General features: G+C 50.7%; 1 protein-coding gene across 2 annotated transcripts; it reads right to left on the bottom strand.

Moving 5' to 3' along the window:
- Positions 1–16,185: 16,185 nt before the first annotated feature.
- On the bottom strand, positions 16,186–55,553 carry LOC140917603 (glycine receptor subunit alpha-4). Of its 2 annotated transcripts, none has more exons than XM_073360783.2 (9): positions 55,356–55,553; positions 46,750–46,883; positions 46,004–46,071; positions 40,319–40,542; positions 37,785–37,867; positions 36,318–36,458; positions 35,592–35,806; positions 32,290–32,439; positions 16,186–20,041 (listed from the first exon to the last, which is right to left on the bottom strand). In XM_073360783.2, exons 1-9 carry the CDS (start codon positions 55,424–55,426, stop codon positions 19,751–19,753), a joined length of 1,377 nt encoding a protein of 458 aa, XP_073216884.1. In that variant the 5' UTR covers positions 55,427–55,553; the 3' UTR covers positions 16,186–19,750. The 2 variants fall into 2 exon arrangements, with proteins under 2 accessions (XP_073216884.1, XP_073216885.1); XM_073360784.2 differs by lacking the exon at positions 55,356–55,553 and adding an exon at positions 47,510–49,905.
- Positions 55,554–70,677: the final 15,124 nt, after the last annotated feature.

Raw genomic sequence — 70,677 nt, 5'->3', positions numbered from 1 at the left:
TACAAGCAGGAGGAAAAGGCAAAAAGAGCTGTTGCAGAAGCTAAGGGCCAAGCACTTAAAGCCTTATATGCAGGGCTACTTATTCAGGAAGTGGGGAAAGGAATATATGCATTAGCCAAGATTGGGCAAAGAAGCACAGGGGACTTGGGAGTCATGAGGTGTGTCAAAAACAAAAATGGAAGAGCACTGGTGGAAGCCAGTGAAATCATTAGGAGGTGACAGCAGTTTTATGAGAAATTACTCAATGAAGAGAGTCTGAGGAAACCATTGAGGGAAGTATGCACAAGCAACGACCTTGGACAACTTATCACTGTTGTTGAGGTGGAGGAGGTGGAGGCTCAGACAGCACTACCAATTATGAAACACGGAAGGCAGTGGGACCAATTGAGGCATTTAAAGGATTAGCCATGAGGGAAAGGGAATTTTCAGCAATAAAATTATGCCATATAAGACCATGAGTAAGTCAGCCGTGAAGCCTGGGTCACAATGATGCCTAGTGAGGAAGAAAGAACTGTGCAAGAAAACAATGGGAGAGTATTGGACAGCATGATAGGCAGTGGTCTCAGCACACCATATTTTGCTTCTATTGTTAGTGGGCTAAGCACATCTTAACATGTGTAAAGTAAACACCTCCTCTTGCTCAGTTTTCACTGATTTTTAGTGGGGCCTTATCCCCGGAGACACTTAGCAGACACTTGGGCCCAGATCCTCAAAAGTATTTAGGCTCCTCACTTCCTTCGATTTCGGTGGAAGTTAGGAGCGTAAATCCCTTTGAGGATCTGGGCTTTGCTCCTTAAGAAGGTGCATCGATCCTTGGTTCAGGTGAGCTTCTTTTATGTTCCGAAGTAGCCAAAGCTGTGTGATGTGAGGGGTGGTTTTAGGACTGGGAGTTTCTGAACACTTGTAATCATTTTGATAGAAGCCTGGGGAAGAATCAGTGTGGCTGGGAAGTGGGAGACAGGGGCTCTTTAGTGTCCTATGATTTATAAGGTGTGCTTAGCCTTCACCAACTCGTGCCCCTGCTCAGGAGCAAATGTGTGGGACACAGTGTCCCTTCCCAGCTAGGACATCACTCACTACTGGAGTCCACACCTCCCTCACTGCTTGAAAACCATGATATTGCGGGTGGCTGTGCATGTGCGGAGATACTGCAATGAGAATGGCCACTGGGGTGCAAGAGCCCTGATATCACAGGAGCCCTGAGAGCCTCTGTCAACTCCTTGACCTTGTGTTTGTGTGACCTGAATGCCTCAGTGTCTGTGGTATCTGGGTGTGTCTGACTCTCAGATCCTGTGCCAGCTGGTGAGGGCTGTTCTGGGCTATAGGTCTTTTATGTAACAACCAGCCTGTTTGCCAGTCAAGCAACAGAGCTGATACAACCTGCTCTTTCCCTTTCCTACCTAGACCAGGGGAAGCTGCACAGTCAGATCCTGGCCCTTTTGAATTAGGGAAAGGGATTAAAGGCACCAGGTGGATTTCCATGGCTCCTGTGTGTCCAGGAACCAGCTCTCGTTCCCTTTGGGGGAGATTCCTCACCCTGATAACATTCCCTCAGGGTTGGGCAGTGTAGACTGAGCCCATCACCACTCTTGGGTGTCCCCATTTACTGCACGGGCCCCTGGCAAAGGACTCTTTACAGCAGTGATCCTGGACTCCCTGCCAGCTGACTGAGTCCCCTTTCCTGCACCACATCCTCACCTAGGAGTCCTGAGCTCCCAACATGGGACGAGTCCCTCTTGACCACACCAATTCCTAGGTCCCCAGCACAGTGCTGAACCCCCTCCAGAACTAACCCCTGGAACATACCTGAGTCCTCTTCGGCCTCTGCTCTGTGGACTGGTATCTGTGACTCCATCTGGATTTAGCCTCTGACAGTGGCTCTGGGTTCTAGCAATTGCTGTCTTTGGTTTCTGAGGCCGAAAGGCTGCAGACATACTGTAGTCTCTGATCTCCCCACTAGGTGCCCCCATATCCCAGCTCCTGGGTCTACAGAGGGGAGTGGCTGTTAAAAGTGGAGAGAACAAAAGCGCCTCTGAGCTGGGAGTTTAATAATTGCTTGTTGTTTAAGAGCCTTGCCCCTTCCCCACCATCCCCTTCAGGGCCTGAGGCTGGGGCAGAAGCTTCTCAGTGAGTCAGGCAAAACAAGCTGGTTTGGGGGTTGGAAAAAGTCATTGCCCTTGTTTTCCTTGTGCAGAACCACTGCCTAGGGGCTGGCAAGTGTGTCCCATTTATCTCGATCCGCAGAGCTCCAGGGTGTGGCAGCAAAGATCCAGCTTTACATCTAGAGAGGCTAAACCCTCCCTGCCTGGGCTGGCCCCCTACATCCCCTAGAAACTAAGAACTAGGCTCCACTAGGAACTGTCACTGGTCTAGCTACATCTCGCAACGGTGTGAGAAATCCACCCCCTCATACTCCCCTCACCCCTGGTGTCAACAGCACTAGGGAATTCTTCTGTCGACCTCATTACTGCCTCTCGGGGAGGTGGATTAACTACTCTGATGGGGGAACCTCTCCTGTTCCTGTAGATATGGTCTATGCTGAAGCGCTATAGTGGCCCACCTGCGACGATGCAGGGGCACCACTGTAGCATTTTAATCATAGACATACCCTCGCCTGGAAAACGAGGTCAATGACTGTGAGAGGTCGGTCCCGAAACCTCAGGGGTTTTGGCTTGGGCCTCAGGGTTTCTCAGGGAGGCTTCAGACCTAGAGCCTCCCACCTGTCAGGGCTGAGCACCAAGGATACAGCAGGAGGGGACTGGGTGAGGGGCCATGCAGGGCACAAAGGAAACAGCTCAGGAGCCCAGCAGCTCTTCAGAATAACTTACAGCAAGAAAGGATGAAAAGCAACGTGTTTAATGTAACCCCCCTCCGAATGGCAGAGACCTGGGAGCACAAGACCCAGGCCAGCTGGGATGAACACTTCCACACGATTCAGTTCTCATTTCTGGCAGGTCTGGGCAAACCACTGCACTAGTTCCACAGGCTTCCTGGTTGTTAGAGACCAAAGCAGGAGAAACACCCTTCTGTTGTACTTCATGCTGGTTCGAGATCATAAATGTTAGAAATTGAAAAGCCTATTAGGTCCCATACTACGTCTCCCTTCCAACATAGGGCTGTTCTCTATGGTGCATTTACTAGTGTTTTATTTTGCTTACGTTTAAATGCAACTTCCTTCAGGATCCTATCGCATTTTCATCACCGTGGTTGGAGATGAACGATTAGAATTAGTCTCCCTGCTTTTGTGGCTAGCTATGTCTGGTGTTAAGGTGTTTGGTGGAGTGGAAGTGCCGCCATAGTTAAAGGAGCAATAGAAGTTTCATTTTGGCAGGATATACATAATAATGGAGACAGTGCTGTACCACACACCCAGATCAAGCACCCAGAACTGGGGAAGTAAAGTCAGAATCCAAATCTGGATCCAGATCTAAATTTTGTAAATTAATCCTATTTTATACTGGATTGAAACACGTTCAACACACATAGGGTGCTGAACTATGAGGTGGATTCCTGAGTTCTGTTCCCATCCCTACCATTGACTGGGATTGTGAGCTTTGCCAAATCACGTCAATGTTCTGGGCCTCAGTTTCCCCATCTGAAAAATAGAAATAATGAGACTGACCTCCTTTGTAAAGCACTCTGAGGTCTCTGAATGGAAAGTGTCATATATATATATACATATGTGCTAGGTATTATTATTTTATTATTTTACCTAAAGGGCCCCAAAGAGCTGTTCTGCAGTAATTGTTGCTTCCATGTGTTACCTGTTTTTCTGTCTCCAGGGCTGTTTCAATCCAGCACTCCATCCAGCACTAAATTCTCTTTAAACAATGTGCAGTGAAATTATGGCAATGGGGTTGGGTAATGCATGTTCCTTAGCTTGCAAAATTCCCAGCATGCACCAGCAGCAACGGGTGAAGGGTACTAAGCAGATGTAGCCCAGGGAGAATTTTCTCCATAGTTTTTCCAGAGACCCATTTGATGAACCCCAAACCCGCCTGTCTCAAAGGGGGAAAGAGACTCTTCCCCATTGTGTGTGTGTGTGAGTGTAGATGTGTGTGTGAATGGAGCGCTGTCTGACCTTTACCTCTCAGGCCCTAGGAGTTTTGCAAGCAGTTGGGAGACTGTGCTGAAACTTGGCTGAGCCAGTGATGCATGAGGGGACATGGGAGTGATGGCGGAAAGCAGGGGGACAGATTAACTAATAGGGTTAAAATAGATTCATTTGGAGAAACAAAAGAATGTCAAATTAAAACAAAGGACACTTCCATCAAGTCTGTGCCACCCTGCCTCTGTCCCTTCTCTCTGTGAGCAGCCAAGAATACAGCTTGTGTGCCTTCTCTTCAGTTCAGGAAGGGCTGGAACTGCACACAGACCTATCTAATCTAATCTAATCAAATCTAATCTAATCTCCTACATTTACACGCAAAATCAAGCAACTTCTTATCCTTTTGCTCTGTGTTGGACCTGCAGATTATTTTTCATTAGAAGGGGTTTCCTTTTTAGCCTTTAATTTTCAGGCTATTTACCCATTTCTGGTGTTTTGCCCAAGCTGGCTCTGTCCCAGGAAAAGGGTCTGATTGCTGAGGCAGAAGTGAGTATTCAAGACAGGGAGAACTGGAGGTAGGGGTAAGGAATAAGTCAGGGAGCAAGGAGAGTTTGGTCCCAGGGAATATCAACCTCCAGTTACAGAGCCTGTCTGAAAGGAAAGCACCAATCCTTTTCCCTGGGTCTAGGTGGGAGGGGAGCACCTAAATGAGGAAAGGATTTATGTAGAAGGCCTGATTTTCAGAGGTACTGAATAATTAGAGGAGTGAGGGCTGAACACTTCTGCCAGTCACACCTGTGGAGGCTGAGCAGAGGGATATTTGTCATGAAAATATACCAGCCCAGACACAGAAACTACTTGTCCACATTTCCAATAGTGGTGCTAATAGGAAAAACGAATGTCTTCCTTGCCCAGCCAACACACAGTGTAACTGATTGGGGGAGTGTGCGGGAGAGCTTCCTCAGGCCAAGTTAGGGAGTGTTGAGGATGATGAGGACAAATGCAGAAAGTATGAGCCAAGAGCTAGAGGCCCCGTGGCATGGACCTGGGATTCTAACAAGAAGCTTGGGGGCAGGCCCTGGACCAAGATCATCTGTGAGACTGTACAAACCTGGACCACGGCCTGTACCTGCTGTTTGCAAACCAAAGGTGCACCAGATCCTCAGCTGTGGTGATTGGTGTAGCTTCATGGACATCAGTGAAGCCATGCTGATTTACACCAGCTGTCTGAGGATCTGGCCAATAATACCATATGTCCTGTTTGAAGTTGTCCTGTGGTGCCTGAGGCAGCCCAGTGGGCCTGCCTATGGGATCTTGTATTTAAATTAAATATTCTCTCCCTTCATTTACCTTCTCTGCCCCACCCCCAGTAGCAAGGAAAGAAAGATGCAGTAGGAGGGAAGAGCAAAAAGAGACCCTGGTAGGAGAGGTTCGCTGGATCTAGTTGATCACAAGTAGAAGGGAGAAGCTGTGCCTGCAGTGTTGGTAGCTGGAGGGGACTGAGCAGTGGTCACTAGTTTCCCAGAAGGCCACCGCTGCTGCTGTGCCTCTCTTCCCTTTGCATAACCAGATCCTTCTCTACCCCTGTCAGCAGCATGGGGCGCTCTTTGACAGTCCCCTCCACAGGAGGCATCAGGGGGGCAGTGCTGCTTCCAGGTACAAGTGGGTGGTAGGATGTCTGCAGCCCACACAACAGTCACTCCTAGCTTCTGAGACAGGCTGCTGCTCAGGGCTTGCTTCCCCATGGCAGTGCTGCTCAGCCCAGAGAGGGGGCATGCTTTACACTGACAGCTGTTCTGGGAAGGCAGTGAGACAGACCTAGGGGACCTCTTCCCATAAGCCAGATTCAGGATTCAGATTTAATTACATGATCACATCCTTTTCCTTCCCGGGACCTCTGCCTTGTTCAGGGCACAGGATGGACAGTGCTCACTTAGTAAGCAGCTATTTCAGCATTTTGTTTTCTCCTCCTTATTCAATGTATGGCCCTAGACCTTATTTACTTCACACCATTCAAACCCTGCTCTGACAGCAGAACTGTTAATTTCCCCAGGGGCTTTTCTATGGTGTACATCACTAGAGTATCTGAGTGCTTTGCAAACATCAAGCTAGGAATGACTGTTGTGTGGGCTGCAGACATCCTACCACCCACTTGTACCTGGAAGCAGCACTGCCCCCCGATGCCTCCTGTGGAGGGGACTGTCAAAGAGCGCCCTGTGCTGCTGACAGGGGTAGAGGAGGAACTGGCTGTGCAAAGGGAAGAGAGGCACAGCAGCAGGGGTGGCCTTCTGGGAGACTAGTGACCACAGCTCAGTCCCCTCCAGCTACCAACACTAACATTTTCACAACACCCCCTTGAAAATAAGTTCATGGAGGGGGTGGCATGGAGTGGCTTACCCATTTATGGGGAGTCATGGCCTAGTCTATGCTTGTCAGGCTTCTTTAGGGAGAACAAACCTGTTTTGGCCCACCTGTAGAAGTCAACTGCCTAGGTGGCTGCTTAGCAGCTAATTGACTGATGAGCATCTGGACCTGATAAAAGGCTATCAGAGCACTCAGCAGAAGTCATTTGCTTGTTCAGCTCTCTAAGCTTAGGGAGAAAGGGCTGAGTAGGTAAAAGGGGCTAACTGGCCTGAGTTACCACCCAGCTGCAGGAGGGGAGCTGGGAACTTCTGACCCACTGAGAGAGGGACTATACCCAGCTGCAGGACTAGGGCTGTGATAATCCTGAATACAAGGTGGGTAAGTATATCTGAGTTATTATACAAGCCTGGGGAAGGCTGTGGGACTCCTGAATTCTGGAGAAGAGGCTTGCCTGGATTAGCACCTATGCTCCCAGAAGAGGAGTGGTCATGAGGGGTGGGTTTCACAGATATTTCCTGACAGCAGAGGAATGGTGAGACTTAGGAGTTCTGGGCTCTATTTCATGCTCTGGAGGGGAGTGTGACTAGTGGCTACAAACTCTTCTGCCTATTATTCCAAATCTGGACCCCTTCTACCCTGTTCCCCTCAAAGTTGTCCTAGCCTCAGTGCTGTCTCTTCCGCACCCCTGATCCCCATCCCATCCTCCTCACCTAGCCAGTCTGAATATCCATTTCCTAGGGTTCTCATCTCAGTCCAGTGTCCTTGCACAGCAAGTCTAATCTCACCTCTATGGACTCTCCATCTCAGTCTCTGTCTCCTCCCCCCCATTCTGAGGATACTTGCCCAGTCATTCCCAGTTTCCTCCTTATCCCTGGCTCCTTTTTCCCTAGTCTCTTTGCCCAGCCAGTTCTGGTCTTCCTCCACAAAGCTCGTTGTCCCAGTCTCCTTCCCCACCCTCCCCCTCGATTCCTGCCTACAGGTCTGGCCATTGTCCCATTTGCACTTGAATCTGGCAGCTTCCTCTTCCATGCTGCCTGTACCCAGTAAGGGGGGCACTGAGATCACTGGAGAGGCTACCTGCCCTTCGTTCTGGTGCCCAGCTTGACCTGGTCCGTGGGAGCCCAGAACTGCAATTGCAGGGAGAGTCCTGCTCATCTCCATGCTGGTGTGGAACATGCTGTGAATCTTCAGTGAATTTAGCTGTTAAATTCTAGCAAGTCTTTACTGAGTATGTTCAAACCACATGTATTTCTCCCCCATGTGTCCCCACCCAAAAGTCTATAACTTGGCTGACGTTTTTTGCAGGGACGGCAAAAAGGCAAGCCCTGGCACACAGGCTACCCCCATGCCAACCTTCAAATCCCTGCTCCAAAGCAGGGGCATTAGAGCTTCTCAAAGAAAAAAAGCTTCCAGGATTGTTTTTAACATGGGTAAAACTACATACCTTTCCTCAACATTGTTCGCAGAAACAGTTGAACCATTTTGGCTGAAATTTTCCAAAATTCCATCTGAGGCAGACACCTGTCAGGAAAACTTCAGCCCAAATGGTTAAAATTTGGCAAAATTCAATGCAACTGAAAATGGTCATTTATAATGGGAAGTGTCAGGTAACCTTAATCATAGCCAGAGCTACCAGTCCTGCCTCTAATATCTGTTTGTATCTATATCTCTATGTCCCTAACTAGCCATTTGGCTGGCAGTCCAGAAGATGCCAGTGCTGATTAAATTCACCCTACTGCCTGAGAGCCAGATTAACCCCTGGTATAATTCCAATGACCTTAATTTACACCATCAATTAATTTGGCCCTGGCTATTGGCTCGAGGCCTGGGGCTGCTTCTCTGAGAGTCTGACAACCACTGTGATGTCTCTCTAGATTCAAACAGAGCAGGCAGAAAATGGTTTGTGTGCCTGATGCGAAGCCCAGTGAAGGGGTTATGTAAGGATCTTTACGTCAGTGATCTGAACACAGGACTGGCAGCCAGGAGTCCTGTGCTCTGCTCCTGACTTGCTGTGTGTCTTTGGGAATGGAGCATGCTTGGCACCTCAAAGGAACGGGCCCTTACTTTCGTAATCAGTGCAGCAGTTCATAGCCTCCTGCATGGATGGCAATGTCAGGCTCAGCATTGTGTACATCTCCCTCTGAGGAGTGAGCAACCCCCTGCAGTGCTGTGAATATGGGAACCGAGAACTGCACAAAAGTGCTTGGGAACCAGGAGGGAGTCTGAGCTGCCTGATGCCCCTAGGCTGGCAGTGTGTCTCTAGCTCTGGGGAAGGGGAAAGGATCAGTTGCAATTTGCCATTCTCTCTCCCTCCCCCTCCACCCCCACCCCCCCCACAGTTACACTGAGAAAAGAATCATTCAAGCTGCTATGCCGGAAGGGCAGAAACCAAGTGCCTTCTTCTATCACTGCCTCTCTTGTAGGGAGGCTGCTCGTTGTCATGGTTACCACATCAGTCAGACAAGGGAGTTCAAAGGAGTAATTTTGGGACAGAGCTGCTGGCTAGGGAGGGAGACCTCAGGAAGCTTGGCAGGGGTGAGAAGAGTGCCCTGCTCCTTCCCAGTTCACACTGGGGGAGTGGGACCCTGGGACCTCCTGGTGCTAATGGGCAGAAGGCACAAGGGGTGCATAGGGTTTACAGGGATCCCCTAGTCAGATCTTTGCATAACAGTTCACCAAAGGGTGGCATGTGAGGTCTCTAGCTGAGAACCAGTAGCCCACTGGTTGTCATAATTATTGTGAAATACATGGATGGAGGAACTTAAGGCATCACATATCTATACTATAGCTATATTGGCCAGTGGGGACAAGGTAGGTAGAAGGGATTGGAGAACAGGGTGGATGGTCCAGATTGGGCCCAAGAGAATCAGGGAGTGGGCCAGAGGTGGCTGCAGCAGGGGCTGAGGTGGGTAGGCCTGCCTGAGCAAGTATAGGTGGGCTAGACTGAACTAGAGATACCAAGCACACAATGGTCACGTTCCCTGGAAGTACTGCACCTGGCTGGAGGCCACCTCAGCCTGTCAAGGCGCTGGCGTTTTTGCTGCTTAGGTGGTTCTGGGCAATGCCAGTTTGAGAACCAAAAACTGAGTGCCAGCTTATTTCACTTGTTTGGCCCTAAGCAATGAAGCAGGCTGAGTTGTCTGTGCCCACTTGTGATGTGGAGCCTCTACTAGGGAGGGAGGCCAGGAACAGGCCAGCATCCCCACTGAAAGCATTCCCCCAGGGCTGAGCAAAAGTGGTGATGTTTGGGAGAAGGCCGAGGTCAGGTTTAGGTGGAGAAAAGGGGGAGGCAGATGGTTCTAAAAGGTACGAGCCAGTGCTTTGCCCTGCACACCATTAGTGAGAGGCCAGGGCTGGGCTATCGCTCACAGATCAGCTCTATTGAAACTTGGCTGTGAGGACAGAGGGAGATTGATGTTAGCTCCAGAGTGGAGCGATCAGCTGTGATCTCTGCTTCATCCTGATGCCAGCTGTCAACAAAAGCACTGGCCCTTCATGGTACTGTAGAGCTGTCCAGGCTGCCCTGAGTCTCCGAGGACAGCTGGCAATTCTCTAATGCTGGCTCCTGACCAGCTTGGAGAGGGGAGGGCAGATATGGGGGTGGGAGGTGAAGGGGCAACAGGGGGAGGAGCTGTCAATCAGTTAACTGCAACCCTAGGGCCGGCTATGTCCCAAGTAAACCTCACCCTTTGCTTCCCACCAGTGAAATAGCTCAGAGAAGCGGGACTTGGGGTTTCTACCAGAGATGAGACTCCTCGTTAAGATCTTTCTCCCCTCCTCCTCCCCCCGCGTGAGCTTGTATTGCTTCCAAAGCGACCAGAGCTACTGTGTGAGACTCAGCATATTTCTACAACTCTCTAGAGGCTGGTTTATGTTCACTGACTCTCTGGGAGCCACGGAGGGGGTCAGCCTCTGAAATACATGCCCCAGCTGTAGCTTTTGCATGGGGGCTGTGACCAGGCAATTGGTGATTGTGCTGCCTGGGCAGTGGGCAAAACTTTGGCTGCACCCTGGGCAGTTAATATAGGGCACTGAAGTAGGGATGAGAGAGGAGGCAAGCAGGACCCAGGGTTGACATGACTTTGGCTGGGCTGTTTATAGCTGTAGTGGTTCTGTGAACTCATTAAAGGGCTAAGTAGGGATCTGGGGAAATGTTAATTAAGTTGTTAATCTTGCCCCGGCGTATATCTCTATTAGGCTGTGTCTGTACCTAGCACTGCAGAGGAGATAGAGGCATATTTGGCTTTCCGAATGGAAAGAAGAGGAAAGCACCTTTTATCACCCTGAGGGGTTAAAAGGAGAAGGGCTCTGTGTGTTCCTGTGTGTGCATGAGGGGAAGTGTAGGGCTGTATTCATGGAAATTCATCCAGTGTGCCTAATTCTGATCTTGCACTAATGAAACTCAATTGATTCTGTGATCTGACTTACAGCGATGAGAGTGAAAGTAGACATCACCTACTTATGAGTGAGATACACATCCACCTTATTCCCACCCCACAGGTCCCACAAGCTCCACAACCTGAGGGAGACTGCCTAAGCCCCTCACTAGAAAGCTGGCTCTGGTATGATAGCCTTTCTGCTAGGAGGCCATAATAACTAGCTCTTCCTGCCTGTGCATGAGGGTAGGTTATATTTCCTTTCACTGTAGCAGTGCTTGCTCTTGGCTCGAATGGAGGGTGCGGAGTGGGGGAAAGGGTCTAGTAATTCTGTTGTGAGAGAGCCACAGGGTTTAGAGACTATTCATTTCTTGGAAGGGTTGGAGCCTCCTATGGATTTTTGCTATGACAACAGGTAGGTTGTCCCCCATTCCCACTGCTTGACTGGATTCTAAGGTCAGGCCGACTGGATTCTTGAATCTAGCGAATCCATGTGCTGGGGTCTGTGGGGGCAGGGGACTGTCAGGTATGTTACAATATAAAATGTTTCTGTCACAAGGTCAGGATTAACCTAAAATGAGCCTAGGGAGACAAGCTGATGTGAGAGGCACATACTAGGAGTCCTGAGACCAGAGGAACGTAATGCCAGGCCTGCTGACCACCGGACGGGCACATGGAGGACACAGTGGGAGTTCAAAGGACACTCTGAGAAGCCTGTAAGGCTAGCTGGGACATAATGACCTGTGGTGTAATATATAGGAGACCCAGGGACAAGGGGAGGGGCATAGGGCCACTGAGTGATGTTAGGATTTAGATATTCAGGACTGTCGGTAAAGGCCTGTACTCAAAGAATTTAGGTGTATTCTTATCACTTAGCTAGTTATAGAGGTATAAAAGAGAGAATCAAAAACACTGTCTGCCGGTGTAAGGGCCTTCTCTTACTGTGACAGTCTGAGGCCCTGTTCTTAGGCTAAGGCCTTTGGCTAAGCAACAGAGGCAGCCATAAACTGTGAAGCGACGGGTCACATCCTCACATTCCAAACTAGTCACATTGAAAGAAGGTGCTATTGGGCTGTTAGGAATACAGTCCTGTCCTGATAATGCCTATCGCCTCCAGAGAAAGGGAAGTGCCTAGAAAATGTAAAAGGAAACTTAGTTTGATAGCATCCTGTCTGGCAAGAACTCGCTTATCAATAGCTGGGATGTGAAATCCTCACTTCTGTATTGTTTTGTCATTCTAGTTCCCACTTTGCTATTGTTTGTCTGTATAATCTCAGTCTGGTTCTGTGATTGTTCCTGTCTGCTGTATAATTAATTTTGCTGGGTGTAAACTAATTAAGGTGGTGGGATATAATTGGTTACATAATCATGTTACACTATGTTAGGATTGGTTAGTTAAATTTCAGGAAAATGATTGGTTAAGGTATAGCTAAGCAGAACTCAAGTTTTACTATATAATCTGTAGTCAATCAGGAAGTGGGAGGGGGTGGGTGTGGGAGATGGTAATGGGGGTAAGGAAATTGGAATCATGTTTTGCTAAAGGGGGAAATGGGAACAAGGACACAGGTGTAAGGCTCTGTGGTTTCAGAGCTGGGAAGGAGGATACTAAGGAAGGAAATTGGAATCATGCTTGCTGGAAGTTCACCCCAATAAACATCGAATTGTTTGCACCTTTGGACTTCGGGTATTGTTGCTCTCTGTTCATGCGAGAAGGACCAGAGAAGTAAGTGGGTGAAGGAATAAGCCCCCTAACAAGTGACCATAGCTGTGGAATGTTGGGCTGAGTAATCGTAGAAGTAATAGTGGAGATTCAGTGACCACAGGTGGAGATGTACAAGAAGCTCAGGTTTTGACCGAGGCACATCCAAAACCATTTTGAGAGTCTATCCTCTGAAGTTATTAGGATTAGCGAAGGAGAAGATGCTGAGGAAACTCCAGGGGGATTCAGCCAAGGTTTTCTCATCTGCTGGCCCAATAGGGGCATCCGCACAGGGGAATGGAACTGGGTCTCCACCATCAGTTTCTGGGTCCATGGAGGAGAGTGGGGGATAGTGTTATAGATGTGACTCTTCACAGGTTTGAGATGATGTTGGGCATGTGGAGGGGGCTATGCTTCTGACTCCTTTCGGGCTATGCCTTCACTGCAGTGTTAATGCCAGTGATCGGCACTGCGCATGAGTGGCTGCTGCAAAGCCATGCCTGAGTTACTGGGGGTGTGTTACCAGCCTGAGGGAAAGCATGACCCTGTCTCAACTCACACCCCCAGCCAGGACTAGCCTGAGCTGAAAGCTCCCTCAAACTCCTGTGAGGGGGTTTTGTGTGTGGATGGGAGGGGAGAAGGGGGCTAGGGGCTGCAGCCAGGTAAGAGCCCAGGCTGACGCTGTAGTGAAGATGTCCCTCAGGTGAAGGTGCCAAGGAAGAAGCATGGCCTGCCTCAGAGGAGAGGCTGCAGGGAGAGCTCTAAGGGGAGGACAGCTGTTGGTCTCTGGCCAGCAGGCATGGTGCTCGCTGGGCCTTGGGAACAAAGGGATATAAAGAGAAAATACCAGCCTAGCCATGGAGGCTGGAGGCACAGCCCGGGGAATTTTCCACACACAGTGTGACTGGCACTCCTGAGGGGAGCTTGGTGGCAGCTGACTGAGACAGGGCTTCTGAGGGGGCATGGGATCCCAAGCCAAGCGGAGGGATAAGTGCAACTCTACCCCCATCCCCACAATCAGCAAATGCAGGAGGCTTCCTAGCTACAGCCCTGGAGTGCTGGGCTCAGTAACTGGCTGTGTAATGGCTAATGAAACAAGACAATCACTGCCAATTATGTCAGAAAAATCACCACTGGAGATGGAGATAACGACATCCCAGTGCAATTCTGTGCCAGGGCTGCTTCCCACCTGTGGCTGCCCCCATCTTGAGTCCGGGCTGCTGCATGCGCTGTTAACAGCCCACAGCAGGGAAAGCCAAGAGCACTGTTTACAATTGATTGAGGCCAACATCGCCCTATGGAAACAATATGATCCTGAATGAGGGCTTTACTGAACGTGCACTCGCTATACCAGGCTTGAATGCCCACTCAAGGCATTCTTATCAGCACCTTCCCTCCCTATGTAACGAGCTATTATATTGCTGATGCACCTGCCACTGTGAGATCTCAGGGTGGTTGACATCCCCTACCTGGTACAATTAGAACTGCTTTCACTGTGTCAGGGACCCTGTACTGCTCAATGGAGATTCTCCTTTGGCTCTAGGGGCAGATGCCTGTGTTTTTTGGAGCAGAAGGATTTGAGATCTTGCCTTGATGCTGCTGGGAAGTTCAGAGTGGCCGTGGCATGCAGCATAGTGACAGTCCCAGGAGACATGGATTTGTAATGTCCCATGGCAAGGCTGCACTCAAGACAGAGCAGACCATAAACACAAGCAAGATAAGCTTCTGTGGGCCCTTCAGTTACATGTCCTCCTACTATGTGGGGAGAGAGGCCCTAGACTACTTCTGGGGTTTCCACAGTCATTTTCTTGCTCGGGGCCTTGCTGGCTATAAGGGAGGCCTCTCATCAGGAGATATGAGTGGAATGGGACAACATGCCCCAAAGGTTGTGCTGCAGGAGTGGGGTGGATAGAATCTGTGTTCTCTGCTTAGACTGATAGGTTTCCCATCTCCTGACTTGAGCCCTCAGCACAGGAAGTTGCTCTAAAAGTGAAGATGGGAGAAGGGGTGGGAAATTGTGTGTGTGATTAGCCCTGGAGGATGAGGCCTTCCATGTGGCTCAGCACTAATCTGAAGTGAGGGGGAGCTCAGTCCTGGCCTCTGCTGAGACTGAGAAGGGGCCAAATGCACAGTGATGGGGAAGGGATTGTGATGGGGACACCTGTCCGTGGAGTCCCATCAAACTCATTGCATACAGGCCAAAGAGCAAACATCAGACCATAACAACTTTAATTCACTGCCACAGCAAGCTGGGTCTGAACAAGTGACCCCTGGCCATTACTTGATCTACACTGAACTCTGTCTGGCAGTCTCCCACTGCTGGTCTAACACAGATTTGGTTCTAACAGTGTTCGGAACAGCAGGAGCACTAGCGTGGATCAGCCACTGACTGTGTAACCACAGCTTTGAGCAGAGTTAGGTCAATGACACAGCTCTTTTCTTTTTTCTTTTTTTTTTTTTAAATAAAAGAAAAAAGAGCCTGTGGCTGATCTACACTAGTGATCTCAGTGCTAGAGCAATGGTGGGAGGTTTCAAAGACAGCTCAGTGCAGATGCAGCAGATAAGGTGAAAGGCTCCAGTCCCCAGAGCCAGTCAGCCCCCAAGGGCCTGGATTTTCCTTAAGGAAGTCAGAAGACACTAGTAGAGGGCAGCACTACCTAATTCTCTCAGAGTCCGGGCCTGACACCAAGCCTTGTGTCTATGGCACTCCTTGTGCAGGAGCACCTGGGAAGGTTTAACGAGATCTCTCACTTCAGACCCTTTCCTTTGACATGCAGCCCCTGCACTAGCTTGTCCTCTCATCATTGCTTAGAAGGAGCTTCTGCAATTTCATTTAAATAGAGATGACTGAAAATGAACCTCTGCAACCAGCCTTAGGGTCCTTGATATCCACAACACTATTAACACCGTAGGAAAACAATAATGAATATGCAATGCACTTCTAGTCAAGTGTCCCCTCTGAGGAACAGGGATGGTCAGTGTAAATAAGTCTCCTTTTTTTTTTTTTTGTAACAAATGAGTGTTTGCTTATTTAATTTAGACTAGTACCTGTTAGTAAATATTAACCCTTTTTTTGTTCTTGTATAGTAAATTCATTTACATATTAATTATTCTCCCAAAATCTTTATGGTATTAGCAAAAAGTGTGTTTGAATTCTAAAAGTGTTGATTTTTAACCTGTGAGTGACCTATATTCAGGAACTTCATGTGATCAAATATTAGACTGTACTTCATTATGGCTGGTGCCTCCAAGCCTATAGGAAAATAGGTGTCCGTGGAGTCCCATCAAATTCATTGCATACAGGCCAAGGAAACAGTGGTTTCTCTGGCTCAGGTTGAGGGGTGTATGCAACTTGTGTCAAGGCTGAAATGACTGTGGAGACTGAATTCCTTCAGATCCCAGGAGAGGGTGGTTTCTCTGCAACAGCAGAGTTCAGATCTGTTGGTGAAAAAGAGCAAACAAGGGATGCACAGGTTTGAATGACAAAGGAGACTAAATAGCCCTTGTGCTGTTGAAGATGCTATTGTGACCCTCTGCTTCACACTGGGGACCAGCAATGGCGAAAGCAAGAACAGGCAAGAATGGTCTCCTCTTTGACGGGAGTAGGAGGCATGTGGGAGGTGGCAGCAGGTCAAGACTGACAAGTGTTGTTGCAGTTTTAAACTAAATCCCTTCCTCTATAAATAACACTGTCAATATTAATGAAAACCCCAGATACATTTTATTTGTGTAGGAAGATCAATGCTGTTTAAAAATCCCTCATTTCAAAACTTGACACTTCTCCAGATGCCATACAATGTATGCACCTCTGGCGCCTCAAGGCTCCTCAGTGCCAGGAGAGAACAGTTAGCAGTTTTGCAGTATAGAGGAAGTGACTTTATACCAGCTGAAGGATCACTTTCAGTGGCCTCAAAGACCTGATCTGTCCAAAAGCAAGTCTAAATAGTCCTGTTGAGTTGTGTTCGGGCCAAACCTACCAACCAGGACTCAGAATCAACAACAAAACAGAGGGAGAGAAATATCTAGTAAGCCTGTATGACTTATGGGGACGTTACTAGGCCCTATCAACATGGGTGGAACAACACAGTCTAATTGATTTGTGGCCAAATAGGGTTCTACCATAGTTTGGCCACTCCTAGGGGAAACCCGGCTGTTACACTGACTCCTTTGAACAAGTCACTTCACCTTTCTGCCTCCATTTCCATGCCTAAAATGGGAACAGCAATATCCACCTACCCACTGATCCCAAAGGGGCAGGGCGAGATTTAATTCATTAGTGAATATTTGTAAAATTTGTGGACGACAAAAAGCGCTATGCAAGCCCAATCTCGTGAGGTGCTGAGCACCCTTGTTGGGTTAAATTCTGATGTTCTTATTCCAGTGTTATTTGGGCAACTGATGTCGGTGGGGGTAAGGCCTGAGAAAAGACTAAGAATTCTGTGTCTCTAGATTTGTATAAGGTTGCCCATCACTGTGGTATCTGGGCACATGATGTGACTGCAGTAGGGAGCTGAGGGCACTAGACCTTTTTCTGGGGTATTATTACAGCAGATAGAGCTGTTGTGACCTGCACTCTGCCCCTTGTTTTCCTGGTCAGCAAAGCTGCTCTCCAGTCTTTTGGCTTTGAGTCTGTATGTGCTGGGGCTGAGGTGGTGGTCTGGCACCAGCTGACTGGGGGCCTGGCTCCAGTCAAAGAGGCTCCCTTGTTCAGCTCTGTTACTGTCTCTGGGGCATTGTCTGTAAAGTTTCTCAACAAGGCGGATTTGTGCTGTTTGCCCATCTGGACCAGATCTACAATAAGAGGCACTGTGAGATTCGCCAAGACCTTTCCCCCTTTCTGCAGCCTGGCGCTTGGCCCCAGGCATGCAGAGATTTAAAGGGATACCCGCTGCTCACTGTGCTGTGGCTTGCACTTGCCTGTAAAAGGCTTCTAGACCAGTGACCATCCCACTTCTCCTGACAAGGCTGTCCTTGTCCACCTGGCAAACACTAGTTGCCTCCCTTGCCCCACCTTGCGTGTGGAGTGGAAGCCCCAGACATGGCTGTACAGCATGAGCACCAGCATCTCTGAGGAGGTGAGTCCTGCTTTGGGCACTGTCTGGGTTAGTTACATGTGAGCAGAGGGAACAGGCAAACCCAAAATGCCAGAGAGGGAGAATGATGGCACAAATATTTTTTGGGTTTTTTTGTAGGACCTAAATAATGTTGCCTATTGCTTTTATTTCTTGGGGCAGAGCAGTGGATTTTTCTAAAATATTTCAGGTCTGCTCTTCCCCAGATTATTCGAATCCTTAAGATTCAGGCCTAAGTTACTTGACAAAACAACCTTGAAGCAACTCCACTGATTTCAATAGAATTACAACAGCGGTGAATTTGACCCAGTTTAAAATGATTCAGAGAGCCTAGTGGTGTTGGAAAGGGAAAACAGGTGGGGAATGGAAGGAGATTGGCGAGGGCCAATACTTCCTCCTTCTGCCCCTGTTATGGGTGAAAACACATTCACCCCTTCCTGTCCCAGCAGGACTTTATCTTGCTCTCACTGCAGCTGGAGGCAACTCCACAGGCGAGATCAAAGGAGCTGATCCAGGGACACTAGCCATCCCCAGACTCATTCCCCTCTGCTATCCGACAAGAAGGCCAACAGCACCTAAGAGAACCCTGCTGCCCAACAAAACCTTTTAAGGGAGATTAACTTTGGGTCCGACCTTGCCAGTTACTAAGCACCTCCTATTTGGTTCTGAGCACCATTAAGTTCCAGTTTAACTAGTGGGATTTAGGGGTGCTCATCACTCTCAGAATTGGGCCCTTATTTATTCTGACCTTTTAAAAACCTCTCCTTTCACTCCTACACCTGAAATCTGCATGGGAGCTCTGCCTAACATGCAAGCTCAGGTGGCTCTGTTCACTTTGGCAAGAGAAGAGAAGGGGAGTGGACTGGCTGGATCATGAGGAGAACTGGGAACGTTTCTTCACAGAGTAAGTCAAGAACATAAATATAGCCCCCTAGACAGACCCTTGAAGCCTTTTCCTTTACCAGACCTGGCTCCAGTGCTCTCTGCCTTACTGCCATTTTCATGCCCCAGCCTTCTGACCAGTCTCCTCAGAGTCTCAGCGAAGGCTGGGTGTCTTGCACTTGACATGCTCATCAAAAGGGGTGCCCCCCAGCAAGCGCCTCTACTCCGTGGCCATAAAGAATCAAGGGTAAGAGCGAGGAGATGAGAAGGCCAAGAACGTAAATATCAGAGGAAGAGTTGATTACCCTATGGTGTCCACTGCTGCCTGGCCTGGTTTGCATGGCTGGATGGTCTTTGCCAGTTTAAGAAGAGCTCAAGATCTCATCAATAACCACAGTGGCAGCACAGCCTCCCCCCCCCATCACCATGCTAGGTTGTTGGCAGCTGGAGGATGGTACACAACCCTTCTAGCAGCATAGTGCATCCTAGCACCATGCTGAGGCTGTGTTGGGAGCACCATTATGGTGACTTTCATCCAGTCTGACCATGAATTGACTGTTGCCCACATTTCCAAAGCGGATTATGGAGAAGGACAGCACCCCCAGTAGCAGGGCATTGCCAAGGTAGGCATTAGCAAGGTGGGTTATATCTGGGTTAAGGAGGACAGCACCTCCAGCAGCAAATACCCTCTGTCACTTTGCTGGGGTGTTGTGAGATGGCACCTGTCCAAGTTGTGCCACACAGTAGCCTAGCACCCCCAGCTCGGTACTGGTGGGGGTACTGGAAAGATGGAGTGTCCCATTTTAGACTGATACACTCCCAGCTGTACATCATCCCATGTTACCATGCTGATTATGTATTGGTGGATGGAACATGTCTCTGTTTTGGAGGGCAGCAGCTCCAGCATCATAGCACCCTCTAAAGCCATACTGGGGAGTTGGACGATGAGCTTATCTTGGTTATGGACAGCTGCAGTGCAGCACTCCCCCAACTCCTTGCTAGGAGATGGAGCATGTCTAGATGATAAAGGCCAGTGCCTCAAGCAGCACAGCGAACCCCAACGCCATGCTAGGGTATGGGTGGATGGAGCACGGCCAGGTCCTTACGGGCAGCATAGTGCCCCCTAACACCATGCAGAGTGTGCCCAAGTTTCTCAGCTGGTACTAGAAGTTCTGGGTCAGAGAGAAACAAGGTCCTGGCAAAGCTACTAGTGTCCTGACTGGTGTTGGTGGAAGGTTCTAGCCCACACAGCAGTGTGCACATGAGACTGGGAAGACATAGCGGCTCCCCTGCCTGGCGCCATGTCACATCAGGGTGCCTGGTGGATGTCCTCGGACCGCAGCACTTTGTAGATCACCCAGTAGAAGATGTTAAACACCAGGAAGGTGAAGGGGAAGACGGCTCGGGAGATAGTGTCGATCCGCTTGGCCCTGTCGACATAGCGCCTAAGGATTGCCTCTCCCTCCCTCAGGAAGGGTGTCGGTGGAGCGGGGCTGTAGATGCTGGGACCCTCCATGGTGCTGCCATCCTTCACATGCAGGCAGTGGCCTAGGCCGTAGCCACGGAAGTAGAAGCGGCTCTCACGGACGACCTCTTCCTCCTGGAGAGATGCAGATGAGAGGGGAAGGGAATGGCATGTGAATTCAGTGTCACTGGCCACAGTTAGACACCAGACAGTGAGAGATGGTGTTGCAGGAGTGTCTATACAGGGAGTGTATATATACACATGGCTTGTTTTGATTATATACAGTGTATCTGTATACTGTGTGGAGATGTGTGTGTGTATATATAGTCCTACATATACACACTATCTATACCAGCACATGGATATATCGAATTTAGAAATACCAAATACCATCACACACATTTGTAAGTCTGGATTGTGCAGGTAGAAGGGTCAGGCTAGCAGATCCCATAGCAGGAAGTCCCACTGTAGCCAATGGGATTGTGCATGGGCCCAGGGGTTCACACTCACGCATGCCTTTGCTGGGCCAGGGCTGTGCTTTCCATGCATCTGTCCTATAGGCAGTGATGTGTGAGTAGCTAAGACAGTGGTTCTCAACCTGCGGGTCGCTTGTGGACCCATCAGCACACAGCTGTGACATCCTCAGGGCCATACAGGTAGCGTGTATATATATATTGTGTGGATGTGGCCCCCATAAATAGAGAGAGCTTTTGCATATGCGGCCTACAATGGTAAATAGGTTGAGAACCACTGAGCTATGATAATCATAGACTTTAAGGTCGGAAGGGACCATTATGATAGTCTAGTCTGACCTGCACAACGCAGGCTACAGAATCTCACCCACCCACTGCTGTAACAAACCCCTAACCTATGTCTGAACTACTGAAGTCCTCAAATCATGGTTTAAAGACTTCAAGGTGCAGAGAATCCTCCAGCAAGTGACCTGTGCCCCATGCTGCAGAGGAAGGCGAAAAACCCCCAGGGCCTCTGCCAATCTGCCCTGGAGGAAAATTCCTTCCCGACCCCAAATATGGCGATCAGCTAAACCCTGAGCATGTGAGCAAGACTCACCAGCCAGACACCCAGGAAAGAATTCTCTGTAGTAACTCAGATCGCACCCCATCTAACATCCCATCACAGGCCATTGGGCATATCTACTGCGAATAGTTGAAGATCAGCTAATTGCCAAAATTAGGCTATCCCATCATATCATCCCTTCCATAAACTTATCAAGCTTAGTCTTGAAGCCAGATATGTCTTTTGCCCCCACTGCTTCCCTTGGAAGGCTGTTCCAGAACTTCACTCCTCTGATGGTTAGAAACCTTCATCTAATTTCAAGTCTAAAATTCCTGATGGCCAGTTTATATCCATTTGTTCTTGTGTCCACATTGGTACTGATCTTAAATAATTCCTCTCCCTCTGTGGTATTTATCCCTCTGATATATTTATAGAGAGCAATCATATCTCCTCTCAGCCTTCTTTTGGTTAGGCTAAACAAATCAAGCTCTTTGAGTCTCCTTTCATAAGACAGACTTTCCATTCCTCGAAGCATCCTAGTAGCCCTTCTCTGTACCTGTTCCAGTTTGAATTAATCTTTCTTAAACATGGGAGACCAGAACTGCACACAATATTCCAGATGAGGTCTCACCAGTGCCTTGTATAACAGTACTAACACCTCCTTATCTCTACTGGAAATACCTCGCCTGATTTATCCCAAGACCGCATTAGCTTTTTTCACGGCGATATCACATTGGTGGCTCATAGTCATCCTGTGATCAACCAATACTCCAAGGTCCTTCTCCTCCTCTGTTACTTCCAAGTGATGCGTCCCCAGTTTATAATAAAAATTCTTGTTATTAATCCCGAAATGCATGGCCTTGCACTTCTCACTATTAAATTTCATCCTATTGCTATTACTCCAGTTTAATATTAATTAATTATTCATCCGTTCCACATAGTGTACTTCCCCCAAAGATCTGGAGCAGGAACCAGTTACGTGTACATACCAGCATAGAAAATCCAGGAAATCACTGCTAAGTGCTTATCCAGCCCTGGTAACCTCTGAATTATTTTACCCACAACGTTCCCACCTCCGTGCACACAGCGTGCAGCCTGCACCTCGGGTCGGGCGGCAGAGCCGGGAATGGCTCTTCTCAAATTGCTCAGGAGGTTGAGGGGGCGTAGTGGAAGGAAATGGCTTGCATGCATGGTGGCAGGGTTCCAGTGGATGGGTGTGTTTCAGGGTATTGTGGCTGATGGGAGGAACGGCGTGTTTGTAATAGCAGTCATCAGGGGTGTGAGGAGGACGCGCGCTGGGTTTTAGCAGTAGCTGATCGGGGGAAGGTTGAATGTGGAGGTGGAGGGAGGAGGCCAGTGCATTGCATGGTATGCAGGTGATGTAAGAGCTGAAACCATTGCGCCTCTCCCCTCAGCTTCTCTTACTCCAGGCCTTCCCCATGCTGTCTACACACAACCCTGCTTCCCCACATCCTCACCTGCCCCCCATATGTCTCCTGCATAGCCCCTCGCCACCCGCCTCCCCCATGCTGCTGCTGTATGATGGGTGAGCAGAGCAATAGGAGTAACCAGAGGGCAAATGGGGAAGAGGATTGTGGTGGGGGAGGTCAGGGCCTCCACATCAGTGCTTGAAGGACTCCCCAGCGCACTGAGGCAGCAGCCCCGCTGTGAGCCCCTAATGCACCATTGCCTTGGTGCAGATGCCGACGCCCCCACTGTTTGCTGCTTGGGGTGCTTGAGAGCCATGGCAGCAGCGTCCAGGAAGCCAAAGTGTCCCTGCCTGGAGACATTATCCTTGGAAGAGTTGCCAGGCCAGGGCTGGAGAATATAAGAACGGCCATACTGTGTCAGACCAAAGGTCCATCTAGCCCAGTATCCTGTCTTCCAACAGTGGCCAATGCCAGGTGCCCCAGAGGGAATGAACAGAACAGGTAATCATGAAGTGATCCATCCCCTGTTGCCCATTCCCAGCTTCTGGCAAACAGAGGCTAGGGACACCAACGCTGCCCATCCTGGCTAATAGCCATTGGTGGACCTATCCACCATTTATCTAGTTCTTCTTTGAACCCTGTTATAGTCTTGGCCTTCACAAGGTCCTCTGGCAAGGAGTTCCACAGGTTGACTGTGTGTTGTGTGAAAAAAATACTTCCTTTTGTTTGTTTTAAACCTGGTGCCTATTCATTTCATTTGGTGGCCCCTAGTTTGTGTGTTATGAGAAGGAGCAAATAACAATTTCTTTCTTTCTTTCCCCACACTAGTCATGATTTTATAGACCTCTATCATATTCCCCCTTAGTCGTCTCTTTTCCAAAGTGAAAAGATACTCCTAATAATTTTTGTTGCCCTTTTCAGAATGTTTTCCAATTCCAATATATCTTTTTTGAGATGGGGTGACCACATCTCCATGCAGTATTCAAGATGTGGGTGCACCATGGATTTATATAGAAGCAATCGGATATTTTTGGTCTTATTATCTATCCCTCTCTTAATGATTCCCAGCATTCTGTTCACTTTTTTTGACTGCTGCTGCACATTGAGTGGATGTTTTCAGAGGTCTATCCACAATGACTCCAAGATCTTTTTCTTGAGTGGTAACAGCTAATTTAGACCCCATCATTTTATTTATATATAATATATATATATATATATATATAATATATATGTTATGTTTTCCATGTTTATGGAGACTCACTGCAATCACTGGAGTGTGAAAGAGAGGGACTGTAATACAAAAAATGTTAACAACCCCTTAACTCTGGGTCACTACCGATGCCTCCACGATGCAGGGATACAGCGGCAGATGGTGTAAAGGCCTGATCAGCAGCCGCTTGGGATAGCCTTTACATTGTGAGGACATGTAGCGAACGACACCCATTGTTGTGTGTCTATAGAACAAGACTTAAAGACATAAGCAGCCATATTATAATAGGATTGCAGGCAGTGCTCAGGGGCCCAGAATTGATGCCCAGGCTGCTGGGGCGAGGTAGGTGAGCTCTGAGCTGCTGTTTCTAACCCCGTCTGCTTACACTGCATTATTGTCCCATAGAGGCCAGGGCCAGAATAATCTACCTCAATGAGGAGTTCCAAGGCTGAAATATTTAGTGGGCCAAATTTAGTCCTGACATCAACAGGATCCAGCAGTCCTTCAATGGACTTGCTCCCAACTATGCCAGCGATTATTTTGGAAAGAAATATGATCTTGAGGTTAAACTATGGGGCTGGAACACAGGTGACTTGGGATCAACATATGGCTCCGCCACAGACCTTGGACAAGTCATTTGATGTCTGTACCTCACTCCCCAAGCTTCTGTTTGTATGTTGTAACTCTTTCTCTACCCACTCTCTTGTCTATTTAGGTTGTAAGTTCTTCAGGGCTGAGACTGTCCCATTCTGTTCAGAATGACTGATACAATGGGGTTCTGATGTCAGCTGGGGGTCTCTGAACACTATTGTCCTACAGACAATCATGAAAAAGGTGTCAGTAAGGCGCTGTCAGATCCTCAGATGAAAGAGGCTACAGAAATGGTGAAGCATGATTATTCATCATCATCGTGCTTATTTCTCACTTTCACCAGGGTCCTCAGCACAGACCCACTCATCTCATTGCATGAATGAGCAGGGACCAAACTCCTCCCCAATGTTAGTTTCTGGGGTGGAGAGCAGCCAGCTTGGGGGCTCTCATGCAGAAAGAGCACTGACTTGGCTCTTTAACAGGTAACCTGCCTACTAAGCAAATCTCTCCCAGGGGGGAGAACAGGGAGCTGGTAAATTATTGATATTAGTTTTCTTTCATTGAAGAGATTTATTTAGCTTTTTCTTTAGATTTACCGCTAGCTACAAAATCCAGGAAAGCAGAGAGAGCGCTTGGAAGAATGGCGCACACAGCAGGGTTGCTAAAGGTGAACTTCCAAGCCAGACAGAAGGTTGTGCCCTTCACTGATCCTTTAGGAGCTGGAATGTTACCTCAGCTTTTTCTTACACTGCAGAAGTAGATGCGGTTTGACTCGCCCCTGTTGGCTGGAGAAGTTTGGTGCTTTTGGGAAGAGGATCACCAAACCCCAAGGCTGAACCCTGACCTGCAGTTATATTAGGCCTTGCCTAGACTGAGGCTGTGTCCCAAGAGCTGCCATTAATAGCAGCCATGATGCAACTGCAATAGAGCAAATGTCTACTGTAGGTAAGCAAACCTCCTCTTTGCACATGTGGAGTAGCCTGACAGCCGGGTGAGCTGCACTGGCGCAAACTGCAGCTGATAGGCCAAGCTCTCTCTGTGTGGGGTTTGTACTGGTGTAACTCTGCTGGTGGGTGGAATTGGGGAAAATCCCTAGACAAGGCTCTGTCGCTGGACCGGAGAGTCGGCTGGCTGTGCGGAAGAGAGACTGAAATCAAGAGATGTTAAACTTGACATTCAGAATGGAATTCCCTCCCAGGCTGAAATCCTGCTTTGCCAGTTTCATCCAGAAGAGGGAGCAACTCTTGAGTAAAGCCCTGTGTTGGCAGCAAGCTTGAGCTACATTCTGCAGCCAGGTGCTTCCATTCTGTGGCACTCTGGTGCGGCCAACTCGAGTTTTGGTGGCAGTTCCTGGTGTATAGTACTTGAGTGAGGGTTGGATTCACCTAGACATGAATAATGCAATCACTAGGGAGTCCTCTTGGTTATTTAATCTGAGATGACCTTCTGTTTGTTTTATGCTGCCCTCAAATTGTAAATGTCCAGTGTGCTGCAGAATTTTGCATGGCAGCTGCATAACAAGCTGGCAGCAGGCAGTGAGTCTGGGAGGTAGTCTGGGTTTCTGGGATAGGCACTAGCTGGGTGTTAAGACAATCAGCAGTGGAACTATGCTGTCACTGAAATTCGCACCATGTGTCAGATTTTAAATTGAATGCCCCCTTGAGAAGAAAGGTTCTTCTCAGTTCACCTCTCAGAGAGTTATTCTTTCAGGGTGTCTGCAGACTCAGGCAGACTGCTGCACTGGTTCCATTTGCATCTGGAAAGTTTTCTTCCCGGCCATAAGGGCTAGAAACACAGGCTGAGGTTCTCTGTTGCATTTCCAGGAAGCACTCCACAGAACTCTGTCCTGGGGGTGGGCAGGCAAAGGTGACTTTAAGCCAGGGGCTCTGTTACGAGGTCTCCTCGTGACAGCACTGCTGTTAAAAGCGACAACATAATGCCACCTTTGTGCCAATCCCCATCCATAGACTGCCATGGGGAAAAGCAGGCGGCTGCCTCTGGCTGGAGGGCTGTGCAAAAAGCAATCATTTCTTTCTGGCTTCAGCAAAGGTTCCACTCTAACAAGTGGCTCTGTGCAAAAGGCATAGTAGTCTTGTGCAGTGGTTCTCAAACTTTTGTACTGGTGACCCCTTTCACATAGCAAGCCTCTGAGTGCACCCCCCCCCCCCATAGATTAAAAACACTTTTTATATATTTAACATCATTATAAATGCTGGAGGCAAAGTGGGGTTTGGGGTGGAGGCTGACAGCTCATGACCCCCCCCAATGTAATAACGTCATAACCCCCTGAGGGGTCCCAACCCCCAGTTTGAGAACCCCTGGTCTAGTGTGTCCCATGAGCCAGGAAGACTTTACTCTGTTACACCTGTGCAATCCCAACTCTCTTCAAATTAGGCCCTTGGTGAGATGTGTGCAAACTCCCCACACACACACACAATGGGTTTGCCCATCTGCTGCAGACTGGCCTTGTCACTGGAATGTAGGACACAATCCTATCAACAAGGCACAAGAAGGAACAGACTCCAGCTCTCTCTGTCCCCAGCTTTGTCTACACTTGGGGGTTTGCCCCAGTTCCAGCCATTGATACCTGGCCACCAGCCTAGCCTCCCCAGTGCAAACCCCTAGGGTAGCCAGGTAAAGCTGCTGGAACCAGTGGAGCTGGAAGCTGGGTTAAGATGCACTTGGAAAAATGGGAGCTGACAGCACTTTACCCTGCCTACACTTGGGGTTTGTACCACTGCAACCACGCTGGTGCCTGGCCAGCAAAGGCTGAAATCAGGACTCCCTGTCAGCACAGGCAGGCCTTAGCTATGCAGGTTCTGCAGTGTTAACAGCAGTAACACTCAGCACACACTTATGATAGTGGCTCTGTCAGCAGCTCTAACTCTCCTACAGCCCAGGGGCTGAGAATGGCTGAGTAAGAAGGTGTCAGTTCTGCGCAGACCCTGTTCTTTAAACAGCTTCAGTTAGGGCCCCAACTACACTCCAGACACAGCTGTGTCGGGGGACCTGGTAACAGCACTGTAATGCTGCCAATCTGGAGCACAGATTGGCCCTTATGATGGAAACTCCTTGGAGCAGGCAGCTGGGCCCAGTTCTGCTCTTTGCGAGGCTGGGGAAAATCACTGGGTTCAGTAGGTTTGTCCCAGATTTACACCGGGGAGACAGAGCAGAATGTCTCCTCTTGTCTTTAATGGCGCTTTAAGTGGAAGGATTGCATACACTCTGATGGCACAAAATATGCCGGTGAGTAATTATGCAGAAGGGAAACCAGGAACATCCCATCTAAGTTGGCTTCTATTATCTTTTTTGAATTATGGAGCCGTGAATTCAGAGTAGGGAGGTGGTACAGGAAACTGGCTGTGCTGAGGGAGATGAGTGGGGCTGAGGCAGCTCGGAGGTGTGCACGGATGACTGGTAAGACAGCTGGACTTTCTGGGACTGGTGGGGATCTGCAACAGGATGCAACAGGGGGGCTGCGAGAGATCACAAAGGGAGAGCAGCAGGGGAGGAGACAACGCACTGCAACCCTGCATGTTGTTAGTAGCAAACATGGGCATTTTATTCTGCCTGACAGTGAAACTCTTTAGAAGGTTCCTTTGAGGATGTTGGGGAGTCCAAGAGCAACACTAACAAAAATACAGGAAGCCATTCTGACCTGCCCTGAGTGTGACAGGCCTGAGTGCACACCCAAATACACTCTCACCGCTTGGACCTGCCCTGAGTGTGACAGTCCTGCGTGCGCATCCAAATACACCCTCCCCGCTTGGACCTGTACTGAGTTTATTAGTCTTGTTTCCACCCTCACCACTCTGACCTGCACCGATCCCTGTTGTTCTCACTGAATTTAGCATTCAGGTTAGAACACTGTTTGCTTGCCCTGCACTCGCCTGCCACACCTGCCTTCACCTGTCGCACCTTTCTGAACACCATATGCATGTCCTCACTGTGCTGGACTTTGTGTGTTTATGACCAGAGTGTCTCTGCCCAGGGGTTCTCCAAGGTCTTCTTACGCCACCCCTCTCCCAGTGCACTGGCCTGTCCAGCTGTAGTCACTGTCCTCAGGCACGAAGGCTCAGAGGAGCTGCTGCCACTCCTGGGAGTGCCTTTGGAAGAAATTCCCAGGATCACTGGTAAGAAAGCTCTGACTCAGGGGTGGGCAAACTTTTGGGCCTGAGGGGCACATCGGGTTGTGGAAATTGTATGGCGGGCCATGAATGCTCACAAAATTGGGGGTAGGGGTGTGGGAAGGGGTGGACTCTGGCTGGGGGTGCAGGCTCGGGGATGGGGCCAGAAATGGGAAGTTCAGGGGGGCTCCAGGTTGGGGTGCGGGGTGGGTGGGTGAGGGCTGGAGTTGCGGGGTTTGGGGTGCAGGAGGGGGCTCCAGGCTGGGACCAAGAGGTTCGGAGGTTGGGAAAGGGTCAGAGCTGGGGAAGGGGGTTGGAGTACAGAGGAAGAGTGTGAGGGCTCTGGGTGGGGATGTAGGCTCTAGGGTGGGGCTGGGGATAAGGGGCTTGGGGTACAAGAGGGGGCTCTGGGCTGGGATCGAGGGGTTCAGAGGGCAGGAGGGGGATTAGGGCTGTGGCAGGGGATTGGAGTGCAGGGGGGAGCTCAGGGGTGCAAGCAGCTCCTGGAAGCTTGTCCTCCCTCCGGCTCCGAGGCGTGGCAAGGCGGCTCTGCGCGCTTCCCTGTCTGCGGTTACCACTCTGCAGCTCCCTTTGGTCAGGAACCATGGCCAATGGGAGGTGCAGGGGCAATGCCTGTGGACGGGGCAGGGTGCAGAGCCATCTGGCTATGCCTTCGCTTATTACGTAGAAACCGGAGGGGGGTCATGCCAGCTGCTTCCTGGGAGCCACGTGGAGTGGGGTAAGCCCCCGACCCCACTTTCGGCTGGAGCTGAGGGCCGCATTAAATGGTTTGATGGACCAGATGTAGCCTGTGGGCCGTAGTTTGCCCACCCCTGCTCTGACTGGACATTCTTCCATGGTCCCTAGAGAGCTGCTTTGTCTGCCCCTGGGGAATCCGTAAGAAGCAGTGACTGGCATGCAGGACAGGAGATTGCCCTTCTGAGGAGAGATGCGGAGTAGAAGCCTCAAAAGGAAGAGGGGGAGATGACTAGACACAGAATTGGGGGTCAGAATGCCTGAATTTTAGACCCGGCTCTGCCATTGTTTCACTGTGGGGCTTCAGGCAAGACCCTTCATGTCTTAGTCCCTCTGAGGGATGTTTGCAAAAATGCTTTGGAGAAGGTGCAAGTCAAGGAATGTGACAGTGTTGCTTCATAGATCAGCAACACATCTTCTATACATCAGTCACCCCCGGTCCGAGGTACTTATCATTACCCCTATTTTACAGAGAGGGAAACTGAGGCACATAATGGCAGAATGCTTTGCCCCAGGTCAGACAGTGACAGAGCTGGGATTGGAACCCAGAAATTCCTGCTGTGTCCTAGAGACTATGTACACCTGCCCTGAACAGTGAGATTGTTTCACTCCCTTTAAATCCGAACACCACCCACTCCCCGCAAGTACGTTTGTGGCTCTCATCTTCCAAGCCTTTGAGCATCCCTGCAGGATAACTTTGCTGTGGCGCCAGGCCTGGCCACGGATGCAGCTATCCCCAGTGGAAAGGCCTACCCCATTTTTCCATGGGTGAGAGTGCAGGTGTGAGCTTGGTGGGGTTGGGGGAGGTTAACATAAAAGAAGGGGACAGAATGGGCTGAGCCAGGGAGGTTTCTCACGGTGGGGGGTGGTTGGTTTGCTTTTGCCCTGGAGCTGGAGCTGCAGAACTGAGAGAGTGTTCTGTAGGTGGGCTCATGGCTGCGCAGGGTTTTCAGCAGCTGCAAGGACTCCAGGCTGGGCGTCTGGCTGCTCAGACCCTCTTGGAATCCAAGAGTGCAGACCAAACAAAAGCAGGACAATGGATGATTGGTGGCTCCACCAGCCAGCACACGTGCACAGAAGCTTTGAGCAAAGGCCATAGTGCCAGAGAAAAGGAGGTGGGATATAATGGGCAAGGGTGAAGGGTGCCCACCTGGTGATGCAGTGCTGGGGAGAGTGAAGTGGCGGGTTATGGAGGAATGTATCTTGGGCAGCACAGCGCCCCTAGCATGGGTGTCTGGAGAGGTGGGATAGCAGCACTGTGCCCACAAGCAATACGGATGTGCCAGGAACATGTCCAGACTGAGGGTCTGATTCTGGCAGGTGCTGAGCACCCTGATCTCACGTTAACCGCAACAGAAGATGCGGACGCGTGTCCCCTTTCAGGATGGAATGAGGGAGTGGGGCTGATGGCCTGCAGTCAGGCTCTGCAGGCCTGATTCTGCCATGCAGCTTGGGTCGTGCATTCACACCTGGGCCAGGTGGCTGTCATACGCTCCCCTTCTGGTGAGAGGCAGGGAAGAATCAGGCCCCTTATTCACCAGGCTCCATTGAGCCTTTCCTTCTGAATAATCAGGATCTGCAGTAGTTCTGTTATCCACCGGAGGGCACCGACCCAGCCCCTCTGAATGTAATGAGGACAGTGGAAAGTGAGAAGCACAACTTAATTACAAATTGAATAGGAGGGCTGCAACGTGCCAGCCCTGGAGCTGGCTGCCTGGGCTTGCCAATCTCATGAAAATCAGGCCTCATCTGTTTCTTCCAGGGGACGCTTTGGCCCGTTTTATTTCTATCTGCCTTTTGGTCCCTGCCTTGGAGCCCCCTGGAAGGCAGCAGGGAGTCTCCTGCTGATGATGGGGTGTTGGCACAACCTCCACCTGAGCAGATTGCCGCATGGCCCGGGCAGCTGGCTCGGCTGGAGGAAGAGGAGCTTCGGTGAGGGCTGGTGTCTGAGCCCAGGCCCCACTCAGCTGTCGCAATCCACGGCCAGTTGGTTCAGAGACTTGGGGAGGCTGGTTTTCTGCCTTGGCCGGGGTCGCTTGCCGGTCATGAGCAGCAGCATATGGGCCTGGCATATGGGTACTCCCCAGCCTCTAGTGCAAGCAGGCAGGGGCCCTTCACTTCAGATCAGAGCTCCACTATTAACAAGCACCATCTATCTGGGCTCGGTCACTAGGCAACCAACACGCAGCTCCAGCTCGGCAATGCTGCTTTTACTTATTTAGAGCCTGTTTGATGCCCTGACTGTTGATATCCTCTGTTGCCATGACAACATACTGATAACCCTGCCCCTGGGACAACACACCCACACCTTAAAGCACAGAGAGTGATGGCATTTCCTGCAGGAGGAAAGCGGCTGCCCTGGATTAATCCCTGTGCCCCCGCCCAGCCTGCTGGCCCAGGATGGGGCTCCAAAGGGAGATCTCTGGGGACCACACACACAGTCCTTTCTCTGCTCAGTGTATTGAGGCCTTCTGCTGGCAGGAGTGCTAGGCCCTAGAGGAGGTTTTACCAGGTCTCCTGTTTCCACCCACTGAGTCTGGGGTTAGGATGGGCAGCGTGACTGAGCTGGCGGCATGTGCCTCAGGGCCTCCCCCATCTCGGGCCTGATCTGGTCCCAGCCACATCAGTGATAAATCTCTTCTTAGCTTTAGTGGGAGCAGGACTGGGCCTCGTGAGGCTCATACTGAGGGCAGCAGGATGCTTCGGGAATATTTTGCAGGTGTCTCGGGGCTGTGGGATTCCAGAGCTGGCTCTGCTCAAGGCAGCTCGCAGGTAACAGAACCCTCCAGCCAGGCCTGGGCCCACGGGCCATAGGCGGAAGGAATAAGGTGCCATCAGGCCTTTGGCAGGCCACTGTCTCCCGCAGCTCGATGCTATAACTGGGCTCCATGCCCCCCGGAAGGAGGCACTGCCTGCTCCCAGCCCCCTGTTGTCATTCTAAGATGGCTGGGAATTTGCTGGGCAGCAGGTTTGCAGGTTGGTGAGTCTCGTAAGGCTCACTTCCTGGGTGCCCCAAGCCTGGGTGCATCTCGCAGGGCAGTCCCCTGGGCTCCCTGGAGCAGAAGCTCTGGGACACGACTGAGAGAGCCTAGTTAAACTCCCAGCGCAGGCCTCTCCAACCACTCAGGGCTCCGGGGGTGGTTGAGTGCAGAGCATGGGCCTGGGAGGGCCAGCCAGGGAGATCCCCGCTGGCCAGTCCCCATGGTAATGCTGAGGGTGTTGTGTGTGCTGGAGGGTGTGGTGGGGACTCACCATCCTCTGGCGCCGCTGCCTCCTGCGCAGGCGTATGAACTCCTTGTGCTGGCGGGAGATGAAGTTGACGGCCGCGTATTCCAGCAGGGCGGCGAAGACAAAGAGCAGGCACACGGCCATCCAGATGTCAATGGCCTTCACGTAGGAGACCTGCAAACCGGCATGGAGGGGGAGTCTGGTCAGAGAGCACAGGGCCTGGGCTGCTCCCGCCTGTGGGGACATGGCCATCCTCTGGCCCCAGGCCTCCCACAGCCTTCTGCTAGACAGAGCCTCTCACCATCTCCTCGGGCCTGCCCAGCCCCTTTCACTTCTCTCTCCTCCCTTTTTCAGCCACACTTCCCCCTCCCCCACCCTCTCTGTCCTTCCCTCGCTCTGCCTCTCCCTCTTTTCATTCCCCGCATCTCTGACCCCAGAGATGATTGTGCTAAGGCAGTAAGGAGTGGCCCCGTGTGGGGCCGACCAAGGGGCCATGAAAAGAGGGAAAGAAGAAAATCAATTATGCAGCACTTGACGCATTTTCCACCCATGTGCCTCCTCCTGGCTCCTGCTTTTATTAACCCAAAGCAGCTTTCGCCTCCTGTCGTCGCTGTCGCTGCTTCACTGGGCCCCTGGCAGAACAGCCGTGGGGCTCTGCTGGCTTGGCCAGCAGCCCTCCCCGGCATGGTGTCCTTCCGAGTGCTGCAAGAGACAAGGAGGGTCTTGCTCCCCCTTGGCCCTGACTGACCCAAGGGCAGGCCCTTCCCAGGCTGGCTTCTTGTCCCTTCCTGAGGGCTGACTGAATGGGAGCCCCTTAACCAACGCCACAGTAGACGATGCCAGTCCCAGACACTGCTCATGCCTGGGAGCGTGAGGGGGGCTTGGTGGCCTGAGTCAGTCTTTTCTTAAGAACGAAGAGTGGATTCGAGAGCTGGTTAAACTCAGGAGCTTGTTGCATCGTTGCCCATACACGGGGCTGGCAGGAGCTGAGCTAGCTTTGCCAAGGCACCTCTGTCCTGGGCTGGAAATCTGTTTCTCTTCCAGTCCTGCCCAACTCCTCACACAGCTCTACCGATGCCCCTCACTCCTGACCTGTGGCCCCCTGCTATTCCAGCCTTGAATCTCCCTTGCCAATCATGCAGTTTTATGATGTGTGAATGGTCAGCAGGACAAGACATCCCAACTCACTTTACTGGTGATCTAAACAAAACCCTCCAGCCTGTGGAGCTGAGAAGCTGGTGTTCTGGTGCACTGCACCACTCATTCGCTCTCTGGGGCAGGGACTGGCTCTTACTATGTGTCTGTACGGCACCTGCCGTTAGGGGGCCCTGCTCTCAGTCGGGGCTTCTACTGTCATGCGAATACTGAATAACTCATAACTAGCTCTTGCCCTGTTTGAGCGGAAAGAAGAACCCTTAGTACAATCTCCTTTCCCCTGCTAAAAATTAGAAAACCTCATTTAAATTCCCCACAAAATCTGGACGCTCTCCGCTCTGGAAGAACATGGAGCCAGGTTTACAACTAAGCTTACCACCCAATGTGCATCCAGCATGCTGTGATCTTTGGCTCACAGTTAAGCAAAGACTTTTCCTTCCCTGACCCCTTAATAGCACAAGAGGGAGGGCTTGTAAAATTCCTCTGGAGCTGACCCTGCTTATGGTGGCTGTCCTTTCTGTATTTCTCTCTGCTTGGACGCTGGCGCTCAAGGACATCAGAGTCAGTGGTTTAGAACTGGTTTTACTTTCAGTGAGTCAATGGCAGGGTTGCAAATGCCACCAGAGGATGTTTGTTTGCTTTAAAAGATGGTGGTTTCTGCTGGAGTCAGAACAGAAAGGCCTGGGAATGTTCCCTCTCAGTTTAGCTCTTCAGGGCCAGGTTTACCCTGTCAGCATCCAAAACTGTCTCCATCCCTCACTCCCCTTCAGGGATCCCAGGTGCTGCAGCTGGGCTTCCTCTGGCTCCTGCAGTCACAGGGACATCTCCAACATCTAGGGCGGGACTCTTGGAACATGTGCTTACTGGCTAACAGCATCATTTGGTAGCTGAAAAGACCCTAGCATCATCCTCAGGATGTGCAGGAAGCAGCAAGAAACATTTTGCTTCTGAATAAGGAAACTATAAATAGTTGCGGTGAGCAGATGGGCTGAACGTGTTGGCAGGAGCTGGCCTGGCCGAAAGGGATCTTTTCTGGCAGCAGGAAGCTAAAATTTGAAACACCTCCTTCAACTGCACCAGACAGTGCGAAGTGCTTGTCACCTGGGGACTCAGAGAACAGGCTGGCGCGAGGCACAGTGCATGCTGGGGAGGAGCAAACTGCTCCTGTGCTCAGCTCCACCAGAGTACCTCAACCTCAGCTGCAGAGCCCCCTGCTATTCCAGCTCTGGGCTCCCCACACCCACTCTGCCAATGCCCCTCTCCTCTCCTGACATGCAGCCGCCAGCTGTTCCAGCCCTGGGCTCCCCACAGCCACTCTGCCAATGCCCCTCTCCTCTCCTGACATGCAGCCGCCAGCTGTTCCAGCCCTGGGCTCCCCACAGCCACTCTGCCAATGCCCCTCTCCTCTCCTGACATGCAGCCCCCAGCTGTTCAAGCCCTGGGCTCCCCACACCCACTCTGCCAATGCCCCTCTCCTCTCCTGACATGCAGCCCCCAGCTGTTCCAGGCTTGAGCCTCTCAGTTCCATTTTTGAATGCAGCGATTGTAATTACAGCGTAGTTCTGCTTTTCCATCCTTGCAATTGCTACTAAATTCACATTGTTGAGAGGTTAACAACCTGACTGAGAGTGATCCTGGCATAAGGACAGTTTGCTGCAGCACAGGGGAGGAAGCAAAGCTCCGGTGAGGCCCAGTGGTGGAAAGGTGGGACTTTTCTTCACAGTGCATGCTCCTGTAGGTTCAGCAGGTCCGGAGCACACTGAGAACAGGGGCAAGCTCCTCAGCTGGTGTAAATCAGTGTTGCTCCATTGACTTCAGTGGAGCTACATCACTCTACTGCAGCTGAGGATCTGGCTCTTGGTTACTGGTTTCTGCACTGGGTTCTGCCCCACACAAGATTTGAGCCCTCTGTGTGTCTGGGACCTGACATACAGTTACCGTCCAGTAACGTGAGTGGGGAGAGCCCTGGGGTACATGGCTTGTGCTCAGGAAATTGGGATAGAAGGAAAGAAGGTCCCACAGCTTGCCCTGGGCCTGCTTTGCTCCAGATCTCCCTCCATGACAGCTGGCTGAAACCGGAGGAGTCGGAGGAGCAGTGGTGTTGGAGCACGGAATAGATGATATGATGGCACAGGCAATGCCGACATGATCCGTAACCCCCTTCCACTGACCTTTGGCAGAGAGGCCCGGGAGCCCGCGCTCTGGGTGGTCATGGTCAGCACTGTGGTGATCCCCAGCCCTACACGGGCGGGTGCAGCATCCATATTGATCCAAAAGGAGACCCAGGAGAGGATGACAATTAACAGGCTGGGAATGTACATCTGGATCAGGTAATAGCCCATTTGTCTCTCTAGGTGGAACTTCACCTCGATGCAGGTGAATTTTCCTGCAAGGAGAGAGACACGAGATAGGTCAATGCCACAGATGGTCACTAGGTCTGGGCAGCCCTAAGAGAGGTTGTGGTGACCTGGTCAGAACCTCCTAGCTCATGGCTGGCATTCTGGGGAGACCCAAAACCAAGGCATTGGCCAGGTGTGGCCATTGGCGGCCCCGTGACACTCTTTGTAAGAGTTGGGGCATTAGCCCTGCTGGTCTGGTAAGTGATAACTCAGGGAGATACGCTCCCAGCTTCCCCTGCTGTTTCAATTGGAGACAATCTCCAGGCGCACTTCCAGTCCTAAACGGTTGTTCCTGGGGTGGGATCAGGACCACCCTCCCTGCTCTGATTGCTTGCAGAAACCCCAGAGTGGAGTTATGCGTGGGGTAGTCTAGCGGTGTGGTTTACCTGTGCTCTGAGGCTGTTGGAGCAGACTTCTACTGTGTGTGTGTGTGTGTGTGTGTGTGTGTGTGTGTGTGTGTGTGTGTGTGTGTGTGTGTGTGTGTGTGCGCGCACTTACCTGTGTTGTAATACTTTGTACAATAGCCCAAATCCTTTTCATCCCTCAGAATAAACTGTGGGAGCGTCAAGCCCTCTGCCACTTGGACAGCTTCTTGCTCTTCCAGCCACTCAAAGATCAGGTCATTCATGGTGTAGCCAACTGGCAAACAGAGAGAGCATGAGAGAGAGTGAGGGTGGATGGAGCAAGGGAACGAGGGCAGAGAGAATGAAAATTGGGAGACGATTCTGAGAACCCTCAGGCCAACTCTAGAAACAGGATGATGGAGAAGCAGACTTGAGGCTGCTCTGTGTTGCTGCCCCTGGGTCTGTACATTAAGTGTGCTGGCACAGGGCATTCCCACTGAGGTTAGCCCATTAGCCCGCAGTAGCTGTGAAGGGCTATGGTGCAACTGAGAACTTCCCAAGGAGGAATTCTGTCCTGTTCTGTGAGCTCCTTGTTTTGGAGGTGGGACCTGCCCTGCATAGCTGGACGTGTTGAAATGCTGCCTGCAATGCGTGCTGTGAGTCCATGCATTCACGCCTTGGGACTAGAGAGGCGTAAGGACTTGGAAGTGCTCCTGTTTGGAAGGGAATAGCCACAAATGCGTAGATAGGCATGCCACATAACAGACGCCACAGACTGGCATGCACTGACACAAATGCATGCCATAGAGATGCACGCCTTCACAGAAATTCATACTCATGCAAACCTACTGACAAGCACACCTGGGCTATACAGGCTATTCGCACAGTCAGAGCGCTCACAAGATGGGTACAGCATTATCTCACGCACCACACACACACTCTGACACTTGTAATCATTCCCCCAAACATAGCATTAGGAACACTCTCTCTCTCTCTCTCTCCTGGGAACTAGATTACGGATGAGCTTTTCTAGCAGCCGTGATCCTCCCGCCAGGGGCTCATATACAGTATTAGGCCCATCATCTCCCCCCCTGCCCTCCCACTCCTGCAGTCTCCCAGTCCCAAAGTGAGGGCCACTCACCCCAGAATTTCCCCCACACGGTGTCTCTCAGCTGCCCACTAATTGCGCCCCTTTCCCTCCTGTGCCACAGCCCCCCTTGGCTGTGTCCCCATAGCCTTCTTTGGCTCATCTTCTCATTGCTGGCCCTCCTTTCCACCTTTTCCTCCCCTTCTTCCCCCTCACCGCCATTCACCCCTTTCCCCATCTCCCTCCATTGCACCTACCCCCACCTCCTGTCTCAGTTACCCGGCCGCTTCCTCAGTCAGAAGCAGCGGCAAGGCCCAGTACGCAGGAGAAGTGGGGTTACATGGAGCCGGCTCTGGAAGGGGTCAGCACGGGAGACACATACAAAGACAACTGCTGGACACAGCCTGCTGAGTGTCCTTCCCCTATGCTGCTGCAGGCAGCCACCACAGGAGCAGCCTGGAGAGATGGTAGGACACGGCCCTCAATCCCGCTTCACATCCTTATCCCTGCCCGTCATTCCCAGGGGGTACTCACAGCTCTCCAGCTGCATGGTGCACGTCTGGATGTCCATGGGGAAGTTCTTGAGATCCATGGGGCAAGAGAGGATCAGCGTCAGCCTGGGAGGAGCAGAGAGAATGGAGCAGGTTTGTCTGAGCCTACAGCATTTGGATAAGCCCTTCCCGCCCTTTGTCTTCCAAAGCAGCCCTGGGACTCAGGGGTGAGAGAGCTGTGCTGCTGGCCCATGGTTAACAGCAGGTGTGGAACCTCTTATTAGTTCTATGTGTAATGGCTCCCCCATCAGGGGGCTTGAGTCAGGAAACTTCAGCTCTACAGGCATGGGCCTGTATCACTCCAGCTAAAGGAGTAACTCCCTGAGCTGGTAATAATAATAGGCTATTCACCACTGGGAGGGACATGAGCAAATCAGTGGGGTATACATGCCATGTGTGATGGGGTAGTGACCTCACATGGGTGATGAAAGGGTTAATGTAGGCCTGAGTGGCATCTGGAGGATGCACCTGGTGTAATTAAAGATGAGGCCTTGCTGGGGAAGTGCTGGGTGAGACTATAAAGAGAAGTCTGGCCCAGAAGGGGCTGTAGGCAGAGTTTTGCAGTTATTCTCTGGAAGATGCAGAATTGGAGCAAGTTCCTGCAGCTGACCCTGACAAAAAGACAGGAACTGGTGTTATACCAATAAAATAAAAACCAGCAGGATCTTATTAAAGGGAAAAAGGCAAAATACCACATTTACTGTGAATACAGAAAGAATCATAGTAAGCAGTTAGTTATAGTTATAACAGATGGACACTGGATTCTTAGGCTGGCACCTCCCTGATCATTCAGTTATTATCCACACCAAGCATCCATCCACATACATCCTCTATCTCTATTTTAATCACAATGGTTAATACAACAAAAGGGTGGGGAGTCTCTGGGTGCTGTTTCTGTTGTTAGAGTATTGCTTTGAGTCTCTCTCTCTGTGAATTGCTTTGAGAACAGACTCTGTCTTAGAATGTACTAACACAATTAGCAGCTTGCAAGTTTCACACATAGAGGGAGAGAAACAGCACCAAAAACCAAGAGACCTCTTAATTAGTAATACCCTGGAATTTAAACTCTGGGGAATCAAACTCATTTGTGATTTTAATAGAGAACTTCCTTAATATGATCCAACACTGGACCCCTGGGGAGAAGCCCTGGGAGGTGCTGCTTGTTATCAAGTGCCAAGGAAAGGGCTGGGGTAAAGGCCTGAAGAAAGGCTAATGGAAGAAGTCCAGGGAGGCAGCTTTAAGGCTTCTGACAAAGCAGACCTAGGCTGCTTGTCCAAGGGTCCCTGGACTGGAACCCAGCGCAGAGGACAGGCCTGAGTTCCCCCTACCAGCCACTGGGAAGGTGGCTTGAAGCCCCTGGCTGTAAGAGGATAAGGATGATCTAAAGTCCTGAGAGAAGTATATAAGGACCACAGGGCTGAGGGCCTGATGCAAAGATACTGGATTATCTGTGAGACTTTGTCATCTTGGAAGGGGTAGAACTGAAATGTGACTCTCCCGGCAGGCCAAGTTGTAAGATGAGGCACCACCACAGGACCGGAGTGACCAGTGGCAGGGGATGCTGGAGAGGAAAAGGATGCTACACCATGCCCAGCCAGGCCAGGGGGTGCCTGCGGTGAGGCTCCCTTCCACACCAGTCAGTGGATCAAGAGTTGAGGGAAATGTGGTCCTGATGAAATTACTATAAGGTGGATGCACACCTGGCTGAAAAAACATACTTGCAATAGTTATCAATGGCTTGCTGTTAAACTGGGAGGATATATCTAGTGGATCACAAATTGTTAACTCATATTCAATCTGATGCTGGCAGGAAAAAAGCAAATGTTGTCATTCTGGGGTGTATTCACAAGAATGTCCTATCTAAGAGATAGAAGGTAATTATTCTGCTCTACTCGGCCCTGGTGGGGCCTCAGCTGGAGTATTGTGTCCTGTTTTGGGCACCTCACTTTAGGAACGAGGTGGACAAATTGCAGAGAGTCCAGGGAGAGCAACAAAAATAATAAAAGGTTTAGAAAATATGACCTATGAGGAAAAGTTGAAAGAACTGAACATTGTTAAGTTAGACGCAGAAAGAAGGCCTGATAAGTCTTCAGATATGTTAAGTGCTGTTATGAAGAGGACAGCGATCAATTGTTCTTCACACCCACTGAAGGCTTGCAGCCAGGGGGATTTAGGTTGTCTATTAGGGAAAACCTTTTCAACTCTAGGGTAGCTAAGCACTAGAACAGGTTACCTAGAGTGGTTGTGGAATCCCCATCACTGGAAGCCTTGCAGACCAGGTTAGAGGACGAACAGCTGTCTGGTATGGTCTAGGTATATTTGGACCTGCCTCAATACAGGGGGTGGCCTAGATGACTTCTTGAGATCCCTTCTATCCCCATGTGTCTACGATCCTAAGACTTGTTCTTCATCCCTTTTTCCCTGGATGACCCTGCCTTGTTTTCCCCCCTAGGTAGCCAGAATCTTCTTCTCTCCTGCCTTCCCTGCTCACCTCATTTCTCCCTGCCCCGTGCATACCTGATGCTGTAGAGCACGTTGCCATTCTTGAAGATGCGCAGCAGCTTGTTGTCGGTGGTGACCTCATGGAAGTTGGCCCCCTTCTCATTGGCAAAGAACAAATCTGGCTTCCAGATGGAGTCCAGCATGGAGGGGTCCAGGTCCAGCGAGTCGTCTGGGTACTCCCTGTATGCCAGGCGGGGGTCGTTCCACTGCTGGCGCAGGAAGACGTTCACCCGGTAATCCTAAGGGGAGAGGAGCACCCATCCCAATCAGCTGGGGAGGAAGGATATTCCCTGTTATCAAACACCCACCATGCCTCAAGGGACTTGGCTCTAGTGTGATGAGTGGGGCTGGAGAAAGAGGGTCAGGCTCCTGGGGAAGAGCAGTCAATCGGAGCTGCTGCAGGAAGCAGGCAAAGCTCTCCTTCCTCTGCTCGGGCGAAGAGGAGTTCTTGGGAAGGGTTGGGTGAGAGGGAGCAGCCAGTGACAGGTGCTATGGTATCCTGGAACAGTCAGATTTTTAACAACCCTATTGAGATATCTAGAACGCTTCTAGTGGCTGTGTTCCTAGCTTCATGGATGTGTCTTACAGGAGCTAATGTCAATCAGAGGGACTAATGCAAATCCCCAGTTACTGAAGATAATGCAGGTAACAACCAGGGCTGGCCTTATCATGAGGCGAACTGAGGCGGCTGCCTCAGGTGCCAGACTGGGGGGTGGGGGTGCCACTAGGACTCAGAGTGTAGAAAATTGTGTTTGCTGCTGGTGCATATGTATTCTCTCCGATCTACATGCACAGAGATGGTGGAGTGCTGTGCTGGAGGAAAGAGGGCATGAGACATAACAGGCAGTCAGGAGAAAAGGTGAGAGGGAATAACAGAAAGCAGAAGGAGCTGCAGGGAGAGAGAGGCAGAGGAGCCTCTTATGTACCTCTCTAGCACCCCAAGGAGCCTGGACTGATTAACACCAGCTTCTCAGGGAACTTCCTGTTTCCTGCTGCTTCCCTGAACCCACTTGAGGAGAACAGGCAGTCAACTGAAGTAGCAGGAGCCAGTTAGGCCCTTAAGACGCTGATATCTTCCCTCACTCAGGCTCTGCTACCAGCCTGCTTATTTGTCCCCTTCTACTGAGTGTTGAGAGCCACTATAGCTGGCACAGAACAGCAGTCATGAATGAAAGCAGAAAACGCCCCTCTGGGGCAGCATTCAGAAAAAGAAAGGAAGCTTTTCTATCTAAGCAGGAAGGCGCTCTCCTGAGATACATAGACACAAATGTTCATGATGAGCCTTCCAGCCCCAGTGCGGATGTGAATAGTGAGGAGATGCCTGATCTTCCAGTTAGTCAGAGTGCAGGGGACCTGGCAGCTACTGCAGCATCTATATCTCCATCTCAAATGGATGCATCCATGCACATTCCTGAAGAAAAGTGTAGATCAGAGGAGAGTGTGGTGGAAGTGCAAGAAACAGCTGCTGCTGAGTTTAGTTCCATAAGTCTAGATGATCCAGGACTGTGGACCCACTTGAGCAGTAGCCTGAGGGACTTCCTTGTACTGCATGGGCCACAGCAAGTGAAAAACTTCATGTTCCCCAAAGACAATGAAAATAGAAGTTTCCATCCAACACATTACTGGCGTGAAATCCCCAATAGTGACAAAGTGGAAAGGCCATGGCTTAGGTACTCAAACCCAGAGTGCTGCGTACTGTTTTTGTTGCAAACTCTTCCAGTCTAATGTTCCAGCCACAGGGGGTTCTACAGGAACAAAGGACTGGAATAATCTGGCATGCCATGAGAAGGCAGCAAATCTCCAGAGAGCATTCCATAGGTGGAAAGCACTCAAGGTGAGACTAAGGTTAAAAGCCACCATAGATGATCAGCATCAAGAGAAGATTGCATCGGAGTCTCTTTACTGGCAAAATGTTCTGAAAAGGCTCATTGCCATTGTGAGAATGGTTGCTACCCAAAACATAGCACTGCATGGCATTTCAGATCAGCTGTATGTGCCAAACAATGAAAACTTCCTTAAAAGTGTGGAGCTGATGGCTGAGATTGATGCTGTACTCCAGGAGCATCTAAGAAGAGTCACCATCCAAGAAATGTACACACACACCACTACCTTGGAAAAACCATTCAAAATGAGATCATACAGTTACTGGCAACAAAATTCAAACAGAAAATTGTGGCAGATCTGAAGTCAGCAAGATATTACTCCATTATTCTGGACTGCACACCTGACATCAGCTATACAGAACAAATGAATTTAATGGTCCGTTTTGTAACATCAACAGAATCTAGTGAAAACATCCCTGCAACGGTGACTGTCAGAGCATTTTCTAGAATTTATTGACATTGATGATGATACAGGAGCTGGTATTACAAATGTGCTTCTTAAAAAGCTGGAAGATACGGGAATTGCGAAAGCTGATATGAGAGGTCAGGGCTACGATAATGGTGCCAACATGAAAGGAAAGAACAGAGGAGTGCAGACACGGATCCGAGAGTTAAATCCTCGAGCTTTTTTTCTCCCATGTACTTCTCATTCATTGAACTTGGTGGTCAGTGATGCAGCATCAGCTTCTAGTGAGGCTGCTGAATTTTTTAATGTAATTCAAAGCATCTGTGTATTCTCTGCATCAACTCATCGATGGCAAATTTTGAAGCAACATCTGGGCACATCCTCTCTGACACTGAAACCACTGAGTGCCACACAATGGGAAAGTCGAGTGGAGGCAATAAAGCCTATCAAACACCAAATTGGGAAGATAGATGATGCCATAGTTGCCATTATGGAGGATAATGCTATGACAGGAACTGTTTGTGGGAGAACAGTGGCAGAGAGAAATGGAATCACCAGAAACATACCTAACTTCAGATTTCTGTGTGGCTTAGTGTAGTGGCATGACATACTGTTTGAAATAAATGTTGTAAGCAAGAGACTCCAAGATGTTGACCTTGATATATCTGGAGCAAGGGAACAACTGGACAAAGCAAAGTCATACCTACAGTCTTACCGGTCAGATGAGGGATTTCAAAACGTTCTGAAGAATGCACAGAAGTTGGCAGAGGAACTTCACACTGAAGCTATTTTCCCACCCATTCAGGAATACAAGAGTCACTGAAGAAGAAGACATTTTGATTACAAGGCATGGGATAATCCCATAAGAGATCCCAAACAACAATTCAAAGTTGAATTCTTTAACCAGGTGCTAGATTGTGCAATACAGTCAGTTGAATGTTTCCTGCTGCTCAAGGAACACAGCAGTATATTTGGGATGTTGTAGGATATTTCAAAACTCCTCACTATACCTGAAGAAGACCTACACCAGCAATGCAGGGCACTAGAGACAGTGTTAACACATGATGACATGCGCGATATTGATGCGAGTGATTTAGGTGATGAACTGAAAGCCCTTTCAAGATACATTTCAGCAGGATCAACTCCAAAGGCTGTTCTGGAATATATGTACACAAATAAGATGACCACCCTCTTTCCAAATGCTTTTGTTGCTCTGCACATACTTCTCTAACACTTCCTGTAACAGTTGCCACTGGAGAACGCAGCTTCTCCAAGCTGAAGTTAATAAAAAGACATCTACGCTCCACAATGACACAGGAGAGGCTGGTCGGCCTTGCAGCCATCTCAATCGAGCCTGAGCTGGCCCAGACTGTAGACCTTCAGCAGGAAGCAGTTCAAATCCTTGCAACCAAGAAGGCACGGAAAGCACCACTTTGATTATTCAAACATAAAAATGCCAGTGTTTACTATGCAGCCAAGAAAAGTTACATTTGCTGTTCAGGTGTTTAAAAGTTCAGTGTTACTTAATTTTTGAACAAGGCATTTTAAGTTCTCCTTTATTGGGGTAGGTAGCAGAGCAGTACCCTGAGAGGAGTAGAACAGGAAGAAGGCAGAATTGAGACCTTTCAAAGTTTGGGCCCGAGTGAGGGGGTATGGGGGTTGTATTTGAGCTCCCCGGCTCAGGTGCCAAAATGTTGTAGGCCGGCCCTGGTAACAAATCCTCTTGTAGCTGGGAAGAGCAGACCGAGTGACCTGGCTCAAAGTTCCTGGCAAACAAAGTACTTGGAACCAGAAAGGGACAGCCCTGATTAGGTTGGTGTCTCATGTTCAGGCCAAGAATTGGCAGGAGTTCGTGACCAGAGACAGGCCTTGTGAGAGGATTTGGGACTGTTTCAAACCTGCCAGGGTCTTCCTATGGAAGATGGGTAAGCCAGGCCTGTGTATAAACTGTCTAGGGTTTTAAAGATCCATTTCTCTGAAATGCTTTTTTCCTCTGACAGTACTCGCTTTCACAGCTGTTGGCACTTACTGTAAATTCACAACTGTCCTAGGACTCCCTCCTCCTCTTCCCCCCCCCCCCCGCCAGCAAAGAAGTCATAGTTCCTGTACTAATCGTACCTCTGAAACCGTCCTCCCCGTTTCTGTGAGGGCACTGTACTTAGATTGCAGGGTGGGATGATCCACTCCCTCCTGCCTGAGGCTTAGCCTGGGCCTCCTATGATAATATATGTAATAAAATTTCAGCCGCTCTGACGTCAGTTCAGGCCCTGCAGCCCTCTTCTCTCAGGGTTGCATGCCAGAGTTTGTTCGTGCCCATTCAGCTCTCCTAAAGCAAAGATCTGTTTGTTCTGATCAGGAGCACCGCTTTCTCTGCCATCCCAGTGCAGCCTGCTGCATCTCACACTGCTCTGAGTTCCATGTGGGTTGCTACTCGCTTAACTCTGGAACTGGGGCGGTGGAGAGGGGGAGTTGGCAGCGTTAACGGTTGTGCACACTGAGGTGGAGAGAGGGAGTTCAACAAAGAACAGACTAAAAACCACAATATCAGCTCTCACCCAAACATCATGAGGGGTTTTTAGTCTCATGATTTTGGGGGAGTCTGACTCATGGTTGTAGGACCTTGGGAGTTGGCCCCGCTGCATATGGTTCATCCCCTCTGCTGGCAGAAGGTACCCTAGGGTCCTCAGTGGCCAGGAGCAACCATGGCCTTTCAGTTCAGTCTCATCTACAAGACTGACAGTGGGTCTGGCCAAAGGACAGGGCTTCTGGCCCCTGCTGCTTGGCATGTCTTAAGGAAGCCCATCTCAGGTGGGGAAGGCAGCATGGGTACGTGGCTGGACATCGCTGCTCCTCAGAGAGGGACTGAATGTACTGTGTCAGGCAGGGCTACCCCCCCTCACCCCATTGGGGATGAAACACTCCTACAGGAGCCAGCTCAGAGCAGCCTTGCACATCCCTGGGGAACAACAAGACTTGCCTGGGGAAGGGAGCGAATACTAATCTCTTTCCTGCATCCGTCTCTGGACCCTAGAAGGCTCCAGCTTCTTACGAGGTTCCTGCCATCCACCTCTCCCCACCACAAAGTGATTCCTATTCCATTCTCACACCCTTTCCGCAAGGCCCCCCACTGGTTAGCCCCTTGTCCCACAAGATTCCCACCACTTCCCCATAAGTCTCCCAGTACCATGGGCAACATATCTCTATGTTAGCTACAGGATTAACGCTATAGGTGGGTCTGAACAAACCTTCAGGTGGGCTGGATCTGACCCCAGATCTCCTGGAGTTGGCCCATTCCAAGGGCCTGGTGCATGCATAGCAAAGAGGGCCAAATTCCCCAGTTGTTCCCTCCGGAGGCTTCTAGGGGAGTGGAAGGGGCTGGGAAGGAGGGTGGGACAGATGGTGAAGTCTTACCATGGTGGTTTCTGTGACGGAGCCGAAGCTGTTGATGAAGATGTTGCATGTCACGTTGACAGGCACGCCTGAGGAACAACCAGACAAGATGTGAGCCCTCCTTAGAGCAGGTGGTCAGAGGGGAAGAGAAGATGTAAACCAGCCAGTTGCTCCCCATCTTCACCCCAACAGTCACTTGCCCCCAGTAAATGCACAGGCATTTGCCTAGATATACAGTCATGCACACACAGATAACCCCCGTACACGTGCATGCATACATGCAATCTAAAGGGATGGGGGATTCCAGACCCCCCCATGGGTTCATTTACACCAGGGATTGGCAAACTTTGGCACGCAGCACGTCTGGGTAAGCCCCCTGGCAGGCTGGGCCGGTTTGTGTACCTGCCACGTCCGCAGGTTCGGCCGATCGCAGCTCCCACTGGCCGCGGTTCGCTGCTCCAGGCCAATGGGGGCTGCAGGAAGCGGCGGTCAGCCCATCCCTTGGGCAATGGCAGAGCTGTGGCGGGTTCGCCAGGCTGGAATAGCAGGGGGAGGCAGGACAGCACAGAGGGGTGTTGGCTGAGTTGTGGCAGGTTCCCAAGGCTGGAAAATCACGGGGGTGGCAGGTCAGGGTGGAGGGGCATTGCCAGGGGTCCTGCACCGAATCCCATGCTCACACTGTCCCTGGTTTTAGTCCGTGCTGTCTGAGAGACTCTGGGTTTCAGTTGCTGTTGGGTTTTTAAGCCTTATTCGTGCCCCATTTTTACCTTTGAAGTTAGGTCGAATCCGGGCGTCGTATCCTGACGTTTTTCCCATGAGCTTGTCCAGGAAATCAGAGGGTGACATAGGCTGGGTAGAGCCTCTGGAAGTGGATTGAATCTCCTCTTTCCCTGAAACCAGCCTGAAGGGGGAAAGGATGGAGGTTAGCAGGCTGGGATCCTCCCTCTTGGGCCAGGAATGCCTCATCATCTGCCTCAGTGCTGTGTGGAGGGCTGGGGAGCAGGAGTCTTCAAGGCCGTGCTGTGGTGGAGCTCGTAGAGCCAGAGACCTGCCTGGCGCAGACAGGGCTCCGGGCTGAAGAAGCTTGCTGTCATCCTGGCTGGTATTGCCAAGGCACTGCTTTGAGGAAGCTCACAACCTGCTACCATGGTTATTGTCAATGTCAGGATTGGGCGGGAGTATTGTAAATATTGAGGAATTGGACAAGTAGCTGTTCCCCCTTGCGGTGTGTTCAAAATACTGTACATAACCAGTGCTAAACAGTCACATGCAGCTGGGGAATTGCACTGCCAGCAGCAGGGAGGCGTTCGCTCTTTGCTGGAGCTGTTCTTTCTCCTCTTACCTATAACAGTGTCTGGGCCTCTCTGTGAGGCGTGTCTGACCTGGGGGAGAGCAGCTGCAGCATATAGCCCTTGGTGCCAGGTGAAGCACAAGCTTTGCAGGAAGGACAGAATAAGCGGTGGGCCTCTGTCCTGCCTGTCTTAACACACCACAGATGCCTTCCACTGGCAGCATCAGCTTGCTTACCTATGCGTGGGCCCAGGGTCCTGCTGGTCCATGGTTGTGGGCTTGTGGTCATCTTGTGTCAGGGTGGATACCCCATTCTGTGCACGCTGGCTCTGTGCCTCTCATGTAAGTAGCTGGAGTTGGCTCTTGGCCTGAGATCTTTAGGGCAGGGCCTATCTCTTTGTTATGTGTTTGTACAGTGCCTCACGCAACTGCTGTAATAATGCTGGCCTGAACACCAGACTGGGAGCCAGGCCTCTGGAGTTCTACTCCTTGGTCTGACATATACTCTCTGATCTCAGGCAAATCGTTTAGAGTCTGGACTTAACATAATGAAAATTGATACAGACGAGTGCAGAGTACTGCACTTAGGAAGGAAAAATCAAATGCACAACTACAACCTGGGGAATAACTGGCTAGTTGGTGTACTGCTAAAAGAGGATCTGGGGATTATGGTGGATCACAAATTGAATGAGAGCCAATAGTGTGATGCTGCTAGGAAAAAGGCAAATGTCCTTTTGGGGTATATTAACAGGAGTATCGTATCTGAGACCCGGGCACTGATGAGGCCTCAGCCGGAGTGCTGTGTCCAGTTCTGGGGACCGTGCTTTAGGAAAGATGTGGACAAATTAGAGTCCAGAGGAGAGCAATAAAAATGATAAAAGGTTAGAAAACCTACCTATGACTATATGTTACAAAAACTGGGCACGTTTTGTCTTGAGAAAAGACTGACGGGGGAGGGAACCTGATAACAGCCTTCAAATGTGTTAAGGGCTGTTCTGAAGAGGGTGTTGATCAATTGTTCATGTCCACTGAAAGTAGGACCTGAAGTAACTGGCTTAATCTGCAGCATGGGAGGCTTAGGTTAGATTCTAGGAAAGCCTTTCTGACTCTAAGGATAGTTAAGCAGTGAGATAGCTGTCCAAGGTGTATAATCCCCAGCATTGGAAGTATTTTAAGAACAAATTAAACAAACTCCTGTCAGGGCTGGTCTAGGTTTACTTGGTCCTGCCTCAGTGCAGGGGGCTGGAGTTGATGATGTCTCCTGGTCTCTTCCAGCCCTGTATGTCTGATTCAATCTTTCTCTATGGGTGAAATCCAGCCTCCAGTGAAGTCAATGGCAAAACTCCCAATAACTTCAACCAGAGCCAGAATGTCACCCTATATCTCAGCTTTCCCATTAGTACGTATCCAGTATCTGCCATCTTTACCTGCCTCCCAGGGCACAAGGATGGACTGGTTGACAATAAAGCAGTAAGTGCTAGTAAAGCTTGTCTGCCTCGCTGTCTATGTAGGCATTGATACCTTCTGTAGTATTTGAGCACCTCCCCCAATGGCCATGTAGTTTGACACCAACAGGACCCCAGCTCTGTGACCCTGGCTCTGCTGGGGTCATGTGCAGTGGGTCCTTTCACTCCCCCAGAACTGTGAAATGCCTCCTAACCCTGTTGATAAGTGGTCTGGTGGGGGACTCTTTGCTGCTTCTGGCTGGGCCTGGACCAGAGCAGGGAGAGGTGAGTTCCCCCAATGCACAGATCATTCAGGAGGGGTGGTGCAGCAAAGGTGGGGGCGCTCTGTGTCCAGCCCACTTGCAGCAAGGGCTTAAAGTGACTAGGGGCTGAGGAAAGCCAGGAAGTAGGAGGGTGATGGATAGAGGTGTCGCCTCCTGTCTAGTTCTCAGTCAATCAGCTGTCAGGAGGTAAAGTCACTGATTAGAGAGACGGCTCTCCTGCTGCTGCTGTCAGTGGGTTCGCCCTGCAAAGGAGGGAGGGTTACAGACCAGCTCAGTCTGCCTGGCTGCTGGCGGAGCGGCTCCAGTGGTGGGCTGTGGGTGACCGGGTGGGTGTGAATGGAAGGATGAAGAGGCCGCGCCCACATACAAATACACTGGGGTGGCAGGGGGGAGTTTGCTGCCTTCCTGCTTTCTTCCCTTTCCCAATGATTGTCCCTTTGGAAATAGCAGCACCTCCCCGCTCAAGGGAGGCCGATGTCTGGGGTTAAACTGTAGCTGGGATTCTCCATCCAATCTACCTGCCCCTTCAGCAGCCTGCAAGACCCTGCTGCACATCCACCTGCCTGGGGAATGTCCTCTTTTGTGACGGGCCAGTAAAGTATCATTCCCTCCTCATCTCCTTCCTGGTGCAGCTGGGGGGCCAGATCCTCAAGGCTACTTAGGCTCTGAATTTCCACTGGTGTCCTGAACCCCCAGCGCCAGGCACTCTGCTCCTAGACACTCCGACTATGTCTGCACTAGGAGCTAGGGGTGTGATTCCCCAGCTCATGCTAACGCTCACCGCACTAGTGTGCTAAAATTGTAATGTAGTCATGGCAGTACCGGCAGCAGTGAGTGGTGGGAGGGGCTAGCTGCCCTGCGCCACACTGGCCTGGACCCTGTGGGTACACACTTGGCCCGGCTAGCCTGTGCTGCCCTCACTGCTGCCCTTGCCACGGTGGCTACGCTACTATTTTTAGTGCACTAGCTCGAGGAGGGCTAGTGTGTGAGCCTGTCTCCTCGAGCGAGGACTCACACCCCCTAGCTTTGCTCCAACTGAGGACATAGCCGCTGTTATAAACCCCAGCGCTGGGCCCTCCCATCCCTGACACACAGTTAGTCAATGACCAGACACGTCACTAATGCAGAGTTCAGGTTGCCCAGAGGTGTCTTGGTTTTGTTTTGAGTTCTGTAAAACGCAAACTCTTGAGAACCAGGAAATGAAGAGTTAGGGTTCACCCGCACAGTACCTGAATTCTGTCCCCCTGGAGCTGGCCATAGTCACTGGGAATTATCTTTATGCAGTCTGCTCAGGGTAGCTGTATTGGATGGTGGAGGGATTGCTGGGAGCGACTTGACAGAGCTGTGACTGTGATGTGAGGCAATCTGGGGACTGTGTTCCTTGGGAGGGAGGGATGTGATCCGGTACTTAATTTGTGCCAGGGCTGAGCCCCGGCACCTCTGGGCTTGCTGCATCAGTTATGAAAATAAAAAAATTGCTTGAGACCTGGCACCTCATTCATTACAAATTAAGCACAGATGTGACCCCTCTCCCTGACCCCTGGGTGTGTGATCGTAGGGAAGAGGCTCATGTGTACTTGAGAAATCCAGTATGGCTAACGTCAGCACTGTGTTGCGTAGGCTGTGTCAGTAACAATCCCCATGGCAAGGAGTTGGGTGGGAGACGAGGGTGGTCTGTAGGTCTAATGAAGGGTAAATGAAAGTGCAGTTAGATGGCATTGTGTGCCTGATGGCGGAGGGCTGTAAAAGTTAGTAGATGTGGGGTTCTTTCTGTGGAGTAGGGGAAGTGTCTGAGTGGAGATCCACTGTAGGTACTGTAGCTTGTTTGCTCCAGTGCAAAGGCAGAATGTGAATGAGTTAGCGGTGTAGTGAGGTGAAGAGGGCCGAGTAAAGATTGAGTGGGTGTGTACCTTAACTCTGCATTTCCTAGCTATCAGCTGTTTGAGTTTTGCTGAACTGGACATTTGGGAAGGGCAGCAGATACCACTGGACAACCTGAATTCTGCACTTATGAAGTCTGACATCATTGAATTTCCTAGGTTTGATTTTTGTTTTAATGAAAGAGAATTTTTGTTTGTAGGAATTAGTGATGGTGTATGCAGCTGCAGTGAGCATAGGTTTGCAGTTGAGATGTTATTGTGGCTAGGTAAAGGATGCTACATGATTTCTGAATGCTTCTCCCCACTCCTGTACCTTTTGTTATAGTGGAATGGGGCTTATGGTCATACTTCAGGGTTTATAACTGAGTTTTGGGGGTAGGGAGGTAATACGAGGCATGGTTTGAGCCTCAGTTATGTGCAAAAAATGTTGGTAGAATCTGTGAACCTTGAGAGGCTTTTTGGTTTTGTTTATGTTTGTTTTGTTCCCCCCCTGTATCTTGGGAAATGACCTCAGATTTAGAACACTAACCTTACCCTGCACCCCCAGGAGGCACAGCAAATGTCAGTCCAATCCAGCTATACATACAGTTTTAGAGCATTTAGAAGAATCTATCTTTAAACAGAAAAATCTTTTCAGCCGTAACTGTAGTAGAGCAGCTGCTCTGCTATAATGTTGCATGAAATTAATCATCAGCAACTGTTTTGCTAATGCAGATCGCCAGCACAGGGGAATCCTGAAAGGGGAACTTCTTAGCAAGGACACAGGGAGTTTGGAAGGAAGTGGCTCTACACATCCAGCTGCAGCACTGGAGGTTCAGAGAAGCGTGAAGTGGCCCCATCAGCTCAATAAGTTGTGCTCAGCTGAATGAGAACACTGCAGGGAGACGAACACAGCCTGAGATGATGGCTCCAAAGCAGATTGTAGCAACCTACCACATTTCGCCTTCAGATTTCTGCCCAGGGTGTATTCAGACATATAGTGCTCTGGGGTAGCGCAGGTTCCATGGCCACAGTGTGAAAACTGGCTGTCTAGCAAGCCCGTGGGCTGTCTGTCTGCACATATGCTGTGTATCCACTTGGCTTTTGAGCGTTAGGCTTGATCCTATCTGGAGATTAACTCTGCTGAATGATGTTTTCAGTACTGCTTCCCTGCAGGGTCAGTGGATGCCATGCGCTAGCTGGGGTAAATATGGATCCACTGAGGGCATGATCAGAGACAAGACTTGAAACGCGCCCCGCCCTCCCGGGTGCGTGCAAAAAAAAATGTTGATAGAATCAACCAGCATGAAGATATGCCTTTCTTTTTGGGAGGAGGCTGTATCTCAGGAACGTCTTGCTCCAATGATGCCAAATTTGGATCATGAACCTACTGTCTGCCCCCATGAGGCACTGCAAACATCAAGGCAAACTGAGTGGGTGTGGGGATTCTATAGCGCGTTCTTTACACAGAAAGCGCTTCTCTACGTTATTTATAGAAGAGTTAATGCCAGTGCTGGGCACTCAGCTCCCTTAGCCTGTTCCAAACCCCAGTCCTGGTGATTGATCTCTGTCAGTGCATAGTCTCTTCAATGATATTTCCCCTTCAGTGTTGTACGGCAGTTTCCTTCCTGATTAACTGATGCTCACTGATTAAATGGGCCTGCAGGAGTGAAACAGCACGGGGTGAACATTTACCCCAGGAGAATCGGACATGAATTATTTCCTGAACTGTTTCTATGGATGATGGAGACTTATTCAAACTGATCTCAAAGGGTATATATTTATGAATCTACATTTGCTTGTCAGTTTCTCTCCCTCCCTCAGTCTGTAATGATCATTGGAAGGAACAAAATAAAAGACATTGACTAAACACATCGCAGGGCGTGCTGTAACACACAAGAAATGGCTTTAAAACTCTGGGCCCAAGGGAGCTCTGGCAGTAGCTCTTAGCGATGCTACATCCTTGCTTGCTATCGTGTCAGATCTAGGCACATGTGACGCTGCTGCCCCTACTTGCAGCTGCAAATCCCGTTTCCTAAGAGCAGTAAAACGCTGCATGCTGGGTCTCTGGGAAAATAAAAGTCAATCGGTTGCCTCATAGCACCGCCCAAGGCAAGTAGTAACTCCTGCTTGTGCTATAGTCACCCAAAAGACACAGCCTGGGCTAGAGTCACCCAGGAAAAACCCTGCCTATCAAGTTATGTTTCCTATGTGCACCTGACAATATCTCTTTTCATATTAGTTTGCTGTTGCATGAGCAGCTTGGGTGAGACCAAAAGGCTGGGAGAGAATCTGTGGGGAGTGGGACAGCCCAGTGACAGGAAACCCGCTGTCTTCCAGAAACCAGGTCAGCAAAGAGTTAAGTCAGGCCTTTGCCAGACAGACCAGTGACCTGAGCCCTCACTTTAGAGGAGGATGAAAGATTCTTCCCCCTCAACAGCTCAAGTGGAAGGATCACTCCATTAGTGCTGTTGCATGTGCAATAGGGAGCTGCAGGGAACAGGCCATTGCCTCTGGAGCCAGCTACATGCCCATTCTACAAACACTGCTGAGCACCGCATACTGTCCTGGAGACAAACGTTCGGTTTGCAGTCAATGAGCAATAGGCAGTGCCTCCCTCCCTCAGTCATAAACCTGAGTGCTGAGCATTCACCTCCCAGACCATTACATACCCCTGATGCTCGGTTATAAACCCTGGCACTGGCTTTGTGATTACCAGATCCTCAGGCCTAGGCTCCCAGCTGTCTCCAAGTTTCTCTCAGTGCATCAGTTGAGAGAAGAGGAAAAAGGTGACACAAAGTTTGCTGCAACTTGTACTGAACTCTCCATGATGCAAGAGGCTGTGTCCTGTCCATCCCCTTCCCCCCCCCCCCCTCCATAACATCTGAATCATATAGGCAACCTAGCCATGCTTCCTTTCCTTGCCACTCCCACTACACCATGGACTGGGAAGGGGTGCTATGTCCCAGTCACCTGGGAGCATCCTTCATGAAAGAGGAATTCCAGGGTAGGCCCCTGTGTTGTTTTTGCAGCTACCTTGTGCCAACAGATCTGCCATGGGGGAGGGAGGCCTTTGGTTACAACCCCCCTGTTTGGCAGTCGCTTCCCAGCCCACCCTGTCCTACTTCTCCTGTCTCTCCCTGTGCACTCAGAGCGATGAATCGCTCCCTCCCTGCCTAGGGTGACCAGATGTCCCAATTTTATGGGGATGGTCCTGATATTTGGGGCTTTTTCTTATATAGGTGCCAGTTACCCCCCACCCCCGTCCCAATTTTTCACACTTGCTATCTGGTCATTCTACCCCTGCCCCGCAGTGTGGCCTGTTCTCTTTAGAGCCCTGCCTGGGCCCCGGGGAGCAGGGGTGTTGGACAATTTGTAACATGGGGGTGCTGAGAGCCATTGAACCAAACTGTAAACCTCTACATGATGGAAACCACTTCAAGCCAGGGGGTGTGCAGCACCCCCAGCACCCCTAGCTCCAGTACCTATTCCCTGGGAGGGTTTCTTGAGCCTCTCAGCATTACCTCGCATCCTTCCCCTCATGGGTTGCTGCCAGAGGGTTTAGTGGGGCACGCAGCCCCAGGTTGGGTTGGGGGCATAGGGCATGGGAGAGTTAGCTGGAGGCTGGTGGGGTCTGGAATTGCTGGCTGCAGCCCCAGTTCCCCTGTGTCTCCGGCTAATGGCACTTGTGGGAGAATAGCTGGATGCTGAGAGCAAACCTGAGGCCAGGGCTGGAAGGCAGGCTGGGCTCAGACTCCCTGTGCCCAAAGGCTAGCAGGTCTCCCTGTTACAGGGAAGGCTCAGAGGACAGGGAAACCACCACCCTGCGGGCACACGCCTGCCCGACGCCCGGTTACGGCCCCAGGCGCTGCCCGCTAACACCGGGCAGTCAAAGCCTGGGGCAGGGCAATCCTTAGGGGGATGCTCAGTTATGAGTCTCTCTCGCCTCCCTGTGGGCCCCAGGCAGCCTCGCCCAGCCCTCCCCAGGGCTTCTAGGAGGTGCCTGGTGTATGTCCCGCAGCCCGCGGCAGCCGAGCGGCTCCGGCTCCTGCCCTGCACCGTGTGGACAGAGCTTCTCAATGCTGCGCTGCACTCCCCCCCCCCCCCCCCCCACCGCTGCCTGCCTGCCTGCCTACAGAACCTCCTTTAGTCCTTGTCTGCGAGCGGGCTGGGACTCGGCACCTTCCATCTCCACTGTGCAGCGCCATGCGCCCCTTGTCCCTGCTGGCCAAAGGCTAGTGGGTCGGCACCGTTAGGAGCCCCAGGGGGAGACCGAGTGGCGTGGCCCCCAGACCCCAGCACGCTGGAGAGGGCTACGTTCCACAGCCCGCTGCATTCCCACGCCCCTCTCCTTCCCCGGGGCTACACTGGGTAATTCCTATCCCCGGTGGTATTTGCAGGTACGGACCCCCCGCCCGCAAGTCAGACCACCAAACCTGCTGGTCCCCGAGGCTCCTGCATGTTCCCCTGCCCTGCCCCCGACCCTGCTCCTCACCTGGGCGGGATGTGCTCTTGCAAAAGGCAGAAGACGAAGAAGGAGACGGTGCCTAGGGCGAGAGTTTTCATTCCTCGGCCAAGCTGAACCCCCCTTCTCTGGGTGCGAAGAGGAGCTGCTAGGGGACGCAGGGAGCCCGAGACGGAGAGCGCACCCCCTCTGCCTCATCACAGACATGTCCTCCCCCTCCTCCGCTGGAGTCTCCTCTCCTGTTTCCCCCACCCCCTGCCTCGCTACTAGCGCCTGGAAGTCTTCCCCTGAACCCAAAGCTGCCAGCCCAGGGCTCCTAGCAGGCTGCGCTGTGGGCTGCGGTCGCTCTCCGGAGCCTGGAGACTCTCGGTGGGCAGGTTGAGAGGAGACCCCCCTGCCCGTATTGTGGGAGCAGAGGTAGAAAGGCGCAGCCCCCAGCCGCGGGGAGCAGGGTGCAGAGCAGCTCAACTGTGCTGGGGAGGCGCTCTGGGGGGAGCAGGGGGGTCGGATCCAGCCGGCAGCTGTTTGATCCGGGGGACTCCCACCTAGCAGCTTCCCTCTGGCTGAGCCGGAGTCCTACCGCAAGTGCCAACGCCGCTCGCTCTCCCAGCTTGGGGAAAGCCAGGGCGGAGGAGCTGGGCGTCTTCCCGCTGCCGGCGAGGCCAGTCCCGCCAGTGCTTTAAGAAGCCCTCGCTGTAACCTAGTTCTGAAGGATCTCTGCCCGCTCTCCGCCTTGAGCGGTGGGCTCGGCCTCCCCCCCTAGCCCTCTTTCTAGGAGTGCTCCATGGAGAACTGCACAATGCAAGGCTGGCCCCACACCCAAGGCAGCTGATGACATCAATCTAACCCCCCCGGGGTCCAGCCTGTGCTGGACTAGAGCCGCTGTGCTCTACCGCAGAGCCCCTGGGACACAGGACTTTCACCTGCAGCCCCCTTCCCCTTCCCTTTCAGTTCCTTCCCCCCTCCCCGTCTCGGATTTCCTGGCACTTTCCTGTCATCAGCATTTTCCTTCCGTCTCCCTAGTAAGGCCAGCCCAGCAGCGTGGTTTGGCCTTGGAGGGAATGATTGCCTTCTGGCTACAGCACAAGACCGGCTGTCAGATAATCTAGGGTCAGATCCTGCTCTCAGTGACACCACATATACCCCAGATCTCTGCAAGAGAATTTGGTCCTTGGGTTCTGGTCCTAACCTTTTATATGACTTTGGGCAAGTCACTTCACCTCTGTGCCGCTGTTTCCTTGGCTTGCCCAGTTCTCATTGTTAAGTTATTTCATTAAAGTTCCACTGGGAATTCTAGACACCACAGAAAATCCACTCTGGCCCTGGATAAATGAAACCCAAGGTCAGCCTGATCCAAAGCCCACTGAAGTCAGTGGAAATATCTCCAGGGTCCTGACTGGGAATTGGCTCCGATCCATAAAGCCTTCTAGCATCTTCCCTTTCAAATGGCGCAATTTCCATCCCATGAGTCCAGATGGTCACAGATTTCGAAAGCACGGTGCTCTGTCTGTATTGGCTTCTCTTTCTTAAAAAAAGCCAAATCAGGGATTTTGAAAGCTCCCTGCTGAGTTCTGGGGTTTTTTAATGAGGAAAAATGAGCGATAGATACCGAAAATGTAGATCTTTGTCTATAGTTTCCTGTGAGGTTTTTTTTCCAGTGGAAAGGGGAGAAGTGTAGTCCGTTGGCAAGGGTCACTTGACTAAGAGGCAGGCTGCTTGGCTTCTAGTCCCATTGCAGCCACTGACTTGACATCTGTCCTGGGCAAGTCTCCTAGAATTGCTTGCATTACAGAAGCGCTAAGAAGCCCCACCATACTAGGTGCTGCACAAACACTTAGTAAAATACAGTTCCTGCCCCCGAGAGTTTACAGCCTAAGTATACATGGCAGACAAAGGGTAGGGGAAAGGAAGTAGTATTATCCCCATTTTACAGATTGGGAAACTGAGGCACAAAGAGAGGAACATGATTTGCCCAAGGTCGCACAGGAAGCCTGGGACAGAGACAAGCACCGTATCCAGCTCTGTGGACTCAAAGTCCAATGCCTTACCAGCAAGGGCCATGGGAATTAAAAGGGAACTCTAACAGCCACCGAAATGCTGTTGGGGCTTTTGGAGGTTAGGAGATAGGCTGGAAGTGCTACAAACCCTGCCCCTGCTCCAGTCAGTATCTGTGGGACTTAATCAGGCCAGGCGTAGCATCCAGTGTGGATGATCTTCTTGGACAGTAAAAATGAGCTGCTCGCCACTGGTCCCTGATTCCTTTTAGCCCTTTCCTTGTAAACAGTAAAGGACACCCCGTGCACAGCCCAGCTGTGCAATTGAAGCTCCTAGCATTCTGCAGACAACAAGCACCTGGAACAGCCAGGGCCCTGCCTTTCTCCCTGTAGTCCCCAGGCCCAGCTGGGGCGTGGAGGGCTGAACAAGCAATGTTGTGGCCCTGGGGAGGGAGATGGCTTGCTGCTACTCAAGCACTCACAGTGGCCAGTGCTCTGAACGGAGCTGTATTCCTTAGTAACAAAATTCTCCAGGAATAGCCCCAAGCACTGGCAGTATCCCTCTAGTGAACTGCAGGGTTTGGGATCCTTGCTGTACTGTTGTAGTTTTGTGCAGAATGGGAGCCATCCTTTTTTGGAGACAGCCTTATTTAAAAAAAAAATAATACTGGAGCAATAGTCTGCAAGACCCATCCCCCCTAATAACACTATTGTAAATGGGCAGAATTCCAGACTATCACGGTAGGATATTTGTCATATTCTTTTAATAAGGGGAGAGTCAACACAACATGAGGATGAAAGGTGCTGATGGGGGCAGGAGGAAGAGAGCATCACACCTCAGGGCGTGCACAAGGCAGGGCAAGCATGGGCCCATCCCTCCCATAATTGGCAGGGGCACAGAACTCCTCAGGCCCCAGGGCTGTGGGGGGCACAGAACATGCCCCTCCAAAAGCCGTCAATTTTTTATTCCTGCACAGGCCCCTGTCACCCCTACCAAAAAAAAAAAACCCCTGGGGCCAGATCCTTAGCCGGTGTAAACCAGCCTAGCACCACTGTTTTCAACAACGTTGTGCCCATTTAAACCAGCTCAGGGTCTGCCCTCCTTTGCTAGGCTGGATATTTTTTTGGCTTCACCCATTTTTTTTTTGGAGTATATCTCTTTAATCCAGGCAGGTAAATGTGCTGAGTACTCAGCTAACACGGTTTAAAGTGGCTGAATGTTGAAAACCCATGATTTCTGGAGGAAAGGTTGGCAGGGCACTTAAACTGTGCTGCCGAGTGAACCATTGCTTCACAATCAATGTGGTGGTGGTGGTGTTATGGCAGGGAGGAGGTGGTTGGATGTGATCTCAATATATGGCCACAAGTAGTTCCCTAGAAACCTCCCCTTAGCCCTCAACCCTGCTCTGTGCTCCCAGGCTGCTGGGGGCCTGGCCCCATGCACCTCTCAGGTTTATTTAAAAGGACGGGTGCATTTTTTATGCAAGCAGTGATTCCAGGGAGACCCTGAGGGTAGAGCCACTCTGTGCTGGCAGTGTGTTTATTTCACCTGGGGGAAATTACAGGGAATTTAGCTGATTTCATAGAGCCGCTCAGTCCTGTTACTAAATGTGCTAACAGGGAGGGCAAAGCCTCCGGCGTGTCTCTGAGGAGCAGGCTGTCTCCCTCTGTTGTGGTTTTCCTTGCAGGTAATTTTCTCTGTTCAAGGTGATGCGGTTCTTCCAGCCAGGCTGCGGAATAGGGTTTAGGGCCAGTGGAGAGCAGCTTTCACACTGAACTAGGCTTCAGCACTTGGACAGCGCTCAGTGTTCAACAGCGGTGCAGCCCTCTGAGGAATTTCCACGCTTGTGTGTTTGGGGGTCAAGAGACTCAGCTCCCAGGAGGGACTAAACGCCTGGCAGGAATGGCCCCTTACTGAGCACTTAGGGGCAGATTTTTGAAGGTATCTAGCTGCCTAACTCCCTCAGTGCACTCGGGCAAATGCTACTCTTTGTATGGGGATGGCACGCATTACCCCAGTCAGGAGCTGGGCCTTGCTGGGCGACGGGCTGAATGACCTGTGGTTGTAGATCCCGCACCCTGTTTCTTCCCCCTTCCCAACCAGGCTGGAAGCAGTTTGGCCTTAGTGTAGTCAGACTCACGCTGTTTTCCACACCCACTGCAGGAAGCTTGCTCGGTCCCCTTGCTTTTTGAAATGGGTTAACTGATCACAATAGCAGCCAAACCACTTTCCAGCCCAGTTGAGGGGAAGACACCCATTCTCAGCCACAGGTCATTTTTGTAGGGAGAGAGGATTTAGGTGCTAAACCTAGGTTGGAAATGCTCAGCCTGGGCGATCAGCTTCAGGACTCAGGTCTTGTGCGGGCTGGGCCGGGTGTCCAAACAGTAGGGATTTCTCAGGCTTTTCTGAGCTCAGAGGGAGAATTAATTTGAAGGGGAAACACTGGCTCTTGCCAGGGTGGGATGATACCAATTTTGTATTGATGTAACACCTTAGATCCAGGGGGATCCCGAAGAGCCAGCTCATTGAATAAACTATCCCCAAACCTTTACTAAGGAAGAACTCCCACGGGCTGCAATGGATGGAGGACAGAGTAAAAGTTAGGCAAATTAGGAGACCCTTATATCTCTCCATCTAACCTTTCCATAAGGGGGGTCAGCCATGCCAGTTACAGACCAAGACAGAAATTGAGAGAGCTCTGAGGTGGGGGAGTTCTGGTGTGGGATGCTGAATAGACAGGGAGCTCAGCCGCAGGCCATCTCCACCTCAGGGTATTGTTGTGCTGTATGTTTCCTGATCTTGTCAGAACATGCTGCTGCTAGCAATGTTTCCATACTGCCTCTGAGCAGAATGCACAGGAGACAGGTATCATGTGCATTTCAGGTTGGAAATACACTTCATGGGTGCATTTTATTTTCTCCTCTGACATGAATTCTCATTGGCCATCCTGCTATTTTTAGGTTGCAAACTACTTTTGATATCTAGTATTAAGAGCAATTCCCTGACTTTCTCAAAGGAAGCAACATGTATATGTCACTATTGCCCTCCACTGGGTGGAATGGGAACTGCTCTGATGTGTGTCATAGGCCCTATATTGCTACTAGCTGATGGAGATTCTCCTGTAGTTCAAGTGCTTTTCGAGAAGGAGGTGCTGACTTCTGTTCCTGCTGCTGCTATGAAGTTCTACATGTGCAGAATAGCGAGAAGCATGAAGTCCTAGATGATCACAGATTTGTTGTGACTTTTAAACAAGCTGTCTAAGCTGTAAATGTTAGTCCCAACCAGAGGGGGGAAAAATTCCAGTACCAGATCCCAGCTTTGCTCTGTGCGTGCACATGCACACACACTTTGGGGAATGTTGTGATTCAACCCTTGTCCTATAATAGATTTAACTGGATGCATGAATCCACAGACCCTTTGAATTTTGGGGATTCTGATCTGATTCCAAATTCACATTTACACCTAGGGCTCCATCTCTAAAATAAATGGTGTTGAAGTGTCAGGCAAGGACAGCCCCAGAGTTAAGCCTTGCCCACCACTGAAGTGCAGCCACCTCTGGAGCTTGGATGCACATGGCTGGATCAAAAGGGTTGGAGTGGGAGGGATAGGTGCTTTGAGAATTGCAGAGGTTGACAGCAGCACGCAGTGAGAATTTCAAATGGCTTCAATTAGAGTGTTCCCAGCCTGAGGGAGCTGAGCTTAGAGAGGAGAGAATGTAAGAGCAATTTACAATTCAGCTCTTTCAGATGGCTCAGGCTGTGGAGAAAGTTCACAGAGACCCTTATTCTAAGTCACATGGCACCAGAGTGCATTTGGAATGGCCCCAGAGAGGGCAAAATGATGAGGCAAACCACAGACGGGATAATGGCTATGCCATTAATCAGTGGCAGAGACAGATGCTTCAGGAGGGTGTTGGCTTATTTTAATTAAATGTCAGAGTCACAGGCATGGGACAATTTCCTTCATCAGGGAATCTAACAACCAACCCCACAACTCTCTTCTCTGTACCCGCCCAGCCCCCTTTTACAGGGTCACTCCGAGCAGGTGAACCCATTGCCTGCCATGCAGTGATATTCTCCTGCCACTCTGACACTGGGCAGTCATAGCCACTGAGGAGTCTTGATTAACCCCTTGTTAGCAGGATGCTGACTCTTGGAGAAGGTTAGCTAGGGAGCAGCCATTGCCCCTGTGCTAAATGATTAGGAGTCCATCCTGGGATAACAAGTAGCTGCAGTGCTCCTAAGAGCCAGCTGTGACACACACTGCATTGGCCAGATGCTGCTACCCTTCAGGGGTGTTCCTGCTGAATCCAATGGCCAGTTTCGCAGAATCCCCTATTCAGGATCTGAGTCAAAACCCATGGAAATCAATGAGGGTCTTTCCACGGACTTCAGTGAATTTTGCATCAGGTGCTCAGTAAGAGAGACGCTAAAGCTCAGTCTCTTTCATTCAGGCTCAGATTAACATTAGAGATGGGGCCAGAACCTGACTCCTGGGGCTGAACTTTGGGGTGTCCCAAATCCAGACTCAAATCCCAGTTATGTTGCAGGAGCTCATCTCTAATTAGGACTCACAGCCGCAATTGCTGAAAAGATTGTGGTTCCAGAGCACCAGCCACCTGAGGGGTCAAATCCCTCCAGCAACAATTCATGCTGCATGTGAATCTCTATTGAAACAATAGTAACCAATTGCAAGAGCATTTCCGTGCAATGACAGGTGAGAGTTGGTTGGAGACTTGGTTTGCTTCTTTGCAATGTATAAAGGAGGCTCAGAAGATCTTGTTTTTGGAAGGGCTGTATTTCACATTAGAAGCATGTAGACTTTCCTGTCCATAGTATGTATATGGCTCTTGTTACCATAGGAGCTGAGCACCTCACAATAGTTAACATATTTACCAGTACCACATCCCTGTGGCAACAGGAAGAATCATTATTCCCATTTTACAGGTGGGGAACTTTGGCTTACCCGAACAGAGCAGAGAACTGAACCTGGGTCACTCATCTGCTAGGTTAGTGCCCTAATCACTAGACCTCTCCCTTCTCTCTGTTTTATTGGAGGACTGAGACTTTATCACCAGAAACAAGAGCTGGAAACCTGTGTCAGTGAGAGGGGGAAGGATTCTGAGGCAGTGTTTAAAATGCTGTTTTGAGTTGATCTGGTTAATTATTTTAACCCAAACTCCTAATGAACCTCTTTGTAAAAGGTGTAAAAGGAGGAAAGAACCTCTTTGTAAAAGGTTCAGTGCCTTCACTCTACCCCAAGGCTATGAAAGCTCCCTCTGCTGTTTCGTAGTCCTCATGGGACTTCTCCAAAACTGGAAAAACCAACTTGATATTATGCATATTTCTAAGGAAAACCAACAGATTTACATCACAGAAGAGGAAAAAAGGGCATAGGTCCCCAATTATTTCCCTTCCCCTGTCATTCATGACGGGCTGGAAGGGTGGTGGGCTTCAGCCACTTAGCCACTCGGGCTGAACTCTAATTACCTAACTCTGCTTTGCTGACAGTCTCTAATAAATCATGACATTATTTTAAAAAGGAAAGAGGAAAAATGGGTTTGTGTCAACAAGTCCCAAGCTGAACATCATGCTGCCATGGATACGATGACCTCATTACAGCTCTTGGTCAGGATGCTGCTCAGATTTGTGTGGGTTTACACCTGCATTACCCCACTGACCTGATTTACACCACAGGAGGAACAGAACAGGCCCAGGGCTGTTCTGAGCCATAGAAGACTGGCCTAGTAGCCAGTGGCAAAGGAGGACTTTATTCTTACTGTTCCGTTAGGTTTGTAATTATCCTTCAGGACTGCTGCAGTGTGATGTGAAACACAGGCCTGAATGCCCTTTGTCTCCCAACAGATCCCAGCTTAAAAGCAGTAAAACAAACCTTTGCCCTTCTCTAGTGCCTCTCAGCAGAGGATCTGGTGCACTTTACAGACATCTGTAAGTCTCACAAAATCTTCCAGACTCTCCTCACAGTGAAGAGGGATACTTTTAGCCTCATTTTACAAGTGGGGAAACTGAGGCAGAGAGGTGAAATGACACTCCAAGGTCACACAGTGAGTCGGTGGCAGAGTCTGGGGTAGAATCCAGGGGTTTGATTCTCCTTTGTTTTGCCTCTTGTGGTCATTTACACATGTCCTCTTGTGGGCAGTGTAGTGGTATCACGGTGGGAGCATTTTATGCCCTCGCTACACTCACTTTGCCCAAGTGTAAATGCACAATACTGTACAAGGTGCAAGTTAGGGGAAACTCAAGCTCAGTGTCTCCCCTGTGCTCACACTGTAGCACACTAATGCAGCCTTAAGCACAGAGCCATTTGCTGTCTTTTCTCACCCTCTGCAAGGGAATCCCTGGGTTAGATAATAGCAAGTGACTTCCCAGTAAGCACACATCTGAGCAATCCAGTCGGGTCACGGGTGTAAAATTAATGTTGCAGAAAAAGAAGTCTTAGAGGCTGGTTGTGGGTTTATTTGTTTGTTTCTCTTTCCCTTTGCTCTCTGCATGTGCTGTGCTGGGGTGTTTATTTCTTATTTATTTTCCTGGTTTCTCAGATTTGTGCTGGTCTCTGTGTTTTCTCTGAAGAAACAGCACAGATATGCTGCGTGCACCTTAATGTCCCAGCATGGGTAATAATAAATAATCCTAGTGTAACATACTGATGAGTAAGTGCTTACATACAGAGTAATTGCTACTTTGCCTTCTGAGAGGATCTGAGGATCTTGCAGTGCTTTGCACACATTCATTAATGAATGGGGCCTCGCAATGTTGCTGTGAAGTTGGTATCATCCCCCATCTTACAGATGGGGAAACCGAGGCACAGCATGATTAAATGACTTTGTTCAGGATCACATAGAGAGACGGTGGAAGAGCCAGAAGTAGAATCCAGGAGTCCTGACTCCTAAACTGATCAATATACCACCAACCCATCTCTTCTTGAGAAGGAATGGTCCATCACCTGTTATTAAACGTGCGTGCAGTACAGTTATATAATCTCAAATATGCATAACTTTTAAACCTAAAAATTCCTCTTTCAATGTATTGCTTAAAATCATATCCTGACCCCCCAACTCTCACTACAGCTCCTTAGCAACACTGAGATTTCATAGACATGGAAGATGAAGCCTTGAACTTTCTCACAGGTACAAGAAAAGAGACCTTCGGCTAAAAAGGCAAAGCCTCCAATTATCTTAGATTAGCCCATCCAGTTATATTTAGCCAGGAGCCAGATACACTATGTAAAATTCAGCAGTCTTCCCACAACATTAGCCTAATAATGCCATTTACCAAGAACATCATTCCCTGACACCCAGTCCTAGCTTAGCCACGCTGCTCCACCAATGGGTCTCCGGGTTGGCTCATTCCACAAGGCCCACTGGAGGCTGGTAGTCAGAGGCATTCGTTCTCCATGTTAATTCACTCTGGCCTTTTTCCCCATTGTCTTGCTCCACCAGCAGGCCCAGATATTGATTATTTCTTCTTCTCTGTATTACAGTAGAATTCAGAAACCGCAGTCAAGGTCAGGGTACCATTGTGCTAGGTGCGGTGCTCAAAAGTGGCTAGTGATTTTTGGTGCCCAGCTGGAGACACGTTGCCAGAATCTAGTTTTCGGAGGGAGGATGCTGTGATGGGGTGTCCACCCCACACAAGGCATGGAGTGGCTGATGGGGCCAATTAACTGCCCAGGCTGAATCTGGGGAAGGAGACAGGGAGCAGGGATTTAATTAGAAGAGGCTCATCTGGGCAGAAACAGGCAGGGCCTATATAAGCCAGGAAGCTAGCAGCAGAGGAGGTGGCAGAGAAGGAGCCTGTAGTTACACCCTGGGAGAAGGGAGGGAAGTCTGGGGCTAGAGGCAAGTAGCCTACAGTTACTCCGGAGCAAATACAGACAAGGGGGAGAGCCAGAGAGAGAGGCAAGGCTCAGGGGAAAAGCAGCAAGGCATGGGGTAAGTCAGACCTTTGCTGCTGATGAGAGGACCCCTGAGCCGGGACCTGGAGTAGAGGGTGGGCCTGGGTCCCCTTACCAGCCACTGGAGGAGTGGCATGGTCAGAGCAGTAAAAAGAAGACTGCCATTTTGAATAGAGGGAATTGGATATACTCCCCTGGAAAGAAAATGGTGGTGATCTGGCTGAAGGGCTGAGTCACAAAGAGGAAGCCCCTTTAGTGGCAGATGGTGAGAGGATGACAGGAGAGATGCTGCCGGAGGAGGGCACAAGCCCTAGCCAGAGCTGATCCCCAGAATGGCCAGGAGGAGGTGCCACTAGCGGTGGGTGCACCCCATGACAGACGCTTGGACTTTCTGAAGAACCAGCCCCTTTCAATGTCTCAGTCAATGGGCCTACCACAGGTGAGCTCTAGGACAGTCACAAGAGCCCAGAGATTTTTGTGCAGACTGCGGGCCAGATACAGGGGCTCCTCTGGATTGGAAGCGATTGTTGTATCTCCTTGCCCAGGCAGAGCTGGAGGCGGGGGATTTCAACTGCCCCGTTTATCTACTTAGTTATGATATCTTCTGAGACAGCCTCTCAGGGCCCATGGCTGCATCTCTGCCATTGTTTCACTCCAGCTGTGGAGCGCTAACCTATCACACTGGGTTTGTTTTTTCCCCCCAAACCCAAACAAGTGTGACTTTCTTGCTCTTCAGTTTGCTGCTGGGGAATGTTCCCGGCTGGGAAAGCAGTGTTGGGAAGCGGGAGGAGAGTCTGAATGGTTGCCCGGATATTAAACAGAACTGAGGGAAATAAAATGAACAGCTGCATTGAAACAAATTAAAAGCAGAAAATTCTGTGGAAAGGGAGAATTTGCCAGGCGCCGAGTGCCACGGCAGGGCCACCAACCTCTTTATTACTTCAGACTGCTCAGCTCTGTGTCATGAGCTCTACACTGCTAGGAGCTACTAGAGATCCTCCTATAGGGGTGGTAGAAGCTGGGGCAGGAGCATGTGAGTTCTGTCCCCTCTGCTGTGATGAGATCTTATGTGGAGAGGTCGTGTAGCAAGCACAGTGATGACGGCAAAGACCTAGGAGACGTTGTCTCTCTCTCTCACACACACTCTGTCCCTCCTTGGCTTTTGCTCTGAGGTCTCTGTTTTCTCTCTGAAGAAGGCAGGGGTTCTAGACGGCGGAGGAGTGGGTGAGAATGTCACACCCCGACGGCCCCCTCCCTCAAGGAGTCCCCTGGGAAGGCAGATCAGCATTGTATATTGCTAATGCTGTTGCTCGCATCACAAAGCATTTTGGGGAGGGTCAGAGGTGTATGAGTGGGGAGTGGAAGTTTCCTTTGCAGGTAGGAGAGGCTGAGGGTGGGGAGAGAAAGAAGAAAGCAGAGAATGGGTTAATTCAACACTGCAGCTTGCAAGCTCAGTCTGAAGATAAGAAGCTGATTCCAGTCCAAGGCCAGCTACCACCTGCCAAGACAGAAAAGTGGGAAGTCCAACCCCCCCGACCAGCTGTGAGAAAGGAAAGTTGTTAAACAAAATTCCGGGGGTGGGAAGAGGAGCAAAATGGCAAAGGCCAGCCAGGAACAAACAGAACTGTCTCACGGCCCTGAAACCGGGTGTTTTGGGAATGGGAAAGAGACCAGAAAAAGCCGGTTTGGACTAACACAAAGAGGACCAGGAACAGAGGTAATGAAATGGAAAACCCACAAAGGAGCCCAGGACTTCAAACCCTCCTAAGAGCTGGATCAACTCGGAGAGCATAGCAGATCCTTGGACGGCCTAAGCCCAGGACAGCACTCCTATCCACCTTCCCCCCGTCCCCCCCACTTCTTCTGACGTTACATTCAGACTTGGCCAGTGTGGGTCGTGCGTGTGTGAGTATGAAAGTGGGTTAGGGCTTGGGGCATTAATGCTTTCTTTCTTCCCCTGAGTGACATGGGCATGTTCCCAACACTCTCTGCTGTTATTTTATTATTTTATTAATAAAGCTTTAAAATTTAAACACTTGGTGTGAGTTGTCATCTCCTCCCCAAAAAGATCCTGTGGCCCCAGCCTGATCAACTGTGGCCCCAGGCAGATTGGTAGCAAAAATCTGTCACAAGAACACCCTCCTCTTCCCTGTTGCTCACTGGGACGGATCCCAGCTAGATGGGAGGGGAAAGCTGCTCTGGAGAAGGCTGGGAAACACTGGCATAAGGCAAATATAGTCAATCAAATACTGGAGCAGACCCTGCTGCAGAAAAGCTGCAGTGGGCATGATCGTTCAAGGGCAAGGAGGACCGGCTGAGAGGAAGCACTGTCTATTTGTGAGAGCATGGGGGAGCAATGGACTCCAGGATTCTTTTCCCAGCTCTTCCACTGACTTGAGGGGTGACCCTCGGCAATTCACTTCACTTCTCTGTGCCTTGTTTAACAGGTGGGGATAAAACTACTTCCTTGCCTGGCAGGAAGGCTTGAGATTTAATTCCTGTCTGTGACAGTATGTTGAGGGGGGTTATGGAAGTACTATGTGTCCCATGTGTGTAGGTAGCTGTGTGCAAGGACGGGTGGGTAGGAGCGGGACCAGGCCAAGGTCTATTCATGGGAGGGAGGGTGTAGACCCTGGTAAGTGTATATGTGTGTACCCAAGTACATGTGTGAGTGTGTGTGCGGGTGAGTGGGTGTCTAGGTGTGTAGGTGCAAGTGGGAGATGCATATGGAGGCACATGAGTGTGGGTGGTGCATGGGTGTCTGTGGGTGGGGTGGGTGCTGGGGGGAATGTAAGCGAGTCTGCCTAGGGACAGGAGTGTCACTCTACAGGGCAATGAGCACGTGTGCTAGCCTGGGCATTGGCACACACTTCTCCTAAGCCCAAGGCATCAGTTTCTGATCCTAGCCAGCTCCACCAGCTGCAAAACACCTCGGGCAGCACTTGTCTTTAGTCCTGTGCCTCCCTCCCTCTGGGAACCCAAGGGCTCCTAGCCACTGTGAGCTACCTGGCCCGGGATCTGGGGCCTACCCATGAAGGCTCCAGTTCCCGAGCCAGAGCTAGAGATGCTGTCTGGGGAGCTTTTTTATCATGCAGCCTACAATGGTGCATCAAGTGTTGTTCACTTCTAAGTGGGGTGTGTTAACCTGCAGTAAGCCCAGGCCCTCCCCTCCCACTGCTCTCCTTTGGCTGGCATATCTGCCTTGCAGAGCGGGTGCTAACTGCCTCAGGTCCTCAGCCAGCAGGACTCTTCCTGGAAGTTGTGGAGACACATCCCTGCCCATCGCATGCAGATAGCGCCGGGCCTCGCTGGGACGCGCAGGTCAGCCTGGAGAGGAGATTGCAAGGTGAAAGGAGACTTTTGTCAAAACTGCATTAAATGTCTCTCTCCAATTCTGTGGCTCTTTTCCAGGGCTAAAAATATCCTGCTGTTTATATGGGAGCAAAGCGTGAGCCGCATGCAGGCACTGGGAAGCAGAGCTGCTTATACTAGCTTGTTGCCCCGCTCAGGGGAGGAGGGTCTGAGAAGGAAACCAAACCTGGGCAGGATCCAAGCGAGAGCTCAAGACTTGGATGCCCTCCACGGGCTACAGTCAGGACATGGCTCTTTGCTACTGAGCAGTTCTTGCTCTGCCTGGCTGCCTCTTCCTCTGTCGTGCAGCTCCCCTCTGTTCCCGGAAGGTCTTCGGTGGGCCCTGACACACTGCTTCCCATCCTGGTGAGGACCACACTCCCTGCAGAGGTATGGCTGAGCCTGGATCCCTGACATCACACACCAGGGCTGTTTCAGACATTGCTGACAAACCTGCTGCTGTGGGGGACCCTGGTTCTGGGTGCCCCATCCTTCCAGTGGCAGGTGGAGATGCTGGGGTGATGTTTATTGCTCATACTCCAGTACCATGTGGGGTGGTATGAGCTTCTTTGTGCTGACAGAGGCCTGGGGGTAGCCTGAGTCCACAGAGGGAATTGGGGCATCTCTCCTATTTATCACAGCCCTGGGGCACCTCCCAGATTCCCCCTCCTCCCCCCTGTTTAGCAGGAAATGTCCACGTGCCATTCCCCTACCTCACCACACGAGCAAGTTCTAGTTCTGGACACTTCCCCTCCTCCACCCACCCTGGCTTGCTGGGCCTGAATTCCCCTGTAACTGGCATGGCATAGGAGTCTGGGGCACATTGAGGGGATACCAGGACCATTCTGACATGGGAGCATCTTCTCTCCCCTTTGCCCAGTTGCAGATGATTCCACCGGGTACAAGGTGATGGAGAACCAGGGGCCCCGGTGCCTTCCTCTGGTGTGATGTGACATGTGGAAAGCCCTAGTGGTTTGGTCCTATGCCACGCCCCCCTTCCCTTCTAGTGTAAGGACAGTCTCACCCTGTGTTTTTAATGAGAGCAGTTTGTCATGCCTAGGCTGCGGGATGAATAATTCAGCAATGGCAACCCATGCAATGTTATTCTTTCAGCAAAAAGTCCACAGACTGTGAGGATAAGCAGCGAACAACGGCATCTGATTAGGGTCGGGAGAGAGACAGCGAGTGCATGCCGCAGCACCAGCAGCTTTCAAAGGGAGCCTCTTAAAGCCCCTTCTCCAGTCGGGAATCCGAAGCTCCAGTCGCCACCTCTACTGGTGCAAATCCCCAGTAATCCTTCGCCTATTGCTTTGTCCAGAGGGAATCTTTTATAATTGATGCCTTTTATTCTCGATAACCCTGTTTTAATTTGCTGATTGCTGCAGTATGTTCGCTTTCGGTTGCGGTCTTTTAAAAGATTAAGAGCAGGGAGGGTGTTGGGGGCTCACTTTGGGCGCCTCATTTTCGATGAGCGGAATGCCAGGAACAAAAAAGCAAACCCCCCTCGGGAAGTGATTTTCCCGGTTTGCACAGTCCATGGCCCTACACCTGCTGTACTGGAGCACCAGGTTTTGCCCAAAGAGCTGCTGCCCTGCTGGAGAAAACTCCCAGGCAGAGGTGGATCCAGCCCCATCTCACATTACGGTTCCTGATTCTCCTTGATAATTACCAAAGCTCTCCAGGTCCTGGCCCCACCTGCCAGGCCTGGCACACCCAGAGCTCCTGCTGAATCCAGTTTAGGCTTCAGGGTGGGGAGGAATGCAGGATTAGTCTCTGGTTTTTTTACTGTGGACTTCCTCCCTCTCCCCCTCCCTGTCACATGCCAAATACGAACCCTGGCTAGCAATGACAGAGAGGACCTCTAGGACCTGCAAAGGCTGTGGCCAAGGGAGACTAGACTGGTGGGATTCACGCTGCATGGGATAGGCCTAGATTTTACAGAGGCCGTGAGGGGTGGGGGGACATTGCTGCACACAGGCAAGCTGCATATGGGCCAGGGTGGAAGCTGCATTGCAGTGTGGAGACAGTGTTCAGTGTAGGAGCCCCCTGCTGCTGTTGGCTCTCCCCAAGGCACAGAAACCCAGAGGACAGT

The sequence above is a fragment of the Lepidochelys kempii genome, chromosome 9 (genome assembly GCF_965140285.1).
Source record: "Lepidochelys kempii isolate rLepKem1 chromosome 9, rLepKem1.hap1, whole genome shotgun sequence".
NCBI lineage: Eukaryota > Metazoa > Chordata > Testudines > Cheloniidae > Lepidochelys > Lepidochelys kempii.
The sequence above is the reverse complement of the archived record's forward strand: the minus strand, read 5'-3'. Positions and strand labels throughout refer to the sequence as shown.

Excerpts from the sequence above, each read along its gene's own strand:
- LOC140917603 (XM_073360783.2), bottom strand. The coding sequence starts at position 55,426 with ATGAAAACTCTCGCCCTAGGCACCGTCTCCTTCTTCGTCTTCTGCCTT. Across the intron at positions 46,072-46,749 it reads GATTCGACCTAACTTCAAAG|GCGTGCCTGTCAACGTGACA; the intron begins GTAAAAATGGGG and ends GTTGTTCCTCAG. Across the intron at positions 36,459-37,784 it reads CACCATGCAGCTGGAGAGCT|TTGGCTACACCATGAATGAC; the intron begins GTGAGTACCCCC and ends TCTGTTTGCCAG.